Source organism: Poecilia mexicana, unplaced genomic scaffold (assembly GCF_051168715.1).
Source record: "Poecilia mexicana isolate PSO_F unplaced genomic scaffold, ASM5116871v1 scaffold_15, whole genome shotgun sequence".
Classification (NCBI taxonomy): domain Eukaryota; kingdom Metazoa; phylum Chordata; class Actinopteri; order Cyprinodontiformes; family Poeciliidae; genus Poecilia; species Poecilia mexicana.
Genome location: NW_028263384.1, coordinates 9,697,350 through 9,751,488, shown reverse-complemented (window position 1 = coordinate 9,751,488; position 54,139 = coordinate 9,697,350). Strand labels below are relative to the sequence as shown.

General features: G+C 39.8%; 2 protein-coding genes across 2 annotated transcripts; one reads left to right on the top strand and one right to left on the bottom strand.

Annotated features, from left to right (window-relative positions):
- The first annotated feature begins 9,190 nt into the window (after window positions 1–9,190).
- six3a (SIX homeobox 3a) lies at window positions 9,191–14,551 on the top strand. Its single transcript, XM_014975774.2, has 2 exons — window positions 9,191–11,456; window positions 13,366–14,551. The coding sequence occupies exons 1-2, from the start codon at window positions 10,765–10,767 to the stop codon at window positions 13,556–13,558; spliced, it is 885 nt and encodes a 294-aa protein (XP_014831260.1). The 5' UTR covers window positions 9,191–10,764; the 3' UTR covers window positions 13,559–14,551.
- A 20,286-nt stretch (window positions 14,552–34,837) lies between these two features.
- six2a (SIX homeobox 2a) lies at window positions 34,838–40,797 on the bottom strand. Its single transcript, XM_014975760.2, has 2 exons — window positions 39,629–40,797; window positions 34,838–37,152 (listed from the first exon to the last, which is right to left on the bottom strand). The coding sequence occupies exons 1-2, from the start codon at window positions 40,186–40,188 to the stop codon at window positions 36,843–36,845; spliced, it is 870 nt and encodes a 289-aa protein (XP_014831246.1). The 5' UTR covers window positions 40,189–40,797; the 3' UTR covers window positions 34,838–36,842.
- Between the last annotated feature and the right edge of the window lie 13,342 nt (window positions 40,798–54,139).

The following is a 54,139-nucleotide window of genomic DNA, read 5'->3' as shown; positions in this document are numbered from 1 at the left end:
CATGGTGACTGTTGAGCTTAAATCATTTCAACTCAGAAAACCCCCAAAGAGAATATATGTAAAGTGCTTCAACTGTACTCATTCAATTATAATTTTTTGTCTTGTCAGTATAGAATAGATGAGTGTTTCAATATCTTAATATGAATTATACTGAAATTACCCTTGTGTCCAGGAAGGAGAGGGAAATGTTACTCAAGTTTAGCAAATATGATGATGGGATTTTATCAATGAATAGATGTGGCTTAAAAACAAACAAACAAACAAAAAAAAGTGCTTGTGATATACTCACACCGCCACTGCTGATGAGGAAAAACCTGTGAACAAACCGTTTCATCGGCCCCGGTTTTCAACCACTCTCCTCACTTTTCCCTGCCTGCTCTGAGCAAGAATTGTTCTCCCTGAACAATGATCACCGCCGTGCATGCCAACAATCCCATGCACACTGAGCGGATATGACATGGCCCACCTCTTTTACACTTCATGCCCGCCTCAAACTTGACTCGGGGGTAAACGGGCAATCGAGTGGAGTAATGTCAAAAGCTGCAGTCAAGGAGGAGAAGGAGAGAAACGCAGAGACAGACAGAGAGAGAGAGAGAGAGAGAGAGAGAGAGAGAGAGAGAGAGAGAGAGAGAGAGAGAGAGAGAGAGAGAGAGAAGAACTTGCTGGTCATGCAAAAGCAACAATCAAAATGTGAGACAATGGGATTTGGATCGCTGCGACAAATACACACAGAGTGGAAGGGACACTTCAGCTATGGATCACTCATGTTGGTTGATTGGAGACTTTAGAAGCTTTAATGGGAGTCTTTGCGCTTCAGGAGGCGTAACTTCTGCATGCTGGGAGAGGAATAAATGAGTGTGACAAGCAGCTAGTGTGGGTTTTAAACTGGAACCGGGTGACAGTTTACATCAGGGGAAAATCTAATGGAATTTATCAAATCAGAGACAGGAGGAAACATTCACACCTTGGTGGGATGTAATGCTCAAAGCCCACTTTTATATTAATCCAAACGCTAAAGTTAAGTTTGAAGTGCTAAAAAGAACAGCTTTTGTAACTGTATAATCACCTCTACAGTTATAAGTGATTATTGTTTATTGGTGCTAAAAGTGTTAGCAAAAAAACAACAACAAAAAAACAGTGGTATAACAATGCATTAACTCCAAAACTAAAGATGATGTTTGAATGAAATAAAATTAGAAACATTTTCCAAGAAAAGTACCTCAAACTTGAATGTATTTGGCTAAATAGTTTTTACTTTAGGATGACCTGTTTCTGTCGGGATTGAAGTTAAATTTTGGTTTTAAGTACATAAGTTGTACACTTTAAAAAGGTATTTTGTAGGATATTACATATTAGCCATTTAACTTTTAACGTAACCTGGTTGCAATGTGTTGACCAGTAATGGTTAAAGTCTTACAACTGTCACTAGTTTATGTTAGGAATAAATTTTACCCTAACCTTGGGATTAGATTTATCTGAATATGTTGTTGATATTTACTATGTACAGTGCATAATATGCAAACTGAGTAAAAGTTAAGAGCTTCCATAAAACATCTGGTTTAGAGAGTCTTTGTATTGGAGCCAGAATTTAAGTTCATATCCAATTTCAACTAGATTTGTGACAATGCTGAAGATAAAGCTGAGCTTTCTAGCCGTGAGGCAAAACTCAGGATTAAAAGGTCTATTTTGGTTTCCGTCAGAATTTAGTTATTTTATTTAGTTTCTTTTTAACAACAAAAAAACCCCCCAGGTGATCAAAACAATATTAATAATCAGATTTTAATTTATTCAATTGGGTAAGTAGCTTTAAAAAATGATTTAAGGACATTTTAGCCGTCAAGTTAACTGCGACACTTCAATGCAAATGACACCAGTTTGTTTTATCAGTACAACTCCATATATTATTTTTTTAAAGTCCTGTACATTACTTGTAAATAATTAATTTGCTTCATCATTTACACTTAGCTGAAAAAGTGTTTTTTATATATATAATTTGACAGATAAAAATTTCATTCCATTTATATAAACTTTATTTTGTTATAATTCATTCCCATTTTTAAGGATAAGTTTGTGTGTTTCACAGCTGAAACAACCCAAACGCATTGTTTAAAATTTCACCGCTTTCTTTTAAAAGAGTTTCCCCCCTAATTATCAAGATCGCCTACCATGGCGGTTGTATCATCTGTCAAGAATCAATAAGTAATAATAACAGTACTTTTTTTTGACGTGCAAAAACGTTGTGTTCTAGAGGTCACTGTTCATTGGCAATCATTTCCTCATGTTTAAGCTCCCCTTACTGCTTTCAAACTAGCATTAGCACTGATGAGAAACAAGCTAAAAAAGCTGGGTCCAAACTTAAGTACAGAAACTTCCTCAGTCAAATGTGTCAATGTAGTTCTCATTTTTTGCTAAGTCATATATGAATACCAGTTTACAGACTGAATCAATTACTCAAACTGTATTCTAACCACGTAATTAAAAAAATAAATAAATAAAAATAATTTTCTGAGTACTAGTTCATCTCCTTCAAAATTCCGTTTTTATAGTGTATGTCCTTTCAAAACCGAGTAGACTAGCTCTCTGTTGTCCTGCGTTTGCATACAGTCTCATGACGCTCCGCTCCGCATCGTCGCCTGCTAAATAAGCGGCTATTTTACTGGTGAAAGGTGTCACACAGAGCCGCGTTTAAAATGGGACTCCTTGGCCGCAGAGTTGCCTCTCGCTGTATAGTGTGCGAGAAACTGTCTGCGGTTTCCACATCTCTCACATTAGTGAGCTTTGGGGTTGGACGTGTCAGCCGCAGTAATTGCATCTTGTCAGCTCCTGTGACACCGGGCTAAAGGGCCATCTCCACAGCTCCCATCTGAGATGTTGGAGCCCCGGCCGGTTAATCAGCCAGGACAGACGAATCCAAAACAGAATATGGTTTTCTTTCTTTCTTTTTTTTTTTTTTTTTTTGGGAAGACCCTGGCTGGTCATTGTGTTGGCCTCATTCATGCCTGAGAGCATCTTTTTCCTCCACACAAGTAGCTGAATGACTTATGCACAAGCTTTATTTAGAGACTGGAAGGAGAAATGGACTGACTGCGCTGAAAAAGCGACATTTTTTTTTAAACCTGTGAGACGGTCATTGGGGAACGTTAAGGTGAGCATCATGTGTAAAGCTTGGGGCAACGCATCTGATATGCGCCCGTTATATTTATTTCTCCCTATTCATGAATCGACCTGGAAGAGTGAACACCCGGCCTCCTCCGGCGCTGCCCCTCTCTGTCACATTGCTGCACCAGGCGGCTGATGCTAAAAAAAACACAAAAAAAAATGTATTCTATATATATAAATAAAATAAAACTTATTAACAGCCCGGGAGAGGTTGCGGGACTTTGCAAACACATCGAGTACCGAGATCTGCAAGTATTTTATAGCAGTTTGTCACCTGCTGATTGCTGGTGGATGTATTTGCTTGTGAAAAGGTAAATCTCATTATGGTGCGCAAATATGTTGAGTAACACCTCTTCACTCTGAAGGGCTCAGTTTGAACAGGCGAAAGGAAAACGTTTCTTCATAACATCTCATATTCAGAGTGGTCAAAATATGTCGCCAGCGACGGGATTGGGACTCATTACACTAAAAAAAACGAATTTCCTAGTATATTAAATATTATCCATGATAATGATTTCAATGTGAAGCAACCGTTTTGGTTTGTAATTGTAGTACCATGGTGGATAAATTCTAATAACTTTGGACACAATACATATTTGCATCACAATTTAGCTAAAAGTATTGGTTCAGTCAACCCTTGTTTATTCTTGTCCTTTGTGTGTCCAGATAATGTCAAGGTGGATTTGTTTATAAGTTGAAAATATTACATCAGTAAAAAATAAACGATGCTATTAGACTTGCGTTGGTCAAAGTCTCTGTGTTGGAGCAATACATTAAGTTTGTAAATAGCTTTAAAAAGTTACCATACTGTATGTGACAGTATTGGTGGACGGCTAACAGGTAGACAGCTTTAGATGTCTATCAGCTTAGAACAACTCGAAATGAAAATACTCTTATCAATAGGAAATAATGCCGTATTAGCAGAAAACAGCTGTATAATTTCCCAACAAACCGTTTCTACATAGGGAACTGTGTCGTAAAGCCAAAGAAAGTTCTTGTTTTTATGTAAAGTTAAAACAGTAGATAAGCTGTTAACTGGTAATGAAATCTAGGTTTGTGAAGAACGGAGTAAACATTTGGACTTTGAGTCACCTGTGCAGTACCATCAAATATTGTGTAAAACAAAGTTTTCGGGGTTCATAGTTGTTTGAAAGTTATCCCGAAAGGGGAGCTGAGGAGGTGGATTCACATATAGCGTACCACTAGCTTGTTAGTGTTCACCACCTTCAAGCATTCAAACCATTTTCCAAGAAGACACTGCTACAGGTCAGGGAAGTATTTCTGATAATAGCTCTAGATAACGTTATCTTTGACTAGCTTAGCGACAGCAGTAATGCTAAAAATCGAACTTGGTGACGAGCCAACAGACTTCTGTGTTGAGACTCTGATAAGATGCCATGTAGTTACAGTATATTTAAAATATATGAAATTAACTCATAAGCATTTTTTGGCTTATTATTTGAAGAGATTTAAAAAAATTTTTTTTTTTAAAGATGCATAAGTGCTAAATGCTAAAGTCAAACTTACTAGCAAGCGGATGTTTTATTCCCAGAGGCACGTGGATCATCATTTCTTTGTTGTGGTTGCCAGGGAAGCAGCTTGCAAGTGACATGTTACAACATATTTAAGAAGTTTAGAGGTTTATACCTTGACCACAAAGTGGAGAGGAGAACTGAGAAGAAAATGCTTCAAATATATCCCAAATAAAACACACTTAAATCGTTGCACCAGTTTCATTGATAAAATGCTAAATGTTTGTTTCCACTGTAATTAAAGCTGGTAATAAATCCTAAATATTCATAGTTTGGTCCTGTGGAACTCACCTGTTTTTGTTTTTGTTTTTGTTTTGTCCTAATGGTGACTGGTGCAGGCAGAGGGCCAGACAAGGCTAATTGATTTTTAAGTGTTTCTGTGGTTTGGAAAGAGTGGGAGGGAAATCCACTTTTAGTGATCCGCCAAACTCCTCCAGTTTGTACCTGAATTCATGGGCAGTGATGTGTTGCTGATGCGGCTCAACAAGCCACACTGGGGGCCAGATGAGGGATGGACACAGGGGCCAGAGGCTGATCTGCTCTTGGGGAGGGGGAAAGAAAACCTGGGGTTGGTGGGGGGAGGGGAATAAATGAACTTCTTTTCTGCAGAGGCAATAAGTTGACATGTCAAGCCTCATTCAGCAAACAATGGCAGATGCTCTGAGTTTGCGATAGAGGCACGCAAACACTCCCTCCAGCTTCTCTGTCATAGTTTCTATTTGACTTATATGTGTAAGTCTAAAAATCTCCAGAGTGGAATTAGCTAACTTACAGCCAAACGCTTGCAAACTACGTTTAGCACTGTTCATCCATGTGCTGTTGTGACATAAAGAGCAGGCATGCACCACACAAAACATGCATGCATCATAAGGCTGGGCGTGCAAGAGGGGTTAAAAAAAAAAAAAAAAGCCACTCTGTGAACGGAAGAAAAAAAAAATGGATGTGGGGGGAGAGAAGGGAGCCCGGCTTGCAGCTCCACTCTTCCAGTCCCACACACACAAGATCCGGGCGCGCGGCTCCATTGACTACGAAGGAGGCTTTTTCAGGGAGGTTCATTAGAAGTAACGAGTTGACACAAGGTAAATCTTAATGTTGAGGCGCCTTTTCTCTACCGGCCCGGGGAGGAGCCCTCATTAACTGTCGCTAACAACCCGTGTAAATACACTGATTGGACAGCTCCGATACAAGCTCCCAGTCCTGCCAGGAAGTCCCCCTAATGAGACCACACAATAAAAACAATAAGAGAAAAAAAAGAGGGAGGGAGAAAGAGGAGGGAGAGAGAGAGAGAGAGAGAGAGAGAGATGTTAAAAGAAAAAAAAGAGAGAAAACTTTTGTACTAGCTATATGCTGTTAAAGTTGGCGCCACATTTACGGATCATTGTGACAACACCCGTTTTATGCCTGCAATTATATATATATATATATATATATATATATATATATATATATATATATATATATATATATATATATATATATATATATATATATAAAATAATATATAAAATAATGAAAAAAAAAAAAATATATATATATATATATATATATATATATATATATATATATATATATATATATATATATATATATATATTTTTTTTTTATTTTTTTTTCATTATTTTTAGGTTAAGGCGCAACTTTGTGGAATCTGCTATGAGAAACACACCAAGCCCTAGTTGAGCAACACAGTTTAAAGGTGCTGCTATTCTTTCTTTAAGGAACAATGTTAAAGTATTTCGCCAGATAAAACTGCAGTACGAACAAATAATTAACTTAAAGAAACTTGACGCAAGGTTAATCCACATCTTTCCAGAATACGTAAAAAGCCGACCTTGCAAATTTTACGTTTATATATATATATATATATATATATATATATATATATATATATATATATATATATATATATATATATATATATATATATCAAATTTTAGAATTCATAAATTTGAGAATTCATAAATATTCTTTAAAATGCATATGAGTTACCTTAAAAAAATCTGGGACGACGATATCTTAAAAGAAAAACATTCATTGTTTGAAATAATATTTTTTCCTCAAACTGACATTTTTTACAGTGTAGGCTCATTATCTGCTCTCGGTACGCCGCAGTGGTCAGCATGGGGAGAAGGGGATTGTGCGCCCCGTCCCGACAGGATCATTCATCGCTCAGCAGAGGCACAGATTGAATCAGTGCTTAGTGAATTCAAATATATATATATTTTATATGAAATGTGGAAAGCCTTCATTTAAATGCACTTAAAGCGAAAAAGAAGCTCACAGGCCAATTACAGCTAATTTTATATATATATATTTTTTAAACTAAAACATAATAATCGAGGGAAAAAAAGCAGGTTTTTAACGATTCCAAGGAGGGAAAAACTTACAGGAGTTGCAGTTGAATTTCCACTGAATTAGCGGGGAGCCGGTGCCGCCTCCATCCAGGCTTAAATCTTGACAGTTTTTGGAAGGCTGCAAAGAGATTTAGAAATAAAAAAAGAAAAGGAAAAAAAGAAAACCAAAAGGTAATTACTAATTCTTTCATAAAATAAAATGCAAACAGTAATAAAAACATTTCTTTAAGACGCCTGTTGTTAGAGCTCTACACAACAATACCAAAAGAGACAGTCGCTTTTAAAATAATAGCTATACTAATAATAATAATAATAATAATATTTGTTGTATGATTGTTTGATTCCTACCCGTAATCAACCCAGGATCCCGTCCTGTGTAGGTGAGGTGAATCCCGGATGCAGCAGCAGCAGCAGCAGGCGCCTCTCTCCTGTCTTTGCCAGTGAGGAGTGCTGTGCTGCTGCCTTCCTCTCTCCAAACAGAAGGTCAACGAGGGAGCAGGGGAGAAAAATAAATAAATAACTGAAATAAAAGATGATCCTTACTTTCGTGCCTTCTTTCTCTTTCCCTGTTATACCTTTTTCAGCCAACACCTTTTTTATTTCTTTCTCTCATTCAGTGCCCATCTCTCTCTCTCTCTCTCTCTCTCTCTCTCTCTCTTTCTCTCTCTCTCTCTCTACCTCACCCCGTCACATGACGTAACATCATCTTTGTTTATTTGCTTTCCTCATTGGGACAGACTGATAAGGACAAACAGACAGTAAGCAGGGAATAATCAGAATGGCGAACAGCGCCTCGGATCCAATGGGCGTCTCTGTATCGACTGCCAAAATAAACATTTATTTATTTATTTTTGCAGAAACTTATTTTCTTAAACAGAGTTGCGCACAAATAATAAGACACCTCCAAGAAGTCGTGAGAGAGAGAGAGAGAGAGAGAGAGAGAGAGAGAGAGAGAGAGAGAGAGAGAGAGAGAGAGAGACCAGCTGCTTGACCAGCCACTTTAATGTTCCGGCGCGGCAGACTCTTGTTTGTGTTGCTGTTGTTGCTTATGAAGTTTTTTTTTTTTTTTTACGGCTGTTAGCAAACGGAGAACTCACCAAATTCTCCCCGCGCATTCAGAGCTCCCGTCGCCCCCCGCTGTCAGGAACATTCAGCGATAAACACACAATTACGGCAGGTGAATAAACTTGTTTGAGGGGTGTGAGGGGGGGAGGGTGTTAATTACACGCTTAACGTAAACAAAAGCCATGTAAAAGAATGCGAATTACCACAGGCTTTCCTCTCTCTCTCAAATCCCCCATTCATTCAGGTTTTACATTTCACAATCTAGTCTCCTTCTTAGATTTTGGAGTGATTTCCGAATTGCCTGCGAGGGCAACTCCACAAATAGGACTCCTCTCAAAACAGGAAGAAGAAAAACAACAAAAAGCCGAACGACATAATGCTGGGTAATACCTGGAGCCTCGGCTTGAGTTGTGATCAACCAATTTGGTGCACCCAGTCAGGTGTGGGAGGCTTTGCATATTCCTGAGGTAGTCCTGCTAAGCCAAACACTCACAACCTGGGGTTGTGCATGAGCGTGCGTGCGTGCGTGCGTGCGTGCGTGCGTGTGTGTGTGTGTGTGTGTGTGTGTGTGTGTGTGTGTGTGTGTGTGTGTGTGTGTGTAAGAGAGAGAGAGAGAGAGAAAGAGAGAAAGAGAAGGAGAGGGAGAGAAAAAGAGAGAGAGAGAGGTTATAGGCTAGAAGGTTGGTTTTAACACCAGCATGAAAATACCGGCCTTTACTTCCAGTCCACAGAGCTTTGCAATGGGGCCAATTCAAGTGCCACTTGGAATTAGTCCTCCTGGGTTTCGTGCAAGCAGCACAGTGGACAGGTTTGATCCAACATGCTGCCCCACCTCCACCTCCACCTCCCACCCCCTACACGCACACACACACACACACACTTAACTTGACACACAAAGCGTCAAGTTAAGACACAAATAAAAAACAAACAAATAATATTAAAAAAACGCCTGAACTACTCCTGCAAAGATCATCACACAAGCCCCGGCTCCGCGGCGTGCACACTTCCACACGCAAGACACCTGAGCAGCTCCAAGGCTCTCCGTGCGTAAAAGCGCGCAATTCGCGCCGCAGCGCCGACGTTAAGTGCGTAAAGTGCCAAAACAGGTGTTGGTTACGCATGCAGCATAGGGAGTTGTTGCATACTCACTATCCCTTCAGAAAGCTCCAAGCTTGAGGTTGGCGGTCAGTCGGTCCAGATCCGGAGAGAATGTGCAAATCGCACAGAGAGAGAGAGAGAAACAGAGAGAGAGAGGGAGAAGGAAAAAGTTTTGAATCCCTGAATGAATTTGTAGAAAGGCGGCTTAGGATCATTATGTCAGCTTTATTGAGGACGGATTAAGCAGAGTCTAGATGCTACGCCTTATACTCGGCTCTTTCACAATGTGGGCACTGTTCGTTTTAGGGGTGAACTCACACTATTTTAACACCCTCATAAGCCCTGTCTAAATATGAAGTGGTTTTAGTCACAAACATGAAAATCACACCGCCCCGGTCACCGCCGTAAGCCGAGTCCCATGACTGGATGCGGACATTGATCGTGTCCTTTAGCCACCAGATCAAATGCAACGAAAAGTGCTTTTATGTCTCCGAGAGGCTTTCAAGTTGGCATTGGATTGTAGTTCCAACACTGGACTAATGGTTTTAATAAGGGGTATTGGAGTTTTTTTTTTTTTTAAAGAGAGAATAATATATTTAAAAAAGAGGGTAAGAAGTCAATGGCAAATGAGTTTCTCTCCCCCGACAACCTGCCCCCCTCCCTCACTTCTCCTCCTGCCTCCTAAAATATAAGGAGAGAAGGCGGCGTGGAGATGAGGGAGGCAGAGTTGTGCACTCTGCGTCCCAGAGGCAGGCCGAGCGAGAACAAAAGTCACGACCAGAATAAAGTGGGAAAAAATAGGCAAAAATCGCTGACAAAAAAGAAAAAAAATCAATTTTATTGTATATGGGGGAAAAAAGTACATTAAAAAATTCAATATTTAAAAAAGTTGCTACAACTGTCCAAAAAAAAAAAAACCACTCCAAAATAATGTGCAAATTGGCTCGCTTCTATTCAAAACGTGTATTCCCGCGATGCAGTCATTGGTTGTCCATTTGTCCCCCATTTAAAGCTCCCTCCCTGCTCTCTCTCTCTCTCTCTCTCTCTCTCTCTCTCTCTCTCTCCCTCCCCGTCTCTGCTAAGCATCTCCAGTCTACATATCTGCTTTAGCTTTAACGAGCCTCGTTAAGATCGCAATAATATTCCACCCTCTAATTGCTCATTCCATTCAGCAGATAGGCGAGCATTGGCTCGCGCCTGATGCGCGCGGTGCAGTGGGAGGGTTGCTGTGGAGATCCGAGACTCTGATAACCCCCCGTGCGTGCTGCACAAGTGGTGAAAGCCTCGCGCTACGTACTGGCTAATGATTGGCACGCTTGACAGTGATTGGCAGGGCTGCCATGACAACGCCACAACGACACCAAGAAGACCAATAGAAAAGGGAAACAAAATGTTTCAATGCTACACTCAACGGCGGATTTAGGGGGGAGATATTATGAGGCTGGTGTCATTAGGCGATAGCCATTGAATCATTCAAGCTTTTTTTACTAGCCGTATTTTTCGGGTTTTTTCCCCCCTTTTTCTCGGTAATTTTCTTTCTCTCTCAGGTCATTTCCATGGTTTTCAGATCCCCTTTAGAGCTTTATCCCTCCCATTTCTTCCTGCCTAACTTCGCTGATCGCCCACTGCTGCTGGCGAACAGCGCTCCCGCCGCCAGGTCTCCAGAAGACTTGTCCATGTTTCAGCTACCGACCCTCAACTTCTCCCCGGAGCAGGTGGCGAGCGTCTGCGAGACGCTGGAGGAGACCGGGGACATCGAGCGGCTGGGCCGCTTCCTCTGGTCCCTGCCGGTGGCTCCGGGAGCGTGCGAGGCGATCAACAAGCACGAATCCATCCTGCGCGCCCGCGCCGTGGTGGCGTTCCACACGGGGAACTTCAGAGACCTCTACCACATCCTGGAGAACCACAAGTTCACCAAGGACTCGCACGGCAAGCTGCAGGCCATGTGGCTGGAGGCTCACTACCAGGAGGCCGAGAAGCTGCGCGGTCGTCCCCTCGGACCTGTCGACAAGTACCGGGTACGGAAGAAGTTTCCGCTGCCTCGGACCATCTGGGACGGGGAGCAGAAGACGCACTGTTTCAAAGAGCGGACGCGGAGCCTGTTGCGGGAGTGGTACCTACAGGACCCGTATCCGAACCCGAGCAAGAAAAGGGAACTGGCTCAAGCCACTGGACTCACTCCTACACAGGTCGGGAACTGGTTTAAAAACCGGAGGCAAAGAGACAGAGCAGCGGCGGCCAAAAACAGGTTGGCGATTTTTTTCTTCTTCTTCTTTTTTCCCCTGCTTTATCAAAATCACTAAAAATGCGCACTTATTTACGGAGGGAAAGCTTTTTCTTTTATATAAGAGATAAATGTTACTACGCTTCCGGAGAAACTATCCAGGAAAAGAGAGAGGGCAAAGCTGCAAGTCAGGTAAAGGGAATGAGCTGCAGCGACATGTTTGCTGTGGAGTGAAATCCGGGACAAACACTGGAACTATTTTTTTTCTCTCCCTCTTTCACTTCAAATTACAACCTTTTAAAATTAAATATTAAAGAGACGTGTTGATCAACGTTAAAATCTGAAATTAATTCACAACTAATAATTGCAATTTAAGAAAAATATATATAAATAGTTGAATAAAAAAAATAATAATAATGGACTTAAAAACGACATTGTTTAAATTTGAAGTTTTAGTTTAACGTGGATTTTTTTATACAGTTAATTAAATTTTTAATATTTAGTTAATGTTTGAATGAGTATTATTATTATTATTATTATTATTATTATTATTATTATTATTATTATTATTATTATTTATTTATTTATTTATTTATTTACAAAAAACCACGTGTTTATTTTCTCGGTACAGGAATTATACATCTAAAACGTATGCTCATACTATTAGGAAACATCCGCAAATATATATCAACCTTCTATTGTATTAATAAATTGTTGTTAAATGAAACACGTTTTCAGTGAGCATGACGCAATTTGTAAACAGCACTGAATTAATACGGTTTGGTTAAATCTCTAATCCTTTTATCCATTACTGTAAAAACGCATTTATGTTTTTTCCCCCCCGAAATAATTCTATTTTTCTTCCTATCTAAAAAATAGTTCTGATTTATTTAGGTGAAATTAAAAAGTATAGTATAATAATATAGTACATTTAGGGTTTTTTTTTTGTTTGTTTTTTTCTCCTCCGTCTCATTTTAACATAAAGCTGTGCTGGAAATGAAGATTATCTAAAGGGATAATGGACACATTACTGATATTAGTCCACTAAAAAAAAAAATTAAAAAAATAAATAAAAGGAGCATGCGTATAAAAGCCTCGGTCTGTATTCATAACATTACGCGTGATATCATTTCATTGAAATGCTATAATTGATTAGAAAATTCCCCCAAGAGTATTACTAAGCCATATGAACTCTGTCTTAATCTCTTAGATAAATGAATAGATATATTTCCGCGCTGACATTATCCTTCTGCGATGGAGTTATTACTATTATTATTATTGTTGTTGTCGTCATTATTATTATCGTGAGTGGACAGGAGATAAACATTTAGGGTGATTGGTGCAACCTGGATCTCCACGTCATTCATTCATGCACTTCCATCCCGCTGCAGCACAAAACCTCTGTTAGGCTCTCTGTATGTTTTATTTTTCACTTAACTACCAACATTGATTTTATTTTATTTATTTAGAATTTTTTTTTTTTTTACTGGACTTCACAGAGGCTGGAAAGCACAGCAGTATATATAAAAGGAGGGGGAAAAAATACAAATAATTTACGTCCCAAGTTTTTTTTATTTATTTTTTTTTTTTTTGTGCTGTTACTGTTTAGACTATTCCACCTAGCATTGCGCGTTGGTTTTGTAGCAAATCCTCCCAGCGTTAGTTGGTCTAAACTGTCTAAATAGTGCTGCGTTTTTTGTCCCTTGAAAGCTGGCTGCTTGATAAAAGCACGCATGCATGGCTGGGGCCGGCACAGGGAAAGAAAGGAGAGTTTTGAACCCCTATTTTGCACCAGGATGAGGAGCAAGAGGAGGAGGAGGAGAGGGGGTTAACATTCTCAGGTCTAATTGCCATTTCTCTCATTCTCTCCCTCCCCTCCTCCCTTTCTCTCTCTCTCTCTTCTTTTTTTCCCCCCTCTAACCTCTTTCCCCAGGCTCCAGCACCAAGCAATAGGACCGGCCGGCATGAGGTCCCTCTCAGAGGCCGGACTCACCCCTCACAGCTCGGCCGAGTCGCCCTCGACCGCGGCCAGCCCCACTACCAGCGTTTCCAGTATGACAGAGCGAGTCGACACTGGGACGTCCATCCTGTCCGTCACATCCAGCGACTCGGAGTGCGACGTATGATACGGCGAGGAGGAGGAGGAGGGGGCGGGGGGGAGAGAGATGGAGGGATGGGGGGTGGGGGGTCAAACAAGAAGAAGACAAAAAAAGGAAAAAAAGAGAGAAATATTTACAGGGAAAACGGACCCGAGAAGATGAAAAAAAAAGACTTATGAGAAAAGGACCGATTGATATAAATATTAAAATAAAAAGAGATAAAAGCACGTCTTTTTTTTATTAAAGCGCTTTCAAAGGACCCACGCCTACCCCTCCTCTTCATCTCCCTTCACACCAACAACACTAGACTACTTGCATGATTTTTTTATTATTATTCTTTTCCATTTTGTAATCAGGGAAATCAACCTGAATGCAAGATTTTTTTTCTTAACCCCCCCCCATCAGGAACCAGAGGGAATAAAAACAGATCGTCTTGTTTTTATTTTTATTTTTATTTTAGTTGTTGGTTTTATTTTTTCTCCATCCAAATGATGATGATGACGGCGAGGAAGGCGCCGTGCAAACAAGATGCAATCCTGTTTCCATTTTCTTCTTCTTCTCTTTTTTTTTGTTTACTTTGTGTTCATCAGACAATCATTTTTAAGTCGTAAGCACCTTTTTTTCTTAACTGCATTTCTGTCACTGCCTGTGTGTGTGTGCGTGTGTGCGTGCGTGTGTGTGTGTGTGTGTGGGGTATAAACCTGGTCGGAAAGAAGAAAAAAAAAAGAAAAAAAATATTAATGATAATAATAATGTGTCGAACGGATCCGTTTATGACTGTATCAGATTTTTATTTTTTATTTTCAAAAAAAAGTTTATATTGAATTATGTATATCTCAAATAATGCGATCATTCTCCCGCTCTGTAATATACGTGTAGAAATATGCTTGTACATAATTATTGCTCTCCCCCCATCCCCCTTCCTCCTCCTCCTCCCCTGCGAGTGTCATCCTCTTTTCTATCCCCCTTCCTCACTTTTCTTGACTTGGTGTTCCTACATAAAATATTTGTCAAAACTTACACCTCGACTGCTGCAGGCGTTTTTGTTGCGTTTGTTTTGGTTTGGTTTTTTTTTTTTGTATGTGTTGGTGGCTTACTAATCTTCATATATTTGGTCTGAGTGGCTGGTAAATGTGTTGACCCCTCGCTAAAAGCCGTATCCATCTTGTTTTTTATTTTGTTGTTGTTGTTGTTTTAGTTTGTTTGTTTATTATTAGCATGTAATTCAAATGAAACGTTGAATTTGCCTCGCCTCTGTGCATGCTGTCCGTCTTTCCATCCGATTACGGATAAGGGCTGTCATAAGTGGCTAAACACATGCTCATATTGGCTCATTATTGGATTGTTGGAGCATTACCGCTCATCCTCGCTTATGATCCCCCTGCTTGGTGGAAGGTTACGAAGTCAGGTGGCTAAACTTGGGCGATTTTTTTTTTTTTTGCGATTAAAAAGAGAGAGAGAGAGAGAGAGAGAGAAAGAAAAGAGTGCTACAAGAACTTTGTCAAAACTTGTACTTTCAGTTTGTTGAAAACTATACAAGAATTATTTATGTATTTTTTTTGCTTTTGATAGATTTACACAAAATGTCAATGTGAAAAAAAAAACCGAAAAAGAAAAGATGTGAGTGCTATTTCCACCTTTGTGTTTACCGTCGCTGGTGAATACAGAAATTAAGTAAACGCGCCATTAAATGGGCTAATCACGATGGGGACTCCTCCCCTGTCCCAATCTCCCATTGTGGCTACTGAAAAGAGCTTTTCTTCCTCGGACGAGAACCCCCCCCCCCCCACTCCCCACCCCCCTCACCCCATCCACAAGAAAAAAAAAAAAAAAAAAAGCTCTTTTCGCCCCCTCTCCTGCAGTCCATTTCCAACCAAAATCCCGAACCAATTATTATGCCGGGACTGGGGCGCAGATATTCAACTACAGGACACTGTTGCACTTTTTTTTTTTTTCCTTTTTTTTTTTTTTAGTAGTAGAAACACTTTCTCAAACATAAATAATAAGTACTGCAGTTGACAGAAAGTGGGACACGGGAGCTGCTTGCTGTTTGAGAAATGTAGAAAACTCCAGCCTGCAGGGCGAACATGGACAGTTCTTTGATCTTACAAAATTTTCAGCTTTTTTTTTTTTGTTTTTTTTTTTTTTGCTTGACAGTTTTAACTTTTTATATTGTGTCGAAACAAACACTTGGGGCCTCCTGTGTGGTTTCAGATAAAGGGGGGAAACGTTTTTAATTGATTGAGGATGCCAGCTTTGTAGCGGATCCTGAAGAGCTGAAGTTTGTTTGCGTACACGCACGCGGTGGACAGGACATCGAGTGTGACGTCAGACGAATATTATGCAAAACATTTAGAGTTGCAAAGAGGATGTGGGTACAGATAATTTATTCTTTAAAAGCTCAAGAATTGTTATTTTAAGGAAAGACTCCGCAGTTTGATAAAAATGCGATTCTAAATCACGTAAACGTGGAGTTTTTGTTTTTGTCCCATGAGCTTGAGCAAGCAGAGGTGAAAATGTGTTTATACAGCGTCTTTTTTTCTAATGAATATAAAAAGTGCTGAGAAAAGCAAAAGTCAAGTACATTTTAAACAAAATGATTGAAAACGAATAAACATGAAGCGACTTTAAATCTGTAAATAATGTGCTTTTAGCTGCTTTAGGATCAATCTTTAGGTTTGATCATAACAAAAACCACAAAAAAGTGCGTCCAGAGCAGGTGGCCCAACTGACGCGAGATTGTCAAAAAAAAAAACAAGAAAAGAAAAGAAAAGAAAAAAAGGACCACTAAGTCGGTCAAAGCTCAACTGTTCGGGTAAAACAAACCTTCCCCTCCGCCTGTCTTTTGCATATGAACTAAATCTGGTTCATATTTGAAATCTCTAATCAGTCTGCCAGAGACAGATAGGCCCTATCAAGAGCACCAAGAGTCTATGGCTTATCACACACACACACACACACACACACACACACACACACACACACACACACACACACACACACACACACACACACACACACACACACACACACACACACACACAACCTCCCCACTCCGCTTCTCCATTTACGCACTCCATAAGTTTTATTGGCCGCGACAGGTCCCGGCTATGATTGAGATGAAATTAATCGTGAACTGAAGAGCATTTTTATTATTATTGTTACTGTCATTATTATTATTGGCAAGGAAGGACACGAGGATTAGGACGACATCTGAGAGATGGGGCCGCAGATATAGGCGCTCATGAATGCACAAACAAGCGGTGAATTGGCTGCATTTGCGCAACGTTATACGCACAGTGCGAAATGGGTGTTTTCCTTGCAAAACACATGCGGAGTAAAGTGTAAAGAGAAGAAAAAAAAGATACAAATTTTTAGAATAGATTCCCACCTCTTCTAAACTGGACAATACGAATAAGGCGAAGCAGCGAGACACCCTAGAAAGTTATTAACAGTGAGATCTAATAACGATTTTGCCCATTATGAATATGCGTGACTGTGTAAATGAGATGCATGGTAAGAGCTACAAGGATTGTTCTCAGTGTAAACATACAGTATGTAGGCCAGAGCTGCCGCAGCAGCAGCAGCAGGGGCAGAAAGCGTTGCAAAGTGTGAGCCTATCTGTTGCTGGCCTGGGTCATTAACAGCGGGGGAGCTCTTGTTCGTGATCTGTCAACTCAAATATGGATCACAAGACAAAAGGAACTTAGCGGAGAGTAATCTCTGTGTGTGATACTTACACCAGAGCAAACGAGAATGTGAGAGAAGTGCGGCACTTGCATGTTCTTTCTCCCCCAGCCTCCCTTCCGCACCCTCTCTGCATCTTTTGCGCTCTCTGAGGTTGTGTGTTTTTTTTTTTTCACGCTGAAAGTCAACAACCTTAAAAAATACGATGTTTTCCTAGTTTTAAAAGAGAGAGAGAGAAAAAAGCTCAACTGAGAGGTTTTCAGGGTGTTTATATTGACGTGTGTCTGCTTGGTGGTGATCCGCTTAAAGGTCAAAGCCCCCTCCCACCCCCCCACCACACATACACACACTCACACACACTCACACACACTCACATACACACTTTTCTCTTCAATTCCCACATAAAAAGAAAAGATCTCGCGCACCAAATTAAGTCCGATTCCCAGAAGCGTCGATGAAGTGAAAAACAAAGTGTTTCGACCAACAACGTCGAAAATAAAATGGAGAAATTGGAATATTTATTCCAGACTTTACAGAAAGTTATTAGTGACGTAATATTTTTTTAAAAAAGAGGAGGAAACCATTAGATTTCCCAACCCATCGGCAGACCAGAAGCTTTTCTCTTGATCGACTTGGAAAAAAAAAACTTCACAGCTTTGTTCTCCTGACCTCTACATTCTGCTCTTTAAGATGAACAGAAACACCTTCTCTTGTCGAAAATATTTGCAGCAATAAGCCAATCCTCATAAAGGCCAAAAAGAAAAAAAAAGACAGGGAGAAAAAAAGCAGGTCTGCCTTAATTGCACATTTATATTTTCATCCATTAAATCCCAGCTCTTCTGCGTCACCTTTTAGAAAATGACAGTGAACAGCTCCCGCTTTCCTGCGACAATTACGTTGAGATTAAACGGGCTACAGGGTACAGGAAGCAGACTTGCATTAAGGGGAAAAAAAAATAATTCAACAAAGAAAGTTGGAATCATTTTTATGGTCGCTCTGCGGGGGTAAAGGTGTTAAGTGAGAATGTTTATGATGCGAACCTAGGAAATTGTGTCCAATCATAATTTGAGCCGAGGTAAAGTTTTATTTCCCCAATAAAAGACGCAGTGTGGAAGTCGACAGGGGAACTTTGTGGACCCCCCCACCCTCACTACTTATAGTTACATGTGGATCCTATTTGGGTGGCACATATTTTGGTGGGACCCATGGTGGGACCCATGTGGGTCTCTCAGTTTGAAGAATTTTTCTTAAAACTGTTCCGATGTCCCACTTGTTCTATCAGTAAAAGTTGAATATTATTAACTCAAGTGGGCCCCACTCTATGACACCCATCGTCATCCACGGCTGCTAGCTTGAGGCCCCACAAAACAGAAAGCATTTGTTCACGTTCAATATTGGAAAACCTGTCAAGTTTGATTCTTGTTCACCATAGCTATTTATAAGTAGCTCAACAGTTAGTGGAACATTTAGAAGTTTTTCTGTGAAGAAATCAAATTTTTAGGGGTTACATGGCCCCTCCGAAATGCAAATCTGATTTTGGGCCGCATTCAACCTGGATCCGCCTCTGTGAAATACCGCAATGAAAGAGAAGACAAATCGGAGAAAAGGCGACTTGCTGGTCGCCCAGTCACTGATGTTATTCTTTTTTATGGGGCAGCTGGGATCATACTCTCTCTTTCAGGTCGTGACGTGTGTGTGCGCGCGCGCATAAGAGAGAAAGAGAGAGAGAGAGAGAGAGACTTAAGTAAGTCAAGACTTACTTCAGTCTAATGCCTGTTAGTTTGGACTACCAACGCACAAGCTTCATTTAAAAAAAAAGAAAGAAAACAAGCATAACATGAAAGCAAACAAAATTTCGCTTACTCTAGCAAACACGACCAGCTCTCCACACACACCTACACACATATAGAGGAACACGGGTTTTCCACATGCATATGCGCACAGGAGCAACCTTGCTCACACAGCACATATGGAGCTTGTGTGTGTGTGTGTGTGTGTGTGTGTGTGTGTGTGTGTGTGTGTGTGTGTGTGTGTGTGTGTGTGTGTGTGTGTGTGGGTGGGTGTGTTGGAGTGGAGGTGGGGGTACAGGCTGTGATCTCTCGCCTTGTGCACAACGAGTGGACAGAGTCGCTGAGCAGCTTAAACAGAGCCGCAGCACCTGTGATTTCTGTGACCGTTCTCAGGCCCGCTTAGTTTGGCACGGCACGGCACGGCACGACACGGGACGGCACGGGTCCACTGAGGGCTCCTGCTGACCAAGCAGGGAGCGTCAAAGACAACAACGGGGTTGTTTATCATTGTTTTAAAAAAGTCGGTCAAATTCTATGATGGAGGGTTTCAAATGTCCAATCCTCTGAATCCTCCGATCAAGCAGTGTTGTGATTATTAAAATTTTTAATTAAAGTTAATGAAAAATAATTTTACAAAAATCTGTCATACAATGTATTCATTCATGAAGTTACATAAACGTTTTTCTACCCACATTATTATTATTATTATTATTATTATTATTATTATTATTATTATTATTATTATTATTATTATTATTATTATTATTATTATTATTATCATCCATGAACCAGTAAATTGACCTCAGTTCACCTCTTGCACTAACATTTTGGTGACACCCGCACCCCACCTTTTTTTTTTTTTTTTCCTTTTTTACCCACTAAAGGTTGATTACTTCCTGGTCAGCTGCTGAAGGCTGTTGTCTGTGAGCTGGAGCTACTGCCTGTTCTGCTGCTGCAAACCTTTAAATAAACCCATCCTGGACAGAGACACTTAGTTCACTTCGTCTTTTACACAATTTAAAAATAATAATAATAAAAAGATGTTTTGAATTTGTCTACCTGCACAAATCCAAACACATTTGGATGACCAAAGATCATCCAATGTTTTATGCATTCAAGATACTATCCAGGGATTTTACTAACTTATATTTTACTAATATGCAGATTAAAAGACTAAAACAAACTCCGATGTGTTGTCTTATACCTTATGTGATGTCACAAAAGATTTGAGCTCGTGAAAACTTGTGTTTTGGGATGGCAGATTTTTATCTTGATTAATTAAAAAAAAAATAATAATAAAATAAAATAAAAACAAGAATCAAGAATTAACCATGACATATTTGCTCTGTAGCAAATATTCGTTCGATTAATCGTCCGATTAATAGTGTAGGTTTGGATCTCTTGTGGACTTAAATCCAAACAAATACTGTAAAAAAAAAAAAAAAAAGCCCAATAAGAAACCTACGCATTGCATTAAAGGCTTTAGCATACATCACAGTGTATGTGTGACAGCTCTTTTATGAAAAGCTTGCCTCATTTCCGAACCTCTGTGCACCGAACAAAAGGTCGGGGACTGACCGAGGTCCGGGTGTCCTTATCAATTTAACCTCCATTTACAAACCGATGGGATGGTTCACCCCGAGCGCCAGCAGCCTCTCCTCCACAGGCAGCGGAGGTCATCAGAGCGGAGCGAAGACCAAACGCGCTCTTCGACTGCCATCTAGAGGACGCAAGTGGAATTAGACGGAGGGTCACTTGAAAAACGACGCACCTTTCTGTCAGGGGTCAGCGGAATTAGCGGGTCCACATTTGCAGGTGTAAATAGAGTTGAAAGACTAGATTGTGACAATGCAAGAAACAAACGAGGTGTCACATAAATATTCACTGTGATGGTTTAAGCGCAACCATGACTCTTAAATTATGTTGGTTAATTAGCACAGCCGCTGCTTCCAGTACAGAGGTATTTTCAGTTACCCCACCAGAAGTGGACCTGTACCTCACAAATCCAAACTATGATCCAACTGAAACAGCCTTAAAGCTTTTCTATTCTCTGTGTTCATTACAAGCACGGACATACGCAGACCTCCGTACACCACAGGGACGTCTGAAGGCCAGCGTACATTTATACTTCATACTCACTTGCAGCAGTAAATTGGAGGGTATGGAAGGGGATATCTATTAAAGTTTCATCACATGAAAGTCAAATGATGTCGGCACGGTGAAACAGCTTCCCCATTTAGTGCAAGATCAAGGAGAGTGTAATGAAACCCCGGATCCGTGGTTAATTTTTCAAAACTGATATCCAGAGTTTTTGCAGTGTCCGCCAAGGGGCAAAGTGACTGACAGCCGTGTGTGTGTGTGTGTGAGAGAGAGAGAGAGAGAGAGATGGTGGTGGTGGTGGTAGCAGTGACCTAGGGGGATGTTGCTAATGGTTTCTGCTGGAGCGAGGCCTTTTAGAGGTTTAACTCCTCTGTTGTGGAGAGCAGTGGCAGAGGGGAGGAGAAGGACAGAGAGCAGGCAATGGAGAAGGTTTGCTGTAAATGGACAGTAAAACGCTCGAAGCGACTCGGCCCGAATCCACCATTAAAGGAAGGGGGAGGTCATAGTAGCAGGTTACCTTCCATGCACGGTTACTTTTGTGCTTCTCCATTTCGCACTCACTCTCGTGTCCTTAAGCAGCTTTAGCCTGATTTTAGACTCTCGTGCGTGTGTGTGCAGGCGATCCTTTATCTTGGGTCACTGGAGTCGATTTGTAAGTTTAAGGATTTAGACGAGGGTGAATCTGATATCAGTGGATCTGTAGCACCTCGCTAAAAGTTCTCGTAAATTGTCTGATATTGAGATTGTACACAAAAGACCGGCATAAAGAAGCTTCTAACATAAACACAAATCTGAAAAGTGTGACCTGCATTTTTTCTTTTCATTCAGACAACAAAAGTTTGACCGTCTGTCTTTGCAGATATAACTCAAAGACAGTTTGTCTTGACAGAAAGCAAAACTCTTCAAGTGAACCATATTTAAACTTCTTTTCACATTGATATTTTACCAGTAAAAACAGATTTGATCTGTTTTGACTGATAAAATAATGGTTGAGCACACAACATATGGATTATACAACAATGAAACCACTTCAAAATGCTCCATGTTTGATGCGTTTTTTTTTAAATAAAACTGTGCAGATATCTGAGAATACAAAATGGTGTAAATCACTTTGCAATCATTTCACATAGTCCAGTAAATGGCATGTTGTTGATTGAGCCATAAAAGCTGCTGGAAGATTCCTGCTGGTAAGAGGGATTTCAGGACAGCACCAGTGTTGTTCATGCCACATGGTCTGATTATTCTCCAGTTGCTATTGTTTGTGTATTATTGCTATTGCCTATTTTTATTAGTTGTAAATAATTTTTTTTACCCAAAAACTTACGATCTCCTCTATTTTCTTTTTTCAACCATATCTTACGTCTTGTTAATCTTCCATCAAGGTTTAATTTATTTTGGCTTTAATACAAAATGCTTCCTATATTTCAGACTTCTACTGGTGGAAAAAAAAATCCCTGAACACTATGTACTGATTTTCTTCCACTTCAAACCAAAGTGCAACTTTTTCTTGGTCTACTGCGACGCAATGAAGTCAATGAACAGACATCAGGAAAAACGAATACTGAACATGGATGTCTTGAACATGCCTATTTAAACAAAGTTGAGTGCAATATGAATAGTTTCACTTTGAGCTGCTTTCTGTCTGTTCTTGTCGAGTTTTTTTCCCTTCTTCTTCTTCCTTTGCCACCTTGAACATTCATTCACCCCTTTGATTCATCTAATAGGTTTTGCTTGTCCATGCTCCTCTTAGATGGAGGTTAACCGTCTGGAAAGCAGAAACCTTCATCCAATTTTCTTTCAAATTCGCCCCTTACTATTTAATGTCTATTAGAGCATCTGAACATAACATGTTTGGTGCTGGTGAGCAGCCAGCTCAGGACTCCAGAGGCCCGCAGCTGAGTCTAGCGCTTTTGTCCGACCGCTTGTTCTATTTTTAATAGATTCCTGTACATGAGTCGGGTGTCTGAAGCTGCCCTGTTTAAAAGAAACGGCCTCTGTCCCGAGCTGGCCTCACCGACGCATGCATTATTGACGCAAATGCCAACCTTGTCCTCTGCACTCCCTCTAAGTCAGCCCAGTTCAGAGGAAGTCAGCAGCTGTGCGAGAGAGAGGGAGAAAGAGAGAGAGAGAGAAAGAGAGAGAGAGAGCAGAGCAAAGAGTTGAGAGAGCAGATCGACGTCTTTTGAAGCAAGCTGAGGATGACAGGACTGGCAGAAAACAGACCGCGTTGGCAGAAACTAAGCAAAACCTCACATTGTTACTGAATAGATAGCAAATTACGGTAGGTGATTTGCTATCTATTGGGAAGGATGAAAACCGCACAAAATATAATTCAATTAATAAATCACATTAATAGGGTGTTGTCTGGGTTTAAATGTGAACAGTCAGGGAGAGGTTGGGAGCTGTGTCAGTGGTCAATTGGCTTAACTCTTGTTGTCTGTTCTTGGTGTGACTGTGTCAGCAGGCAATGTGTAAATGTGCTCTCTTTTGATTTCCATCTTGTAATCCTCTCCAGCACGGCGACGGCCTGTAAGGCAAAGTGTGAGCGTGGGCCGTGTTTGTTCTGGGATTAGGTAGCACCTCCTCACACACGCACGCAGAACACCAGCTTGTGTGTGTGTGTGTGTGTGTGTGTGTGTGTGTGTGTGTGCGTGTGTGTGCGTGTGTGTGTGTGTGAACGCAGTTTGAACATCTTAAACCTGTATCATCCTGTTTCCCCCCTCTTTTTATTTGACCTTTTTCTGCATTTGTAAGTTTTTACTAATTCAAGTAAGAGACCGTTAATGCTGCACTGCCATCTAGTGATCCTCCTCCACATTGAAGATATTTTACACAGAGAACAAATTTAACACACATTGTTAAATTTTGAAACTCTCAGTTGAAACGAGGGTCGCTATTTTTTACTCTAACAATTTGTGCATAAGTCTGACATTATGCCGTCATAAATATAACATTTGTTATGAACACACAGGAGTCTTTATGAATGTTTATGACTTCATGAAGCCATTCAGTAAATAACACTTTTAATGCAAAGATGCATTAAAAGTGTCAACTTTGCATTAAACGTGTCTTTTTTTTCTTTTTTTTTACCAAATGATGCTTCATGACAACAGTCAGGAAACGTTTCCATTACTACTACATGAAAAACACAATGTAGTCGATATTCTGCTAACATCAAAAAGACACAATTTCTCAATTGCACTGTTTCCACGGAATAAGAAACGCAATTAAAATAAGTTTGTTCACACAATCCTGTCATTAAAAAAAACATGCGTTACCTCTTCCTGTCATCTTCTTCGGCTTTTCCTCCAGTAGGAACATCCGGTTGTTGGTCATGTGACTCATTTAATGCTAAAAAAAATAAATAAATAAGTGTTTCCATTGCAGTTTTGCGAAATGCACTAATTTCGATATTGCTGATAAATCCCCCAAATCCTAGTTCAAAAACTTTTTATTGAAAAATTCCTCTAGTACTGTAAAAGAGTTAATTATCACAAAAGCTTGACTTTAGTTGTTAGGTTTGGGGTAATCACTTTTTCACACAAATCCATATATGTTTTTTTTCTCCCTAAATAATAAACACCTTCGTTTAAAAAGCTCCATTTTGTGTTTAAATTTTGTCGTCTCTGACTAATATTTAAATTGATCTGTTTGCACGTTTTTTGACCGAAATGTGGAAAACATGCAAAAAAGAAGGGAACTCAGGAAAAGACCAAGCACTTTTCACAACACAGTACAAGCAAAAACGATCACATAAGTCTGTGACTTAAACGAATCAAGAGTTTAAATGGCGTTCAAGGTAAGTTGTAAGCAGGTTTCGAAGCAGAAATCTCCCGTTCCTGTTTATACACTGTAAGTAAATATCTTGCTTCTAGTGTCTGTTTAATAAAACAGATTCCCCGCCATATCCACCAGGGGTCACTCTGAGTTCCTCTATTTGAGACCAAACAACAGAAAGGGTGGAAAACGAGCAGCATTCTTTCTGAAAGTGTGCAACTTGTTGAGCTTTCGCAGCATTTTGCGTTGCCGCTGGCGTCCTCAGCACCCAGAACCGCTCCAGCATCGAGTCAGGAGTGGAGCAAATGACAAACGGGGGTTCGCAGAAGCTCTAAGGTCAATGACACAGGCCTCTCCTCCCCCCGGTGCCTACCTCTTGTTGTGTTGAAATTACACCCGTGGCATGTTTTCGTGTTATGCACTTCAAAAATTTATTTATTTTATTTTTTATTTTTTTTTTACAAAAATAACAATTGCTTTGGCTGAAACCCAGGAGCGCTTCACATGGAGCAGAGAAACTAATCAAGCAGGAAGTCGATGGCAAGAAAAAGGCAAGAGGGGAGTTGAAGAAGCAGCTGCCACCGCTGGGGGTGAACGAAAACATAAACAACACAAGGAGGAGTGCACCGTTTGGAAACCAGCCAAGAGTGAGATGATGGGAAGAAAGAAAAAACGGATGGAAAAAGGAGGAGAGCTGAAAGAAAGATGATGTGTGTTTTTTTCCCTTCTTCTCTTTTTCTAGTGACTTCGTGGAGCATAAATTAAGCAAATGAAACTGTTAACTGATGCTGTCTCTAAAAATGTACCTTATGCTTGACGGGCTAATTATGCTGTCTCTTGTTGCATACACAGACAGTTTTCAAATTGTCAAGCTTTTTTTATTACATTTTATTTTGGTGCGAGCCGGAGTTCTTTGGAACCGATATGAGCAGCTACTATCTTCAGTGCAACAGATGCTCTTTGTGAAAAGTATTGGTTTTTGCATTATAGAATTATAGTTTTTTTTTTGTTTTGTTTTTTTTTTTACTTACACTAATTGGTCTATTGAAAGCAACATTTTCATTAATTCGATTTCTTTTTCTGTCAAAGCCCTTCCTCGCTCTTTCTTTGAACAACTTACCGTCCGTATCTGGGAAAAACCCCCAAAGACAAAAAGTATGCTCCTAATTAACCAAATAGTTATGCAGCACTTTGAGACCAGAAAGGCTGATATGTAGGGCTTAATGCCAGTAACGAAGTGCAGATCTCTAACACTGATAAGCCTGCTGCATGGGCCAACATACCAGTACAATTTTCTTTGTCTATCAATATAATTTGAGCCTTGTTCTAATTACTATACTAATAAAAAACTATTGCAATTGTGAAAGAAAATCCCTGTTATCTATTTATTTTTGTCACAATTTACCTTTTATTTCCTGTCAGCGCAGCTGCTGGAGATTCAGGTCGCCTGTATTTTCTTTATTTCAATGCAGTTGCATGTCTTTACCACTAGATGGTGCCAGTATTCGGAGTGTTCGTCATCTACAAATGATCAAGCAAACCAAAAAGCGTCTCGTCATCACTTCCGTTGGTGTTTTAAAACCTCTTTCAACAAATCTACGCATTACTGCTCCTCACTTGACAGACAGTTGTTGCCTTCTAATGCAGTTGGTTCAGTCGAAGCAAAAATATTTACACACCATGTAAATAAAGACAAACAGTTCTCTTTTAATTTCTTTTTCTTTTTTTTTCTTTTTTTTTTTAGAACAGTTTGGATTTAAAAATGGTACAGAAAGTGTACATCGTGTGTAAATAAAAGTCCTTAGTGTTTGGTAAAATGTTCTTGAAATTGTATGAGCTGGATCAAATGCTGTATAAGCATAACTCTACAGTTTGCTTGATTTTCTTTTTCAAATCAAGTCCAAATCAAATCGAGCTCCTCTTTAGCTGAGTTTATCCTGGGACTGAGAAGACGTTGACTTTGTGATGGCCATTCCAAAAAAAAGTACTTTTTTAAAAGTCACTTTGTAACTAATGTGACAGTACGATTAGGGTCATTACCCATTTTAATACCCACTTCTAAACTTTAACTGCTGGCTGAGATCTTGACGTTCTGCTTCAATAATTCCAGATGAAGTTCTTTTCCCCCATAAAACCATCTATTTTACAAAGTCCACCAGTCCTTTCTGCAGCAAAACTAATACACAGTACAATGTGGCTTCAACCCCTTTTTTCCTCCAAATGGTATGTTCAAAACCTTCGGTTTTAATTTCGTCAGACAACAGGACATGTCTACAAAAATTAAGAACTTATTGTCCCTGATGTGCAATAAGAAATTTTCTCTTCCTGTTGGACCATGTTGAACCAGAACCACTGAGCTCCATAATTCTCTACCTGACATATTTGATGTTTTGTTTGTTTGTTTTTTTTGTTTTACCCAATATGCTACTGAAAGAAAAAACGTTTTCTTGATGTTGCCTGTAGATAAATTGATCTTTCATAAGCTGCCACAGTCTTACAAGGAAACAATGTTTTACTCGGGGTTTTTCAGGGTTCTTTGAAAAAATGATATAGCAATCCTAATCTCTGTAAATACCTGACTTTGGCAAAAAAATAAAAAATAAATAATAATAATAATTACACACTTGGCAAAGAAATGTCATTATTGGTTCATTTAGCAATTCTGGTAAACACAACTGATGAATATCTGATTTCAGTTCGACCCAAAGTCGTAGGTTCCTGTCCCTGCGCAAATGCAAAATTCATTGTTAGACATTAATAAAGCTGCTTTCTGTCATTTTCTGTATTTTTGTACATCAAAGCTCACTCATTTCCCTTTGCGCTTCCATCACTGCAGCTACCTCGCGCGCACGCTTTGTGCCGATGACACGGTCTGGCAGGTTGAACCCGTCGGAGTGTTTAGCTGGAAACAAACAAACCTGGGCTGCACACACTCTGACACACAACCTGGCATGCACATGTGCGCTTAATTCTGATTGATCGCCTATTCTGCAGAATTTCCCACTGCTTTCCTGGCAAAGACAGGTCCAGACTAAGAATGAATTGCATGACAATCAATTCCTTAAATCAACAAAGATTCTGAAAGAAAGAAAAATGTGGCAGGCATGAAAGGCCTGGATACCCATAGCATCACATACGGGGTAATATTGGTGAATCTCACTAACAAGATGGAGAAGGAGGTTTCAGTACATACAAAATACTTTTGTGTTGCAAAAGTATTTGCACTGCTTAGCATTTTACAACAACAAATTTGTTTGTATTTCATAGTCTTGTCTGTGCTAGACCAACACGAAGTTGCACATAATGGTATAGTGTATAACTGCATACTTTGTAGAATCACCTTTTACAACAACTATAGCTGCAAGCCTTTGTCTTTTTCAGCTTTGCTCGTATAACGTCTGAATTTGTTGCCCATTATTTGCAAAAATCTCAGTTGACTGGGACATTCTATATATCCCATTGTAGCTCTGCCTGTCTCTTTTGGATTGCTGTCTGAATGTGAACCTTTGCAGCCTATAGCAGGATTCCTTTAATGGCTGCTCTTTATTTAATTCCAAACTTCTTAGGGTTTTGGTCAGCTTTTCCGTCCCTGAGATGTGCCGGGTTAGCTTTCTGCACACACATTTGCATTTTACAAGTAGACCATAAAATTCCAGCTTAGTCTCCACCAGAGCATCTTCTAACCCCTGGCTTGTGGCAAGTTTTACCCTTTGTTTTACCCATGACTCTCCTCTTGTACCCCTTCCGTCGAGGTCAGATTTGTGGAGTCTATAGATTTTTCCACTCGAGATGAAGACCTTTGCAATTCCTCCATATTTATCGTTGGCTGCTTCTCTAATTAAGCCCCTCATCATGCAGCCTGCTGAGTCAAGGTAAGATGGTCACGTCTTGGTATGTCTGTAGGTCAGTAGCACTCTGTGAGATGTTGAAAGATGAAGATGTAGCATTTTTCCCTGATCCCACTTCCGTCTATGTCGGTTCATATATTCTATAAATCCCCAATTCACAGTAGCTGCATTTTTATAAGCTAAATAGATTCGAATGTAATGTAGAGAAATACATAATCAGACCGATAATGTATCAACGTCACATTTTATTTATTTGGAGAGCAAAGTGTCAAATAGAGGAGTTTGTAAAAAAAAATAAATATTAAAACTGTTCTCCTGTTGTGACACTTTGGTGTGTGACAGATAATGAAACTCCCCCTCCTCCCTCTCCCTTTGGTGCTACTACCGTCTGAAGAAATGCACCAACGACCAACCAATCAGTGCCAGGAGGAGTGTCTCAGCGCCGTCAGTCAACCTTGCGAACACGCTGCTAAACATGATGGAGAAAACAACGTACCGTTCAGGAAAACCGCTTGTACGCCATGTTAACTAGCCTTAGCATTCACGACGGCCTGTGCTGCCGATTATCTGTCCCAAATTACACTGTCGCTGTATAGCGACTGCTAACAAATATGTTAAAATATGTACATTTTCTAAAAAGGTACACACTGCAGCTTTAAAGCTGGATAGGCAAAAAAAAAAAAAAAAAAAAGTGCTCTGAAAACTGTACATGATTTAACCTGCCCTCTGGCACTCAGAGTGAACACCCAGCTAAAGCATAAAGCATCCTGTAGTTAATCTTCTAGCTGGACAGCTTTAATGGAACGGTGTCAAGTGACAATATCTGGAAAAGCCATCGGAGTGAATCTAATGCGATCAGAAGAACCTGTTTCTGTGTCTGAGTTAAAAAACAAATAAAAATTTACAGTAGAGAGAGAGAAGCCCCCAGGTGAGCCACAGCGAACTGTGCGAACCCACATACATTAAAATGCCTTATCTCTTTCAGTTGCTTCGGTTTCATTTCTCCACGGGGAGATTTAAATGTCTTAAAGCAACATGTTTCTCTTTGCAAAAGTTTGGGGTTTCTGTTACTTAGGGATTCACACCAGAAACTGTTTTTCACCAAACGAAGCCGTCGGCCCTTTAAAGTGTTTTGATAAAGCTATCAGAAAATGGCCACCTGTGACAAATACGCAAGATAGTTTATGGTTTTTCCATGAACACAAAAGGTTAAATGTGAGGTGTTATTTATAATTATTTCTATTAGTAATTGAACACACAGTGTTTTGTTTGTTTGTTTTAATGTTCTTGAAAGTAGATGCCGTAATGAGGTTGAAAACGCATTATGAACAAAACCTCATGGTTAACTTAAAAAAAATTGACAGCAATTACCAGAAAAAAGGTTTCACACAAAATGATGTTTAAGACCAGCTGCTCAAAAACTCCCTGTTGGACGTTACAGACTAATTTTACTGACTGAAAGTTTCGTTGAAGGAGGATCTGTGGAGGAAACCAAAGATTAGGGAGACCTGGAGCTCATCAACAAAAATAAACCAATCAAAAGACGCAAAAAGCCAATCAGCAATTATAAAACGTATTTTGTTTCTGTAGCGCCAATGAAGATTGTTCCACTGGTTGTTAAGAAAGGCATAAAACAGTTCATTTTTTTCATAAAATGTCAAAAATTAGAAACACAAATTTTCGCTCTGAATTGTTTCCCCTCTTATGTTGTTTTGTCTTTTGAGAGACGTTTTTCTCATTTCCCAGGAGAAACAAAAATAAGTCTCATAGCTTGCAGGTGTGAAATAATAATGTGATATATATATATATATATATATATATATATATATATATATATATATATATATATTTTGCTTCTGTTCATACAGCTTATTTAGTAGATAATGCCACATGACAACCAGACCCGCCACGTCCGTCCAGTTTCAACCCTTCGTCTCCAAGCTGCCTGGGGAAAAAAAATGCACAAAACACAACAAACCGACAAAACAAAAACAACTAACATTTTGTTTTGGCATTCTTATTATACTCTTGAAGCCACAGATTTATGATTCTCGTGAAGACATGAGAATCACATAATTACTCAGTTAAACTTGATTATAAGGTTTAAAAACAGCTGGATAATTTTACATGCTCACTTAGGAACTTCCATAGAGGCGACACTTTCATCTCTGTGTTTTAAAAGCTAGTTATTCAATAGTTTTTCATGTTGTATTTTGAGGGTTTGCATTTTTTTTCTGTCATTTTTCTGTGTTTACATGTATGATTCTTGGGGGGGTAAATAAGGAGTTTATCCGACACACGTCTCAGGACTCAGGTTGGAAATCTGAACGCCGTCTGCCAGGTGACCTTTTTCACTGGAGCACCGAGCCCCTGCAGCGCACTCAGATGTGTGTGTGTGATCCACTGAGTGTGTGTGTGCGTGTGTGTTTTGTTTTATAGCAGCTCCTGTCCTACACACAGGGAGTACATTAATGCCCTCCCTCCTGTGGCCATCTCTCTCTGTCCAGGTGCTCACACCCTCAGTCTCTTCCTCATCATCCTCTCTTCCAAGACCCCCTGCAGGTTTATCCATGCTTTATGGGACACACCTTATCCACCAGAAAAAGCAACAAAAAAAAGAAAAAAAAAAAAAAAGAAAGAAAGATGAAAATAGAAGAGAGGATGACTTCTGGTGTCATCCCAAACAATACATTGTGACAAAACAAGGGTTAGCGTTGTTATTCTGATTAAGATTTCAACTTTTATGTTCTTTTGTTTGAGGTCATTTGATTCGTTTCATGATGGAAATCCACTGAACTCATTAAAATATGTTTGCAACTATTTCAAATTGCATAGCTTCTTTTTAATAATAAAGAGTTTGTGATTGCAGACGCATGCATTGTGAGGCATTTTAACAAATTCAAATTCAAACCGTGCAGCTTCTCTGTGAACAGAGGACGTGAAGATGAGCTTCCGTGTGAAACGTGCCAATCATGTTTCAAGTTGGTAAAATGAAAAAGTAACAAAAACTTGATGTATTCTACTTTCATTGGTAAAACAAAACAAAACAAAACAAAACGTTTAAGTAAGTGGATATTTCAGACCCAGGAGGATGAACTAACCAGACGGAGCCGTGCTTGAACTCAGACTATACATTTTATGTGTTTTTTTTTTACTGTTATTATTTCAATGACTTGACATAAAGTTTTAATGAAGTGTAACACACCTTCTACTTGTTCTGTGTATGCCTGAAGCAATATTCCTCTCTGAAAAAAAAAAAATAAAAAAGAAACTGTTAGGAATTGTTTCACAGTTCACACCTATGATCTGACGTGCCTCAGAAGTATGTGTCATCCTCTGTGCCATCATTCCAGACTTACGCAAACGTGTTTTTACACTATTAAGTGTAACTGGAGCTTATGTAGTCATTTGTTGTGCGTTTTGTCTGCACGGTTCTGCGAGTTCTCCTCAGACCAGTCCGCTCCGTCTTTAAACGAGAGCGCTGATTCGGCAAACGCCGTGACAGGAGGGAGGCGTGGGGGGGAGACAGGCTCATGTTTAAGCCTCAGCTGGAGGGAATCCTTTTCCAGCTCTGAGTCTGCTGCTATAAAGGTTTGACCTCTGACCTCTCTGAAAGAGAGAGAAGGAGGGTGAAGAAGTGGTGGGGTTGGGGGGGCTAAGTGAAAGGAGAATTTCTCCACTGGGGCCAATAATGTGTCCAGGCACAAGCAAGCATCACTGTTTCTGTAAAGTGTGTTAACATCCCTGGATAAAAATGTGGGTTAAGCAAGAGTGTGTAAAAGTGCTGTGTCAGACCCGCTCTGCTCGGAACACATGACACACTTCAGTCATTTTAAAACAGCTGACAAAGCACTTACAGCTTGGTTTGTATTTTTTATTTTTATTTATTTATTAGTCACATGTCAAACTAAGTTTGGCAATATGATGATAGCACTACCATCACAAAACTAGTAATTAATTTTATAGTCATTTCCATAATGTTGGAAAAGTAATTCTAATTTATTTAATTATATATTCATCAGAAAAACTAAGTGTGATCATGTGATTATTATTATTATTAGAATAGCTTAAATATATTATTTATTTATTTATTTGTTTTATATGACGTTGTTTAGCTTGAAAACGATTTTTAGATATATTTTTTTTCACCAGCAGCAATAAAATTGTGTGTGTATATATATATATATATATATATATATATATATATATATATATATATATATATATATATATATATATATATATATATATATATATATATATATATATATATATATATATATTATTATTAACAATTTTGCTTGTTTACTGGGTTTTGCCAGCAGTTCGTTGACAAACGCGGCCATGAAGACGAACCGAGTCATTAAACGGGGACGGTCCACCGGCCCGCTTGTGCTTCCTGACAGTGGCATTGTGAAAACTTAGTTACAAAATTATTTTAAAACACACTTCTAGTTAAAAAAAAAAAAAAAAAAAAAGAGGATGGGAAAAAAAGGTTCTCACATTGTTTATGTTTAAGAAGTTTCAAACTAAATCAGATTTGAATTTCTCTGCTATGTCAAATTCAAAACAAAGACTAAGACTGACCTCAGATTGTCCTATGAGGCTGTTCCCCTTTTTTAGGCATTTTGTGGGTTTTCCTTTGAACTGTCTCTTTTCTGTGTTACAGTGATTGTGTCCCTAGAGGCATACAGTAGTCGCATCAACATCATGACTTTGTGACCGAGCACACCGAACCGCAACATCCTCTCACTGCGGTTTTTATTGACGGGCTATTAAAGCGCCTGTAGAAATCAGGACTAGTTCCCACCTGTCCGGTGATTGTTTTTGCCGCTTTTTTTCGAGAGCTCGTTATTCCCATAAAAGCAGCTTTCCAGCGTTAGATCTGCGTTTGTTGGGCCCCTTTTCTTCACCACTGGTGGGTTTCTTCTCTTTTTTTTCTTTTCTTTCCTCTAAAGTATTCCAGCCAAAACAACATTTAACAGCCTTGCCTTTCCTCGGTGCCAGTTCCCATTTCAAGCTAATGGGAACAAAACGAAGGAGTGAGCGTAAAGTGGAGACGAAAATCGCAGCTATATTTGTGGCTGGCTTGGTGAGAGGCCAGATATCCTGTAAGGATTAGGGCACGTCTCCTCGCGAGCCTCTTTTACGGCCTTGTTTTCAATAGAAATCCTTGTTAATTGGAGACGCTTTAAGCTGCGTGGGTAATTGACCTTCGTGCGGGCAGAACGCGGTGTGAACGATCAGTCACATTAACAGACAGGAAGGAGACAGTGAAACCTCTAAGCACACTCTTTGTGTAAACACTTTTCATTTTCTCGTCGGGCCTTAGGGGGAAATTAATAACGGACAGGATGTTTGCTGTTGTCTCTCCTCTAAAGACGACTATCTGCCCGCGTGCACAAATATGTCGGCAGACGATTAAGAAGTCGATGATAAATATTGATTGTGCGTAGTTGTAAAAAAGAAAAGAAAAGGCGTTTAAATTGAGCTGAATAGTTTAAGGGGAACATATGTCTCGAAAAAGACGTTTATTGGTGTCTAAATGTGGCTTAAAATTAAAGACTTAAAGAGACTCAAAACAGAAGAGACGGTAAAGACGAGTCGTTTGAAAATTGAAAAAAAAAAGACGTCCACAAGCAGATGCACGCTAATGTGTAAATGGTGAACGTCTTGGAAAGACGTTTACAAAAAAAAAAAAAAAAAAAAAAAAAAAAGATGCATTCTGCTGTCCACGTGCAGGCGAAAGGTGAAACGACGTCTATGACAGTGTGGTTGAAAATACAAGATGTTTCAAAAAAAAAAAAAAAAAGACTTACTGTCGACATACCGGTAGAAAGTGAAGCAAACACACCCAAGCAAAAAGTGGAAAGACGTGAACAATGACGTCCGTTGGTGTCAAAAGGGATAAAAAATTGGAAACTCGTAAAATCTCCATAAAATTATACTGACATGTAAGGGAGAGGTATAAAAAAAAGATTGACAACAACAACAAAAAAATCTGCCGATGACTAAATATGGCTCAAATGTGAAAAGATTTCCGTAAAATTGTCTACAAGTGTCTAAATGTGTTGAAACGGGGAAAAGACATAAACAGAAATAAGTTTGTTTTTTTTTTTTTAATTGTGGCCATAAAAAAAGGAAACGTGTATTGATGTATAAAAACGAGAAAGGGGTCACTGGGGCTCCAATGGGCCACCTACTGGAGTCTAATATTTTATACAAGCCGTATTTGAGCTCGATCTATTGGCTTAAAAATGACTATTTTCAACCTACATCTCCAGTCTGTCCGACCGTGAGCAGAAATCGAGTGTTTGAACTGCGAATGCCAAAAGCTCCCAATCTACGAATCTACAAGAATCTGCAAAAAAAACAAACACATTTTTTTTTTACACATGAGAGGAGACGTTTGCTTTGCTCTCCGATAAAACATCTCTGGCTGCAGACTGACTGATGGAGCGAGAGCTGAAGGTGTTTCACAGTCGAGGCTGTTAAAACAAAGTGTCTTCTTTCAACGCTAGTTTCCAGTTCTGTTTTTTTTTCTTTCCATCGACAAGAAGCAAAAAAAAAAAAAAAAAAAAAAAAAAAAAAAGCTCCACCACGGCACTTTTGTTCCCCTCAACTGAGCGAGCGAGGAAAGATAAGGTGTCATCACTCCGACATGAAGCTGAAGGTCTCCCCTGTTTGGAAATGCGTGTCTGGATTCTGCCCCGCTTTAATGGCCAGATGCCACCACATGTTCCGGCCTCTTGACTTGTGTTGCTTTTACTAAGTGCTCGATTGAGTGTCTCTTTTTTCCTGTCTTCCTCGTTTTGTCACGCCAACATAAAATTATTATAATTTATTTATTTATTTATTTTACTATTTTGACTAAAATACGAAATTGTTGTTTATTGTTTTTATTTCAATGATGACATAAAAATGAAATGCATAATTCTTGCATTTCGGAGTCGACATTCCTTGAGAGTGAATATCCGTGTCCAAAAATGCACCTATCTTGTTTTAAAGTAAAAACTGCAACAACAAAAAGAAGAGAAAGAAAAAAAAAAGAAAATTAATATATTTAAAAAAATTAAATTAAAAAATAAATCAGATTTATTTCATGGTTGCACTTTTGGTTATAAAGCAATAAAATATATAAAAGATATATTAGGGGGCGGGGAGGAACTATATAAATAATGATTCAGAATCACATGAATAAATGGATTTTAGTCCGTGGATGTCCTTTTTCTTTTATTGGAAAGTTTATATGAAACTATATGAGTCGCTTCATTATTCCTCCGTTAAGCGCAGAGCTTACATGCAGTCTCTTTCCAAATAAAAATGTAAATACTACTACTCATCATCATCATCATCATCATCGTTATCATCAGCATCATATAATATAGTCAGGAGGTTAAGATACTTCACGTCGTCGCGGCTCTTATTAGACACTTGAACAGTCCAACCTCCTTCAAAACAAAGAAACCGAATTAAGAAAGAAAAGCAAAAACAAACAAAACAGAAAGACTGCATATGGCTCTCTTGGAAAACCCCAATGTAAACAATACAGACAGGGGGAAACCGAGTCTCCTATACAATAATAACGGTACAGGAATTAAGACACGTTTTATTCTTATTGTTTTCAACAATATAAGATAATATGTAATTACATTCAGAAATACATCTCTCTCTCTCTCTCTCTCTTTTATTTCTTCCTCCCCTTTCCTACTAAATCTATCAGTTCTTTCCTCGAACGCAGCGAAACCAAAGTGGTGTGAGAACCTGACGTCTGCTTGATCAGTTGCTGTCGTTTAAGTGCTTTTAAGCCTAAAATTGTGGTTCTTGAAAACGTCCCCAAAACGCTTAAATTTGCTATAAGAGGAGGTGGCGGGAAAACGTGTTTTTTTTATTTATTTTGTATTGTTTTTATGTATTTTACTTGCGTATAGACCAAAAGGTTTGTTATTGTGGCTGTTCTCGCAGATTCCCAGTCTTTCTTACCGCAAGTGCTTGAAGCTTCGCTCTCATCACCATGTAAATTCTCCAGAAAAAAAAGAAAAGAAGAAAAAAAAGGAAAAGTTTTTAGGTTTTTTTTTTTTTTTTTGTCCTCTCTCAGTGTCCTTTTTTTTAAGAGCCGAGGTCCACGAGGTTAGAAGACATAGAGTTTAGTATAGTGTCATGGTGCACCGAGTGGTGATGGTGCACCGAGTCTGCGCCGCCCGGCACCGGAATCGCGCTGGGTCCCGGAGGGGGCGCAAGGCCGTGCAGGGACGGTAAGCCGGCGTTCGAGCCCAAGAGCAGGGCCGGGCTCGGCGACGTGTGATCCGGTGTCCCCGAAGGCGTTTTATCGTCGTCCGAGCTCCCCAAAAGAGTTTTATTTCCGTTCATTGAAGAAGATAGGTTGTGACTGTTGCTGTTGGAGTTCTCGCTGTTTTCCCTAAAAGGAAAAGGAAATTCAATTTTAATTGGTGCACACTCATTCAACAGGCATTTCGCAACATTGACATGTGCATCTAAAAAAAGGAAAGGAAAGCTAAATTTGCAATTCATATTCACACTAGCAAAATAACTTTTCAACAGCGAGACATTGTTTTTTTAGATTTTTTTAGATTTTCCAATCATGCATATCAATTAGTATTTAATGGTTAAATTTTTCAAACATTGATTCTTTTATTATTATGAACCTGAAAATTTGTATTAGAATTCAACTGAAATGTTCTCAGTCAGCTGTTATTTTAATTATTCTTGCGATGCAGAGAATGGTACACTACAAAAAGGATTTGGGGAAGTCTCCAATTTTAGACATTTAAATGATTTAAAGAAATATATATCAAGAAAATTTGTTTGTTAATGTGACGTTCAAAAAAATCTTCCATTCTAACGATGCTAGCTAATTTATTTGTGTAACATATCCTTCGTGACTGTTCAAATTAAAGTTGCACTGGGAATGATGGTTCAGTCAACTAATATTGAGCAAAGAATGGGAAGGTGTGTTTACTTTATAACTAATGACTATCTGAGCTTAGAAAAGGTTACAAACTGTCATACTATACAACAGAAACTTAGGCAAAGTTTCTGTTGGAGCAAGAGTTCAGGTTTGTAAACTAAACGCGTTAGCTGGTTTAGTGATGTCAAGCTTGCTAGCAATACGACCTTAGCCCTGAATCAGTTGTTGACAACGACAGACACATCTAAGATGTGAAATAGTTCACATGCTGTCTTTTCAGAAAAGATTTACACATTCTGTAACTATTTCAGGAACTTGTTCTGCTTTAGCGACAGCACTGCCGCTAAAGTCAAACCTCTAGCTGACGCTGCCTGTGTGTGTAATTCCCCATTTTTTCCCTCTCCCCTGAAGGAGTCAGTCGATGCCAATGAACGGCACATCTCGGCCATGGTAGTTGAGGAAAAGTTGAACATTTCACTGCAACAGGATGTATTTTTAGAAGAGTCTAATATTTTATAAACATTTTATGCTAGTACGGAGACAGCACAAAGGCTACGGTCAAGCCGACTATAGACAGCTAGGTGTATTAGCGCTGATGTTTAAAAACTTTGTTGCAATTATAGAAACATTTTAATCAAAAGCGATTTGTGTGCTTTGTGTCTCTTTAGCATGAAAAGATAAACAAAATTAATAAAATGGTTGGAAATTCAGTAAATCTGTTGAGTAGAGAAATCTTAAAAAGGCGCTTGAATTTAACCACAAGTATGTAAGTCGTGTGTCTACCTGCACTGTACATAAGTTATTATCAGAGATATTATTTGAAGTCTGCACAACGTAAGTTAAGGGAAATTGCTGCAACAGTTTGTTTTGTTAGTGCAGACGCACGATGGAGATTGATTTATAGCATGTTTACAACTGCTCTTTTGTGGAAAGGTACGAGAGATCATGTATTAACGCAGCAACCAGCAATCCATTCGTGCATACCTGCTCATTAAAGAGTCCGTGAAATAAATAATAAGACTCTCGTTTGGCTGCAGCGCCGCAGCACAGACTTAAAAACAATGACAGGCGGCCATAAATCCCGACCTTTCCAAAAGTCATTAGAGCTTATTAGCTAAATCAATCGCTGTGTCGAAACATTTGTAATTTAGGGTTACAAGTGGCATAGTTTTTATATAGGAGAGCACTGAGCCTTTTCTCTGCACGAGCACATGATTTACGTGGAGCTTTCAGCCCGAATTAGTGGCCAGAGGCTGAAAGAAGACACCAGCTGGGGCGCACACCTCTCTGCAGCGCCTGCGTGTGTAATCCCCCCCTAAAAAACCTTCAAATGTGGCCTACACGCTAAATGGAAGCATGGACTGTAAAACATAATAAATAAAAAAAACTTTTTAAAAAAGCATCTTTCTATAGACATGTTCTCATTTGCTTCTGCTCACTCCATGGTTGTTTGGGTTAGTATAACATATTTGTGTGTGTGTGTGTGTGGGTGTGTGTGTGTGTGTGTGTGTGTGTGTGTGTGTGTGTGTGTTTTAGCTTTTTTTTTGATGTTGATATGAAAGTAAAACCTCGGGTGATAATAAGTGTAATTACTACGGCAAAAGGAGAGGTAAATGTACGCTTATATGTCCTTGTAATTTGCCTAACAGCAAACCTTTTAATTTCCTGCTTTCCAAACTTTTGCACTCACACTCCAACACTTTTCATAGACGCCCAAACCAGAAGAGGTAACCTGGAGCTGGAGTGGACTGTTTCAATATGATTTAATTTAATAAATACATAAATAAATGTGATAAAAGAGACAGAATAAACAGCAAGAGACGGGATGTTTTGAACATATTTTCAGATGTAGGTCAGCACGTCAAAGTGCTTGTGACTCAGCACCATTTTGTTTTAACATGACTCTGCTTTTTTTTTTTATCCCCTTTTCCAACATGTTGATAGTTTTATCTGCAGACGCTCCTACCTCTCCTTCGCCTCCGCCGCCCGGTCTCTCTGCCGCCGGTTCTTGAACCAGTTGCTGACCTGCGTGGTGGTGAGTCCCGTGGCCTCGGCCAACTCCCTCTTTTCCCGCGGGGACGGGTACGGGTTGTGGGTGTACCACTCCCGCAGCACGCTCCGGCTCTTCTCCTTGAAGCAGTAGCTCGTCTCCTCTCCGTCCCAGATGGAGCGGGGCAGCGGGAACTTTCTCCGGACGCGGTACTTCCCCACGGCCCCGAGAGGGCGGCCCCGCAGCTTCTCCGCCTCGATGTAGTGCGCCTTGAGCCACAGCTGCTGCAGCTTCGGGTGGTTGTGCGGCGAGAACTGGTGGCTCTCCAGGATCTTGTAGAGCTCTCGGAAGTTGCCCCGGTGGAAGGCGACCACGGCTTTCGCCTTGAGGACGCTCTCGTTCTTGTGGAGGTGCTCGCAGGCCGGCAGGGACCAGAGGAAGCGTCCCAGCCGCTCGATGTTCCCCCCTTGCTGGAGGACCTCGCAGACACACGCGACTTGCTCCTGCGTGAAACCAAACGTCGGGAGCATTGACATGGCGACAGCCGCAGACCAGCGCAGATTAGATTGTGCCTCACTTCCACGTCTCTTGTCTCAGTCTCTCATTAAAGTGACACGCAGTAAGTCCACAAGTGTCAAGAAAAGAAAAGAAAAAAAAAAAAAAGAAAAAAAAAGTGTCCCAGAAGAGCAGCCTATACGACTCAGGGGTTAGGGGTAATATCCAGCTTCAATGCCCGTTGAGCCATGCAGATCCCCGGGCGACAGTTCCTCTTGAAAGTTGCGGCGAAACACACACACAGAGGGAGAGAGAAATGTGGAACTCCTTCCTCCGTCCGCCTCCACCTTTTCTGCGCCGTTTCTACATAAACTACTCCCGGAGAGCAGACTCGCTGGCTCGTTTTAATAATATTATTCTAAGCTGGCAAGACAAGCGATTATATGAACTCTGATTGGTCGGTTATCTGACCCGGGGATGGTGAGGATAAGACAATAGCCTCAGTCAAATTATTTGCCATGGTTACGCTGTCACTCAGCGTAACCCGATACCCTTTGAGGTGGCTCCTTGGCAAAGTCGAGCGGATTGTTCTCTGCGTGTCCAGCCCGCCCTCCCAATAGAAATATTGCTCAGATTTTTCTCCCTCCCTCCCCCACCCCTCCACTCTCTCTCTTAAACGTTTTTATTACTCCTCTCTTCTTTTTTTTTTTTTTTTTTTGACGGACACACCGGGCAGCCAAAGAGCGCGCAGCAGTGAGGAAGGTGCGGGGCCGGAGGGGAGAAGGAGAGCCACGCTGTTCTCGCGGCTGGAGGGAGGATGGCGCCAGAGCGCGCAGGGCAGGGATCACCGCGCAGGAGCGGCGCGTCTTCAATGCGCCTGGAAGCGCTCTGAAATCAGCCGGAGAGATGTTTCTCTGAGATAAACAATAATAATAAAAATAAAATAAAATAAAGTTGGTTCCTTTACTGATTTGAAACGAAAACTCTGGTCGTTTTGAATGTTAACAAGCAAAAACAAATCAACACGTCTGACAAATAACTAAGACATTACAAAAACAAACAAAAAAATCTTCATGAATATCTAAAGATGAGTGGTATTCAGAAGGAAGATTGTTATTTTCTTCAGGAAGTCAGAGGTGGATTATTTTGGTAGAAGCAGTTGGTTGAAAAGTCTCCAACTAAGGCTCCGTCCTTTAAAAGTCAAAAGAAATGCTGCATGAAAAAAAGTGCTCGGAACGGGAATAAATCTTCATATTTCCCTTGAATAAATATGTCTACCTATACAGATTTAGCTTTTATGTTTTTATTCTTAGGCCTCTTGTTTGAAAAGACGTGGCATGGGTTTTTTCGGGAAGGATTACATTAAACCTATTTTAATATGCATTTTCAACTTGATTCATTTGGGGGGAGAAAACAAATACAATCTAAACGTGATTTTTATTTATTTATTTTTTTCTCTTTTGCATAAAGCGGTTGTCCATTTTCTAAGTTTTGTCAGAGCTATTTTTGTACGATCCCGCCGCACATGACAGCACAGGAGATGGATATTTAAATTAGAGGTGAGACAGGGAGTGAGCAATGAACAATCTGGAGGTGTTGCAGCCGCCGGTTCTGATGGAGAAATCAGCTCCGCTCTGCAGCCCACAACCCAGAACCGAGGAAGCCAGGAGGAGAATCTGAGAAAAGCCGAGAGGAGGAAGAAAAGAAAAAGAAGTAGAAAAAAAAAAACCCGGCATCAGTCACTGGTGAGAGAAGATTTGTTTTGCTCGAAAGACATGAGATTATAGGAAGTCAGAGAGGACCAGAGGAGGGATTGCAGGGTAAGATCTCAGTTCTTTTCTAATAGAGCTATTATTAATACAAATACCACTCCTAAAACTACTCATATTAATAATAACTATTATAATAGTGGTAATAAATAATCATGAAAGAGCGAGTAATTTGAATCTAGAGAGAGCAGATTAAATTTGGTATAAATACACGATAAAAATAAAAAAAATAAAAAAACGAGCGGAAAAACCTGTTTACTGTGAAAAGTGTGACTCGGTGGCTTATTTTAGGCTTTAGACGCACGCGTGTCACGCAGGCGGACTTTCAGGCGTGTTGTTGACGGCGGGGCCAAAGACTTGACCAGCTGATAGATTTCTATCGTCTCACCGTGGGACCTCTTTATTAGAGATACTATTGTCAGCAGCACCGGCGAACGGTATCACGTCACTCCACACAGTTGCTCCAAACCACACACACCCACGAACACGCTGACACACTCTTTCCTCTGCTTTTTGCTGCTCTTGATGGCCTAATGGCACTGAATTAATAGATCAACTTATAAATTGGAGATCTTCTGACGCTGCTAAACATGTCTAGCTACCAAATCGTATTATTTTTCATTAAAAAAATAAGTTTTGTGCTTGGAATTAAAAAAAAAAATGTTCACATTAAATATTAAGCTCTCAATAAGAAGAAACATTCAGTGCTAACATAAAGATTCAAATTTCCCCCTCTGTTTACCTTCACAATTACCGATTGAACAACTTATGTTGTGTTCAATGTAATAAATCAACACAATATATATAAAAATATATTTTATTTTTTTGTTGATTTTCTTTTCAATGCTCACAGGAGCCAATGGGACGCCGCGTTTCATCTGAGCCGCAGCTGCTTAAAAAGAAATTATTAGCGTAATTACGACGCGCGTTTATTACCTGTGACGAAGAGCGCTGTAAGGAGAGCCTGATCCCTGCTTCCGCACCCTGTCTTCTCCCTCTGTTTAATAAATTGACTTGGGTTTCGCCTCAAGCGCACTTCTCGGGGTATTACGGAATTAGGCTGATTAATGGGAATCGCCAAGGGACCGTGCGTCGCATGGAAAAAAGATAGTGGGGTGATGGGGGGAAAAATATCACGAAAATGACTTTAATTTCTAAGTAAACTAATATGTAGATACATAAATACATACATAAATGGATAAACGACCTTCACTAAAAAGTAAAGTTTTAATCCCGCACTATTATTATTATTATTATTATTATTATTATTATACGAGGCCCCTGAATTGCAAATAATAGCGGCTCCGAACACTGTTTTGACAGACAAGAAATTTTAAACTGATTGCAGTTTAAAAAAAAAAAAAAAAAAAACTATCAACCCCGCACATCTAACCCAGAACCAGACACCGCTCTGACACGGTCCAAAACATACCAAAGTCTCCCCCAGTGGTGAAAGAGGTGCTGAAATTACACTAGAAGAGCGCTGTATGGAGAGCTGTTGAATGCCTGTATCAATGTTATGCTTACTGTATGAAAAGCCCATTGAAATGATTAATGCGGTGTATTTTTTTTAAATTATTTTTTTCACTTATTTGCATGGTCCTTCACTCAAAACTCCCCTTGTGTGCCTTTGTTTAGAACTGAAGAAAATGAGTGTAGGATTTTATTTAAATTTTTTAAATTATTTATGGATGTTTTGGTGAAGGACGTGCTCTTCTTCAGCTGATGTGTCTTTCATCCTTTCAACATTTCTTGGATGATGTTGAAAACAACACCCAGGTCCCGTTTTAGCACCTGCTGACGTTTGTGTTGTTATTTTCAGTGTTTTCCATTGTTACTTATTATAAATAGTTGGGGGTGTGGGGGGGTTCTCTCCAACCAACTTTCTGTGTCCTGCAGAATGCTTAAATTGTTGATTGATTTTTTTTTCTCAGATCTTTTGTGAACTGATACATTATCTCTGAACCACAGTGCATCTAATAGAGAAAAAAAAGGCTAATGGTGAAGCAACTGCACTACAGCATAAAGAAAAATGTTGGATATCAAACGACATAAATACAAAGTGTCTTCATTGTGTTGGTTTGTTCACAATCAGCAGTGGGTGTGAGCGGGCCGGCAGGGACCGGGGTCCCATGTCTGTCCCCTGACAGTGTTTGTAAACCCCTTGTTTCCACAGATCAGTCTGATCAGAGGGCTGCGGCTCTGAAACGGTAACTATTCCAGCCGCTGATGAATGAAGATCACGTTTCCCCTAATAGCCAGCCCTTTATTTTCACAACCTCCCACCGCTCACTTCAGCCACTCTGGACCACGTCCTCCAACTAATTGAGCTGATTATTGCAAGATGTGCATGTTTTGTTGTGCATGTGTGTGTGTTGCACACGGATCAAGTGTCGATTTGAGCCTGCAGCACTCTGATTTGAACTTTATTCCATAAAACTGTCGCAGCTCCCCGTTAGATTGATGATCATAAAACCTTTTGGGGAGGCAGACATGACAGAGAGAGACTAGCAAATCTGAAATCTTTGCGTCGATCCTGGTTTGGGTGGTCATCAATGTCTGTTTGCATCTATCTTGTCCCAGAGGCCAGGTAAAGATTTCAGTAAACCATGCCGCTAAGCAAGCATGAAGGGACAGCGCACAGGGGGTAGGTAGGTAGGTGTGCCTGTGTGAGGGTTTGTTTCACGAAGGTTCTGACCAGACGGCAGGTTCATCAGATTGGAGGGGTTCGGATTCCAGCTCCACTCTAAAATATACAGCCTCGCCGTTTAAAGGCAGTTAAAAGGTGAGAAAAGATTACATTCACCTGATGAGGATGATATAACAAACACGGCCACGTTAAGCAGGGCTGCATCCAAGGGTCAGGGGCCGTGCAGAGGGCAAGTCCAAGAAAACGGGGATGTAAACGTGTCCAGCTAGCATGAGGTCTTCAAAACTTTATGTACAGTTTAGCAGAACCCATTGGAAAAGTTGAACACAACAACTTTATGTTGAAAAGGGCTCCTTCATCTGTTTTCTTATTTCTTGTATTTGCTACATAAACATGTTAGTTTCAGTTTTCTACTTTTCTTAAAGAGTGAAGCCACCATTGACGGGACAAAACTTCAGGGGCTTATCTGGCCCTGGATCCACCCACAGTGTGGATGAAGTCTTAAATATTTTTGATTTGTTTCCCAAATTTATGAATATTTCTGAAAAAAAAAAAAAAAAACAGGAACAATAACCCTTTTATTGTATTAGTTTCCATAAATGTAGGATGACGTTATTCTTCCAAATAAATCTGGACTATGTTTATTTCATCCATGTGTTGCTGAAGGTGGTGACCACGTCAGGTTGTCGCACACCAATAAACTCAACTACAATGATGTCAAAAGTAGCTGGTTTTCTAAGACGCCCAGGCTCTTCACCCTGGGGGTCACTGTTTTAGGGGTGGCACAAGTGCTTAAGAAGTTTGTGTCTAAACTGATGCTAAATTAAAGTGTTATTTTGTTATTTTGTTTAAGGAACGTGGCCTTTGATTGGGTCTGGTTGAAATTTGAAAAGATCTAAAAAAGCATTTTTTTGTTCTTTTTGGCATCAAGACAACCGTAGACTGGCAAAAAGGCTAAAAAAATGCAATGTTTGGATGAATCGGTTGTGAACTGAATGACTAAGAATCGTTGTGAATAGATTTCTGCATGCAACACCATAGAAAAAAAGTAAATGTTTTGTTTTGAGGGTGGAAATAATTTCGAATTGAAGATCGTTTGTTTGGAAAGTTTCAAAGACAGAAAACCTAAAACAGTTATTCATGTCCACAAAATAACATTTCTGAATTTGATATGCCATTATAATTTGGTGTACCTGAAGCACTTGTCAACATCAGCACTTAAGACATGGACAAGTTACTAAGAAGTGACTATTTGTGCAGATCTGAAAGACAAAATGACAAAAATAAACATACATATTACCAACTTTTAAACAAACGAATCAGCTAGTTAAATCTGTACTCCCAGATGATACTAACAATCCAATATTGTATTTTCTTTTATGAAAGAAATGAGCATGAACTGAAATGAACCAAGAGCTATTTAAACAGTCAAACAGTACCAGGCAAGTAATAAAAGAAACCCTACATAGTTTGTGGATGCTAATTAAAATCAGAGGGTAAAATCTCATGAGAGGTTTGCCAAGCAGCAGCCAAAAAAACGTCACCACCCCACTCACCCCACTCACCCCACCGTGGAGGTGTGGACAAAACTCCCATGCCAAATGCAGATAGCCTGAACACAGCAGTAAAACGGCAACAAGTGTCTGCTTTTCTAGCAGGCTGGCCATCATGGCTGATGAGTAGCTGTGTCTGTTTACAAGGAGCGGAGGAGGGGAAGGTGAGGGGCGTAGAGGAGGGCTGCTGGGTGGTGAGTGAGAGCAAAAGAGAGCGTGGCGCTTTCGCTGCTGCCCTTAATTTATTCGATCAATCACTCCATTTGATTTTTGTTTATTTTCAGGAGTTGCACGGTCATTTCAGCTGCACACTGAGCCCTTTATGGACTGGCCAAGGCGTTCCCCCCACCCCCCTCCGCCGCCGGGACTGTATAGCATGCATTAGGCCGTAATTTGAAAGGAAGAGTGGTTCCAGCACTTCTCAGGTATTTCACGGTTCCTAACCTTTATGGTGGAACGGCCAGAGTCCTGTCTCTCGTCAAGCTGGCAATGCGCAGACGTGCGGGGCTTCAGACCCACTCTGATCTATATCAACGCCGCGGGTTTGCCATTAATGACTTCAAACACACGTCGGTGTGGAATTACAATATCCATAATTTGGCGAGTGGAATCTAGACAAAAGCAGGGATTTTAATGTGATTTCTTTGGTAGAAGGCCTAAAATTACAGCTATAGTGAATTCACTGATTTTTATTTTTTTTTTTTTTGCATGTCTTTCACGGATCTAAATATTGTACAGATACACGTGTAGATTGCAAAGCAGTTGTTGTAGATCAGAATGCTCTGATCTGAAGAGCCTAGCTGGAGGTTCGCTTGCTTTTGCTGTTGTTAAGGCATGAAAGTAAGAAACCGTCTTGGGACCAATATCCAGGATCAGATAAACTTTGGCTTGCTCTGCATCAAAGTGGCACAAAGGCAGGGCTGTATAATTGGATCATGATTACCAGTTTACATTTTAAACAGTGAACAGATTGAAGACTCAAAATTTGAGGCTTCCGTGTTTTTTTTTTTTCAGGAGGTATAAACCCAAACATGGGAGAAGAACTTTGGAGACTTGAATCCTATTGATCTCAGAATAGTTTGTTTTCACTCACAGCTCAGACCGTCCGCTCTTACTGTCCTGCAACATTTTTATTTATTTATTTTTTATTAAAAAGCGACTGCAGTAATTAGCAACGTGCTAATGCTTGAATTTGTATCCATTCCTGTGTGCAAGCTTTTTACAACCCTTTGTGGTTTCACATGAAATACAAGACTTGACCCAGTGTCAGTGGCCATATGGGCAGTAAATGCCTCTCCGATAGAGTCAGTGGTTGTGCTGATACTGTAAAAGAGAGACAGCCTTATGATACATCACACGATGTTGTTTCAAGAGCAAGACAATGATGGTGAGGCAGATGTTCTGTTTTGGAGAGATTTTTTATTTTTTTTGTTCTCTGTGGTCCAACGAGAATACAGAAGCAGCGTTGACCGCTTTAGCGTTACTGCTGCCATCAACAAACAGAAAATGAAGCCAAACGATCCGAAAGAAATATCACGAAACGGCATCACACATCAGACTGGATACGTTTTCTAACCACAAAAGGTCAAACAACAGGATGAGCTTTGGTTTTTTTTCAGCAAGTCATGAGTTAATTTGTTATTTCGCTCCACTGAAATCTTGTTTGCAGTGTTCCTTAAAGACTGTGGTTTTTGAACTATTCAGAAGTACGTCAGATAGTGGTCTGAGTGGGACTCAGTGGAAATGGAGGCAGAAGGTGAACGCAAACAAGTTCCCAAACACCACCCAACCTCATCGATCGCTGAGAACGGTTTGTCTTTTTTTGCTAGATTGTACGTTTTTATCCAGAATAGTCAGACGTGGAAGGGGTGGAGACAGGGAGAAGACATGCAGCGCGAGACGTGAGCTGCAGAGAGTTACTGTATGTCAATCACACCTAGTTTCTGCGTATGGAGTGCTTGCTCTAACCCTACGCTGAAGTTGTCATGTAAATAAGTCAAACCCACAATTCAAATACATCCTTCAACTTACTAAGTAGAGTCAAATGAGAAGAACATCTTAGACCTCTTTTCTTTGTTTAATGTAACTCAAAGACGGACAAAGTCCATTTCCTGCCGTTTTAAAATGTCTGACAGTTTAATGGTTCTTCAAAAGCTTTATTACTTGTTCAAAAATGTTTGAGGACCGCAACTGCGAAGGCTTCTGCTGACTTTGTTCATATAAGTGATTAGCTGCAACCAGGAGACTCAAGGAACAAAATCTGGTCACATCTTTAATTTTGGACAACATTAAGACATCCAGCAGTTTAAATCTTCCTGCTTAGAATTGCAGCATCATAAATAAAAGGCTATGTGTAGTTGTTTTTAAAACGGCAAACCAAATTTTTTGGTTCCAGTCTGTGGATCTCATCCGCTCTGCTGTAATGACAGACTGATTGAGAGTTTTTTGTTTTTTTTTTTTAAACTTGGAAGTTGCTTCTTTGAAATTTCCAGATTCTTCCTCTTGGCACAAAGTTACGCACCGATGAGTTCGTCATTCTCTTGTTTTTCATTTTCCCTGGGGTAACTCCAGAAAGCAGGTTGGGCAGGTTTTACACAATCTATGCTTTGATATGCATCCAGAAACATAACTTTACAAACATATAAAGCTTTCAATGTCAACCAAAGATGGGAACAAGAAAAAGAAAAACCCCACAAAACAAGATACAGCTGCTGGACACTTAAACCGTCCACTTAGCCACTGATAAAAGGTAGAATGAAATAAAACGAGTCTTTAGATTTTTATTTTTAGTTTAAGCCTGATTTATACTCCCTGGGAAAGTCAACTTTTCTCAGAAAAATAACACTTCCCCTCATGTCACTGGAAGATTATCTGTTTCTTCTTTAAATGTTTTATTTTGGATCAAAGTTCATATTTTCATACACACAGAGCAACAATGACTTGAAATCTCCAGACCGTTCTTTTTATTTTTTACCGTGAAGCCGTTTAGAAAACTCGCTAATAACTTTCTACTTCTAACAGACTTCTGTAACATTAAAGAAAATCATCCATCAAACCTTTTGTTGTGTTAAGCTCAGTCTTGGACATAAAACGAGACACTTTGAAGATGAAGGCGAGTGTTTACTTTGTGAATTCAAGTGTGACCCCGGGCATTTTTTTTTCATTTTTTTTTTTTTTTTTTATGTGGAAGCATTGTATTTCATAATGGCTTTTTAATTCCGCCTGCAGGATATCTTAAATGCCTGCAAACCACCACACACTTTGTTCAGGAAACTTAACAAACCATGCTGAGCAAGTTGCAGCCACAGAAACGTGAAAGAAAAGTTTGGGAAATAAGTCCGAGAGCTACCTCTGTACATTTTATACCGATCTTTTCAAGTTGAAAATCAAAGGTTAAAGTTACACCAGTATGAACATGTTCTACATCCCTCTGTATGTTAAACATTGTCACAAAATTCTGATTGTTTTGAGAATAAAACATTTCTTTATTCCAAAACAACACGAGGCACAAATTGACCGTTTAAGTTAATTCAATAGAGTGATTCATTAATTTTTATTTCCTTTTCCCATCTCGAATAATGTAGCACAACTATATCCTCAAGATCTACACACTAAAAAATAAAATAAAATAAAATTCAAGGGAAAAACTGAAAAAATATGTCGCGTAAACTTACTTAGGTTTCTTTTATCTTGTAGATGACAGAATAAACAATAAATTACAGAGCTTTAAACTTTTTTTTTTCCCATGCTCAGTTTTCTGTTCCCATATAAATGTTCACACCTAGGAAATAAAAGCAAAACTGACTGTTTTATAGACTTTGTGAGAGCCTCTGAATACACAGCGCTGGTGTTTTTGTGGCTTTTGACTGAAAATGTTTGGTGAAATAACAGGACATGAGCAGGATAGTGATGTCTTTAATGGACCTCATAGACTCATAGATGAGGGCGATAACCGCTGGGCCAGTGGAAACCTCACACAGATTTCTGATGTCAGCCCCTCGGTCCGATTTATCCTTGAACAGGTTCTGTGAACGAAAGAGGATTTTTCTAGATCTGTCGATTATTTTCCTACCTTTTTAAATGAGTCAAAAAACTGAGGCGGTATGAGTGAAAGAGCAATTTAGCGAAGCTGCAAAAGTAATTGCTTTGAAACATAAAGCAGATTATCTCTACCACTAACTTAAAGAACCAGCTCCTTTTTGTGCCTGTTTGTGTAAAACTGTCCTAAAAGGTGGAGCTACAGCTAAGCTGCAGGTTTTATTGCAGCTGTTTTTCTGCGAACAGTAGCGAAGTGGAAGGACAGAAACACATGGGCTCCACATGTTTCACACGTTCAGATCTGAAAACGCTGGACCCCTGTACTCTGATGCCTCTAAATAATTTTCAGCTGCAATTAATTTGCAGTCCACGAATTGCTACGGTAACATGATGGTATTCAGAGTTTGGGTAGCAACTAGTTGCATTGGCTCAATTACAATTACTTGAGTAACTTTCTTGAGAAAAAAACAACATACTTTTAGGAGTATTTTTACTACACTGTATTTTCTATTTTTACTTGAGTAAAATTTCTGGACTCTCTACCCACTGCGAGTAACTTCACTGACAGGAAAACACACATGTTTTACCCAAAATTTCTCCTGACACAGACATACCTGCAGTTTTTGGAAAAGTTTTGCCAGCTTTATATTGAAAGAAGGTCATTTGGGGGAAAAAAAAAAAGAAATTTGCCCGATTTTGTTATGTTTTGTTGCTTATATTGCCATTTTCTTCCTCAAATTGTGACATTTCCACTTAACTTTATATTTTGATCCATCTGATTATGTCATTTTAAAATATTAAATGATTGATATTTTCATCTATTACTCAGTATTTGCGTAGACTTGTTTTTTCTCCTTTTTTTACTCTTACTTGAGTCATTTCTTGGATGGCTACTTTTTACTTCTACTTGAGTAAAAGTACTTTAAAGGTGTGCTGCTCTTACTCAAATACAAGTTTTGGTTCCTCTGCTCACCTCTATTGGTCCTCGAAGAAACATGTTGCATGCTGCAAAAGATGAGCGACGCATCTTCCAGCAATCTAAAAACATAGACAGAGCTATAATATACGCACATCATGTTCGTGGATCAGAATGGTCTAGTCAAACTCCAGACCCAAATCTAACAGGTGGTCTCACAAAGTCCACACCAAACATCTCAGATTCTTTTTCATAAAAAAAAGAAGGATTTGAAAACTTATCGTGCGCTACTTAGTGTTGAAATCCCAATGAAACTTCAGATGTTTGAACACGAGATCATGTAAAAAGCTTCAAGGACTACAAACACGTGTGTGTGAGAGTGCGCTTTTTAGCCAAAATATGAAGTTCTAGATGAGCTGATAATGATGCGGCTCAAGCGCTCTCAAAAGTCTGGAGGTCATCTCCAGTGAAGAAGTGCCTGGAGGACCGGGCGAAAGGGGGGGGGGGCAGAGGGGGTTGATGATGTGATTCTGCACAAGCGAGAAAGGGGGGGATTACCGTCAATTGCTCCCAATTTGCAATGATACCCTCAGCGGGGCCACCCACATGTGCTGAGAGACAAGTGATAAATTGCTACATATGTCCATTCCACAGTGGCAGCTCCCCGATACCGGCACACAGCCCTCAATGAGCTCCAGTTGGTGCCACGTTAACTGTGAGAGGCATTGAGAATGCGAGAAGCGCCGAACGGAGCGACGGCGGCCGGGAAAACAGAGAGCCCGTTTCAGGCTCAAATTCTGTCAACATTTTTTTGTAAACATCTGCCTCCGAATCGCCAGCTTCTCCCTGGCCAACCAAAACAGCAGAACCCTGGAGTCGCAGCCGTTTGATAAATCTAACGCGATGCTCCGACGTAAACCGTGTGTGTTTCGCAACATCTCCTTTTAAAATAGCGAGCGCGCCGTATCGCGTTTTTTTGCAACAAGATCCTTCAGGTTGGGTCTCATATTTGGATCAGGAGCAATTAGCTCTAAGCGTATCATTCCTCCGCCTAAAGAGGCGAGCAGATGGCTAATCCAAGCCTGCTATCTAATCAGAGGAGTCATTCTAATGAGAGAGTAATTTCATAAGAGGTCTTTGTCCCCCTGAATATTCAGTCAGCACCAACGGAGGGCTATTTATCATCTGTGCAGATTGGGAAGAGTCCCTAATAAACCACACATTTGTTTCCTGTCTGTGTGTGTCAGAGGAACGGCAGAATGTGACGCATGTGGCGCTACAGTGGGCCTGCGAGTGTGTGCGTGATTGTGTGTGTGTGGATGGGGGGGGGCGTAACATGGTTGGAGTGTGTGTGGGTGGACAGCAGCTGCACCGCTCTTCTCCGGTGTGTGCTGCAGCCTTATAGTCGGACAAATAGACGAGGCATTAGTGTAGAATTTACACCTTCGGGGTCAGGGCAGCAAAAAGCGGCGCATGCATTCGCAAGTGCAGCTGCAGGGTCAAAACGTGCGTCCGCGTCTCTGCTCTCACAAACCGAGGCAGGACTTTTAGTGGTTTCTGTAAGTCCTGTTTGCTTTATTTTCCTGGCAAAAAAAAAAAAAAAAAAAAAGACAGACATGATGACCCTAAAATAACATATGGCTGTAAAAACTCAGGCCTTCTCCTTTGCACCACATGGAGACATCAACCTGTGAAAGCCGTTTTATTTACAGCACAGAGGGAAAAAAAAGTGAAGGCAGGATCTTCTTTTAGCTAGCTTTAAAGCACGGGGCTGTTTATCAGGATGAATCTCGGCTTCTTTTTTTCCCCTCTGTTTCCTTCAAGCCGCATAAAGCCGGATGCTGTGCCTCTACCTTGGGAAAGAAATGAAAATGACACATGCTGACTTACAGACTGCTGCAGACCCATAGGCTCAGCTTTGTGCCGGCGTCCACAGAGGGGGGGCAAGAAAGCGAGGGAGAGGAGGAGGCTGGGGTGTGTGTGTGTGTGTGTGTGTGGGGGGGGGGGGGGTTGTTGTCGGAGCCAGAATCGTATTTACATCAGGCTGTGTAATGTTATCAATAAAAGCCAGGCGGACAGCAGATCGCCGTAACTCACAACATGCAGGGAGCAGCGCAGCTGCTGGGACTGGAGGTGAACAGGAGAGCTGCTGCAAGGAGCATGAAAACATTAAGGATCTGCAGATGCTCACAAATCTGATACTTTCAAATTTGAAAAAAGTGAAGGAAGGATTCTGCATCGTTATCAAGCTTTAAATTTAAGATGCAGACCAAATTGTAAAAGCAGTTCCAATAGGATCTTTGATTTTTATAGATAACTCTGTTAGTTTTGCAAGTAAAAGCCTCATTGAGACTAAAATATTTTTTTTAAAAGAGAAACCTGATCACAAAACAAGACATGAATTTGAGACCAAAAGTATTCATAGATATTAGATTTAAAATATTTGTTATTTTCATTTTATTTCAAAGAACTTTGTTTTTGTTGTAATGAGAGACTCTCTAAAGATAATAGAGCAATGTAAAATGAGTTTATATTTTGAGAAAAAAAATCTCTCAGTTCATATTTACTTTATTAAAACATGGTGAGTTGAAACTTTTTGCACCTTTCTCAATAATCAGTGGGAGAACGTTTCAAACCGTCTGATTACTGCTGAGCAGTTTTGTTCATGTTGCCTCCTTACCATCACCATAATCTTTAGCTGCCCACACAAATTCTCTATCACATTCAGATAAAAAAAAAAAAAGATTACATTAAATGATTACTTTTAACCTAAATAGCCAGTGATATGAATAAGAATAGGATCAAATGTAGATAAAAATCACGTAAAAGTTAGGTCAATTAGTTATGTGGGGATTTTATTTTTCCGATTTTATTGTGGCACTTTACGTCTATTTAATCATAAATACATATAAACTTACACAAATGATACACAGACGTCCATATAACATAAACTTAATGTTGTAAATCAGCTTGTATTTCCATTTCTCCATGTATTGCAGATCTGCTTTACATAAGTTTGTTGTCATACCTTTTAACAATTTATAAAAAGTCTTAATGTTCCTTATG

Coding starts and splice junctions, on each gene's coding strand:
- six2a (XM_014975760.2), bottom strand. CDS start 40,188: ATGTCAATGCTCCCGACGTTTGGTTTCACGCAGGAGCAAGTCGCGTGT. Junction 37,153..39,628: donor GCGGCGGAGGCGAAGGAGAG/GTAGGAGCGTCT, acceptor TTTTCCTTTTAG/GGAAAACAGCGAGAACTCCA.
- six3a (XM_014975774.2), top strand. CDS start 10,765: ATGGTTTTCAGATCCCCTTTAGAGCTTTATCCCTCCCATTTCTTCCTG. Junction 11,457..13,365: donor GCAGCGGCGGCCAAAAACAG/GTTGGCGATTTT, acceptor CTCTTTCCCCAG/GCTCCAGCACCAAGCAATAG.